The following is a 72,089-nucleotide window of genomic DNA, read 5'->3' on the forward strand; positions in this document are numbered from 1 at the left end:
TGACTTCGACTCATCACTTAGATCTTATGATCCCAAACAAAATGTTCTTCTTATGAGCTGCTGCCACTGGGCTAAATATAATGAAATCATTGCTGTCTGCTGAGAAGGGAATAGATAAAACATGAAATTTCCAATTTAGTGGTCTAAATTCACACCGATAATTGCTATAATTTTAGTAAGAGGAAACAGTGTGATAAACCTTGTACCAGAAGCATATTTCAACACATCAGGAAATGCTACTGCCACCTTATGCTACTTCCTATTAAATATTGATAATACAAGGAATAAATTAGTCCAAATAAGTGTTTCCCTATGCTCCCACTCTCCAAGCTTAATTGATACCAGTGAAATCTGACTTAGCTCTGGCATTTAGTGTTAATGATCTGCTTCTTATGACAAGGATGAAGAGTTTGAATATTTTTGCAGGGATGGGATGGCAGGAGAGTTATGGTCTTTATCTTACAGATATAAAGTACAGGGTTTAATTCCAGCTCCTGGTTACTGGCTAGGATTGTAACAGTCAGCAGACTGATATTCTAGTATTTGCCTGTGAGCAATGACAGCCACTGTATGAATTACTTATTTCAAGAATGCAATTACAGCCCTCATAAAAGAACATGAGTCAGAATTTAAATCTATATAAATCTCATCTCAATAAGGGAAAAAAAGGCCTAAGCAAACTCTACTTTGAACTCAGATCCAGATTGTCAACAAATCAATGTTCTCCTGGCTAGTAATGATCCACTCACCCCAGAAGTGACCTACTTAACATTTTAATTCTGATGTAATACATTCAACAGCGTACAAGTACAAATTCAGATTAGGAAAGGGAGTATGAGCATTTTGTTTATTTTGAAACATTTTTTAAAAAAACTGATTTGTGTCCTCTGGATTTTGGTCTTTATAGCCTGGGTTTTGAGGGGCTGGGTGTGCAGAAAATGAAAGTTTTCTTTTTCTTTTATATTTTTGTATGTCTGGAGCAATTTGAGTACTTTGAATTCAGCCACATGATGCAGAAAGGAAGCAGGAAGAGTAATTCTCACTATGTCTATCCTCTCTCCTTGTTAATGTGACTGCAAACTTTGCATATTTAATAGAAGGTGATTTGTGTAGATATTAGCATAACAGTTATTATTGCCAGACAGTGCTTCGTGTTCTAGTTTGCTTCTTGGCTGAGGTACCTTCTGTGTAGAGTTTGCACGTTCTCCCTGCATCTGACTGGGTCTTTACTGGATGCTTTATTTTCCCCTCATATCACAAATATTTGTTCAGAGGTGCATGCTATATGTGTGAATTAATATGTCCTGCAATGGGCTATAACCACATTATTGATTATTTAGTCTGCCTTGTGCCAGCAGTTGCAAGAAGGGGCAGCAGGTATTCCACAACCATGAACAGGATTAAGCAGGTATTCAGAAAAATGAAGGAGTGATATATTGATGTTTTTCATACATCAGCATCAGTATCTTGATGTTTTGTGACCTGATATTTTTGTGATTTGTTAAGATTCCCAAGATTCTTTATCATTAAGGGGAAGAAGGTGGCATGCTTTTGTCAAAAACAAAGTTCATGAAACACAACCCAAGTTGATATACTTTGGTGAGTCATTCAATGTGAAAAGTGAAATTAATTAACATGAGCTGCTTTGCCTTTTCAATGAGCTTGAATTACAGTACCCTACCAAATATTTCTACTTCTGTTTCACTTTTCTGGCTCTTTGAAATTATTGACAAGACTAAAAGTAAATTATTGAAGACAGAAAGGCTATTTTTATGTCACTTTATTAACCAGGTACACGCCAACATATTTCCTTTTAAAGCAGTAGTGACTAACTTACTGACTTGCTCAAAGTTGCATAACATGCAAGTACAGAAAAAGAGAAGAAAACACCATAGGAAAGGACTATAGGAAAGGACTATAGGAAAGCACTACAGGAAAGGACTATAGGAAAGGACTATAGGATAAATCATCTCAAAGCCTTATCTCACTCTGCTAAACTACCAATGTATTTATTGATTTATATGTATTTTTCTGCATAACCAGTCTTTTTGCCTAGTGTCTTTATAAAATGTGACTAGAACTGGGGAGATTCATAGAAAGGTGGATTAGAAACAGATTGACTGGATTTGGTCTGTAGTTCTCAATAAGCAGCTATTATTGCTTGGTTATTGTAACTCTAGTTTTGGGGACACTGTAGTAAAATGAAATAGTCACCACTAGTAAACTTTTCATTCAGAAATGTATGTCCATAGAAATCTCTTTCATTCATTCATTCATCACTTATATCCTCTCTGGAAATCCATAGTCTTAGGCCAACACAAGAATTAAACATGAGAGCAGAAGCTGGAACAATAAATGGTTCAAAAAAAGGAGGACGCCTTCTTATTCTTCTGCTTCTAGATAGAGACAGCATCTCAGTCAATGGGATTATTTTATTTTTTATTCTTAGAATGCTTTTATTTATGTATTATTATTATTAGATTTTTTTTATTTATTATTATTAGAATGCTTTTTATTGATACTGGTTTTGTGGCTATATCTCTCTGTGTTTCTGCCATGCTTCTGGATACACTGAGCTGTTCAGGGTGCTGAAGTACTGTCTATTGTGTAATGACTGCTTCCCTCTAGATGCATGTAGGCTTTGCCTGCATTGCTGACTTCCCACCTTTTTTATTTTTTAAGTAAAAATATAAGTAAAAAAATTATTTTTAAAATAAAGATTTTTTTTTTATTCAGTTGCTCTATAAAGTAAAAATAGGAAGACGAGTGAAAACTTTGTAAAGGAAATGCAGACAAGCTGATTTTAGAAAAGCATTCAGGGTTGGTTTTGTTGATTCCTGGTACTACTTCTGCTACCGCATGAGCAGAATCAGCAAAACCAACCCGAATTGCTTTTCTGAAATCAGCTTCTCTGTGTTTTTTTGCAAAGTTTTCACTCTTCTTCCTTATTCTTTTGCTTTTTAAAGTGACTGAATAAAAAGGATTCTTTATTAAAAAAATATATTTTTTTTACTTATATTTTTTCCAGTTCTGTATATTTTTAAATAGCAGACACTTGGTTAGACAGGTTTATGTCAAAGTATCAAACAGCCACATTATTAAATGTATCATCTCATTGACATTGCAGGCTGTCACACCATTTTATTTGATAATGTGACCATTCAATTATTTGGCATAGGCCAGGTTAAACAGAGAGGCATGGTAAATTTCATATTTAATATAGTCAAAATAACTTAATTTATACAAAGACAAAAATTCTGATTAAAAAAAACAGAAAGCTATAGAAATACAGAGCTATTACTCAGTGGGGAAACAGTGGGAATGAGCTTCTGAAACCTTCTTCCCAGTGTAACAGCAGAATATAGAGACTACGACCACATGAAGTTACAACTAGACAAAAGCAATGGGTTATAATCTAGTGAATGAAAATCATGAACATGCTTATACTGAGAAAGTAAATTTTGTGGCTGTTAAATATGTGATTTCTAAAGCAATATGGTAAAAGTGAAAAGTTCGCCATGGCATGTAGAAATTCAAGCCCTGATGGATTAAGTATGATAGATTGTAGTATAGACTCATAAGACTTCCTTCACTATAAGGCATTGTGAAAATTATATGGAGATAAAACACAGATACTCTTTTATATATATATATATATATATATATATATATATATATATATATATATATATACAAACACACACATATGGTTCCCCTTCAGAAGGTCGAATGGCTAAAATCTTGAAATGCATATGGCCAAAGCCATATGCTCGAATTTCAGAAGTTCGACCTTCTGAAAGGGAAATAAAAAACAAAACAACAAAACACAAAACAATGTTTCTGCAGGGGGGCCTCCTGCACCCCCCACACCCCCAGCAACTTATTTATTCCAACTCCAAGATTGCACTACAGCACAGAAATGGAAATCTCCCATTCTGTGCTGTATGCCGATCCCCATTCAAATGGTTGAGCTTCTGTAATTTTGAGCATATGGTCTCGGCCATATGCATTTCGAGATTTCAGCCGTTCAACCTTCTGAAGGGGAGCCATATATATATATATATATATATATATATATATATACACGTGTGTGTGTGTGTGTGTGTGTTTGTGTGTGTGCGTATACATACATATATACATATATATATATATATATATATATATATATATATATATATAGATAGATATAGATACAGTTAGATATATAAAATGATGTGGGGGGGGGGGTAACAGTAGCCTGAAATAATCATGATCATCAGAAAGAGCTAGATGCAGAAACATGAAGGGAAACTAGAATATGACTTTGGCTGGGATGAAAAGAATAGTGCATGTGTTACCTGAAACCTCTAACTGAAATTTACCTGAAAACCCCAGTTGTTAAATTAGTGAAAGTACTCAGTTGAGAAATAGAAAGTGAAGAAACCATAATGCGTGTAACAAAACCTTGTCAGAAAATTTCAGCAATTATAGTCACAAAGAATCCTTGTGTGGAGAGAGGGATTAAGAGACCTACCATGATAAATCTGCTCAGAGAAGAAATGGAACCTGAACATTGGTCTAAGATTCCCTCTGTAATGTTAAACAGAGGAATAAACTGAAACAGGACACCCAGCAGAAAACACTTGAGACAGACATTATTGACATAAAGGTAAAGAAATACTAGACCCAAAAGCAGGAGAAGGCCCCTGACATAATCTAACTTTTTTGTAAATAGGTGAAGAGGTTATGCTACTTCAGTCCAGTGAACTGATGAAAATGTTCATGACTTAACAGATTTGCAGTTAGCAATGAAAATTAAAAAAAAAGCAAAGTCTGAGGCTGATACATTAGACGGGGTCAAAGAAAGGAAAAACCAGTGAGCAGATTGGCCCTATTTCATTCCCATATTTTGAAGTATGATTTGCTGTACAGAGTAAAAAAAGAAAAAAGAAATACTGCACAAAGTCTTAGTTCTAAAAAACTTTTAAAACACTTTTGATTAAATTCACACACAGCCATATGTTGGGAGGACACTTAGGGATGAAGAATGAAGAAAACAAATGTTTTATTTTAGTTAGAATTTATTAGCCTAATATAATAAAATACACTGACAACATGTATGCATAAATATACTGAATACACTGAAAACCTCTGCGCAGCCTGCACAGAATGGCAAAAGATCATACCACGTTCTTATTATTGAAGTCCCATTCAAGAGAATAGCCATGGTCTTGTAGGTCCATTGGTAAAATCTAGTAATTGCAAGAAATATTTTTTAATGATTATTGAGTAGGCCATTAAGTTTATTGAAGCTAGATCCCTGCGAATATGTGCTGCATAGTCAAAGTCAAAAAGCTAGTGTTGCATTTCTTTTTGGCAGGATTTCTCAAAAATACTTATGGACCAGACCAGCCAGTTTATTTCAGGGTAAAACTACCTTGTTGCCAGTACTTTAAAGTAAAACAGTTAAGAACGTTTGTACCACCTTCAAAGACATTAAACATTTTAATCAAATTCTGATATCTGTAATAAAAAAGGCCATAAAAATATGGTATGAATGGTAATCAGTAATTCTGTCCTTCCTTTTTACTGTTAGAGAGAAGTTTGCCAAGCTTCAGGTGAATTAATCCCATTTGAGATTATATATGGCAGCTATTTCTGATGCCTGCTGGACATAACAAAGGAGACTTGGGAGGAGAAAAATAATTTTAAAATTTGATGACACACATTACAAACTTTGAAAATAGGTTAAAACTGGTATAAAGTTAGTTAAAAAATGCATGCAAAAATCAGAAGCAATTCAAGAAAAAAGTATAACAAAAATATCTGCGTTAGATAGTTTTAAACATGGGAAACAAGTTCACAGGTGTGTACTAGGGTAATGGCCCTGGTGCCGCCCATAGAAGTGCCCTGGCATCATGATGCCCAATGTTAGTTTCCATTGCCTCTATCAAGTAGAGCCACTGGAGTGATCCCCGGAGTGAACTTTCTATTACCCATCTACTCATCAAGATTTCTCTTGAAGAGGGACAAAAAAAGTCATCACTACCAAGCTTTGAACCCAGGACTCTGTTCACTACAATGACAGCAATATACAGCTTCATCATCTGAGCTGGTTATATTATTTCCTTCTGCTGAAAATAATGTACTAGTAAGATGGTGAGGACCCTTTGAGGTGGAAAAGAAAAAGTGAGCTACAGAATGACACAAGAAAAGAGAAAAACAGAGCATATGTATCACTTAAATGTGTCAAAACAATGGAGGTAACCTAATGCCTCTATAGACAGCCTTGGAACTTACATAACCACCAACATTATGGCATGTGCAAATTCTATTTTTGTTTTTATATGGACAGAAATATTGTCTAAGGCCCAGAGCCAAGAAGCAAAAGATGATGTTCTATGAAATAAATATATGTTTTAAGAGATAAATGGTGGAACAGATTTGACAGCACATCATAATGAATCTGTGCTAGGGAAGAAGGTTAACCAAAAACAGCATCAGACATCAGAGTCTCAAAAAAATCCCAGTAAGTGAAGAAGTGGGAAACATGCTTAAACTAAGATTCACTGAGATTTTCCAAAGTGAAAAGAACAGTCTCATTATGTTGGTCCCTAAGCAGAATGAATCTCTAAGATTCAGTTATCTTTAATCATAACTGAATCACATATCCAAATTTAATTATGTAATACCCACAGTTGATGAGCACATAGATAGGCTAGGCAAAACATTGTTTTTGATCATTCTAGATTTAGCCAAGGGGTACTGGTAGATGTCTACCATTTCCAAAGACAAAGTGGAAACTGCATTCTCCACCACCAAAGGTCTTTTTAATTGCACTGTTTTATCCTTTGGAAGTTATGGAGCTCCTGACACGTTTCAAAATTCTTTAGAAAAGTTATGAAAGCTCATATAAGGGATTCAGATGTGTATATTTATGAAGTAGTTATACATTTTGAATATTAGGAGTTACATGTATTCAAAGTACACAGGCTGTGTCAAACACATTAAAACAAACAGGATTTGTATTTGATGCTGCCAAAATAAACTTTGTGTTTTGCAGTCACATATTTAAGGTATGTAAATGGGAGTGGTATCTTATTACATCCCAAACAGGCACAATATAAACTAAACAACAGGCCAGTAGCCATGATTGAATAGCGAGTGAAAGCATTATTTGGTCCATCAGACTGTTATAGAAATTTCCTAGCCAACTTTACGACCATATCCTGTCCTCTGATAGACCTTACAAAAAGATAAGGTGAACTATTAAGGTGAAAAGGTGTTTCATTATCTGAAAGCTGTCACTAGTTTAAAACTAGTATTTTATATCTCTAACTTTACTTATCTCTTTATCATGTACACAGTTACAATCAAGGCGGGAGTGAGAGTCATGATATCTTAGTAAGCAGAGGGTGTGAAACATCCAATCTGCTACCTAATTAGCAAGTCAAGTAAGGCTTAAACAAGATTCTCTGCCATAAACTAAAAATGTGTCACTATTAAGAGGTCACAAACTTCTTTATAGTATTATTTGTTGGGATTTAAAATTGTTGGTGCCTGAGCATAGACCACAGCAGTGGTTACACAATAAAGGGAATGTAAACATCAAGATGTGACTATGGACATGTCTATGTGGACATTGTCATTTCACTCTTTTCATGTCACTGTTAGACATAAACCTGAAATGCAGATAACATCCCAATCTCACAACCTATCTCATTAGGAATTAAACAAAGAATTCCATGCTGGAGTGGGGAACAATATGACATAGTGGCTGTATATATGCAACATGTGCTGTATACATATGTGATGCCCATGCACTGGCCCAGTAATCAAGGATCCTCAATCCTCACCACTAGCACCAGTGAGGGGTGTGTACATTAGGAAGGATAACAAGTACACACACACAATAAAGTACAATTTCCCTTAACAGCCTGGGGCTGTTTTCTCTATTTCTCTCCAGATCCCCAATTGGACTCCCCAGTGGCACAGCTATAGGGTCCAGATCTCATCAGCCCAGTGGTCAAGCTAAAACCTCCAGCACCCTCTCTGTCCAACCAGTGCTTTGTCTCCCTGCCCAAGTAGCTGACACACACACACGCACACACACACACACACACACACACACACACACTTTGACTTGATTTATAAAGAAACACACAGACACTCCTGGGGAAGGCTGCACAGGTTCTCCAGCTGTGCTCCCTTTTTGCACAGACTATAAGGTAGTACCGACTGCTACCAACCACTAATATCAGCTACTATAAGGCCCTTCCCAATGGGTGACCAATTTCACTGTGTAATGTTACTGTTATCCGAATAGTAAGTGTGACTGAGCAGCAAGACTATTGGAGTGACTTGGACAGTATCACCAAATACATGCAAGTACTCTAGAGCTTAAATTATTTCTACACAAAACAGCCACAGTTGAAAGGTTTAAAAATATTTAATAATAAATAATAAAAACACAAGACAAATCTCATTTATTCAGCACAGTCATAATCAATATTTCAGAAATCACAAGAACTTTAAAACAATATTGTAGGATAGTCTGAAATAAATATAGAAAACAGCTAGACTAATCTGGCTAGATTCCTATGTAACTCTAAGTGAAATCACGGTTCTAACTACTACTTGCATACAGATCAAGCAAGTGCCTGGTGAGTTGTTGTCAGTTTCAGACAAAATCCAAAATGCTCAATCTTTCTCTCTGGGAAAGTCTTAAATTGATAACACCCAGTACTGCTGAGTCATTTCACATTACATCATTTTTATCACTTCTCTTTTAGTTACCAGGCCAACAGAAACTCAAAATTTACATTTCTTAGTAAACTGCACCTGGCCAGGAATCCACAGCAATAAAAGACACATTTACATGTAAAATCTAGCAATTATCTCTGTCTTAATAACAACAGAAAGAATTTGCTAGCCCAGACATCCTGTCTCTGAGCTTGAGATCAAACACAGTTGTAATTCTTTACTTAACAGCTTTCTTCCAGCAATGTGCACTGTGGTTACATTTTTGATGTTCAGCATATAACGCAGTTTTCTTACATTTAGTTTTCTTTACATTTGTAAAACTAGCCTGTGGATTATATTAATATTTACAATGACATAGAAATGCCTTCAAAGTTCTATCTAGCTAGGCTAGCAACCTTCACATATCCACCCCCCCCAGAGAACTTGAGCTAGTTTTTAAAGTGACCATTGAGAAATGTTGCTTGAGAGGATTAGGTCTATTTCAGTATACCTTCCCTCATCCCTGTTTTGAGAGCCCATCTGCGTTGGCATTGCTAAAACCACTGGGGTGCTACACCGACATATCATATGCTTGCAACCCTAGGCTCCATCTTAGCAACTTGGCATTTTGCTGGCTGGCTCCATGTAACCATATTAGTGGATTGTGATCTGTAATTACAGTGAATTTCCTACCATCTAAGTAAGGCTAAGTTTTTGCAGTGCCAACACTATGGCCAGACATTTCTTTTCTACAGATGCATAGTATTCTTCCCTGGGTTGGAGTCTACGACAGAGATAAACGGCTGGGTGTTCTTCTCCCTCTGAAGAAATCTGGCTAAGTACAGCCCCCACCCCATGGCTCAAAGCATCCACTTGCACAACAAATTTTTTGCTGTAATTTGGACTGGCTGCCACAGGGGCTCATCCCAAAGCTTCTTTAAGCTTCTGGAATGCCTGCACCCATGCTGGGGTCCACACTACCTTATATGGCCTGGTTTTCCTTGTCAGGTCTGCGAGGGGAGCAGCTATGGTACTATAACTGGGGACGAACTTTTTGTAGTACCCTGCTGTCCCTAACAATGCCCTCAGCTGCTTTTTGGTAACAAGTGCAGGCCATGCCTGAATGGCTTCCACTTTGGCAGCTTCAGCCTGATCTTACCACTCCCCACTCTATGTCCCAGGTAGGAGACCTCTGCCATACCCATCTGACATTTCCTCAGCTTAATGGTCCACCTTGCCCTCTGTAGTCTGCCCAGCACCTCCCTGACATTTTGAAGGTGCTCTAGTCAGGAATGGTTGTAGATGGCAATATCATCTATATAAGCAAGGGTGGACACTCCTGCTCCTGCTAGGATATGATCTACCAGACTTTGGAAAGTTGCTGGGGCATTTTCCATCTCAAAGGGCATCTTTGAGAACTCATACAAGCCAAAAGGAGTCACAAAGGCTGACCCCTCTCTAGCACTGGCAGTCAAGGGCACCTGCCATTAAACCTTGGTAAGAGCAATGGTGGTAAGATACTGAGTCCCAGCCACCTGCTCTAGGGGTTCATCTGACCTAGACATGGGATAAGTATTTGACTCTGTGTGGCTATTTCATTTCCTGTGGTCCACACAGAATCTGGTGCTGCCATCCTTCTTTTGCACCAGCACCACTGCAGAGGCCCAGGGACTGTCAAACTCCTGAATTACCACTAGTTTCAACATTTCCTGTATCTCCTCACTCAGAGTCTGTTTGACTCTCTCAGGCACCCAGTAAGGGGCCTGCTTAATAGGCCTTTTGCGTCCTGTATCCACCTGGTGCTGCTCCTGGTGGTGCACCTTGGTTTCCCAGTGAACATGTCCCCAAACTCCTGTAAAACTGCTCAGATTTCTCAAACCTGGGTAGGAAATAGCTGCTGGGACATTGCTACCCCTTCCACCGAGGTGTTGGCCTGAGCCTCACTGAGGAGATCAGTCACCAGATCTCCCTCAGACTCCTCCTGCAATCCATTGCAAGTACTCAGCACAAGGGCCTTCCTATAATGGTATGGTTTCAACATGTTAACATAGTACAATTTGTGCCCCTGCCTCCTGCCTAGCAGTTCTACCATGTAGTTAATGTCACTGACTTTCATTACTACCTTGTAGGGTCCCACCCAAGTTGCTTGCAACTTGTTGTGTCTGACAGAAATGAGACCCATTACTTGCTGCCCTACAGCATACTCTCTAGCTTGAACATTCCTGTCATAACATACCTTTCTCTGTTGTTGGGTTTCTGCCAGGTTCTCCTGGACCAAGCCCATGAGTTCCCTGAGCCTTGTCCTGAGGTTTAGGACATATGCCACAACAGACTCCTTGTGAGATTCACACTCACCCTCCCACTCATCTTGAATTGAATCCAGAGGTCCTCTCACCCTATGCCAATACAGCAACTCAAAGGGTGAAAAACTTGTGGATTCCTGGGGAACCTCTCTGTAAGCAAACAACAGAATGGGAAAATATTTGTCCCACTCCCTCTTAAACTGGTCTGCAAATGCCTGTAGCATGGACATGATTGTAGAATATAACTTCTCAACAAGACCATTTGTCTGGGAATGGTAGGGGGTGGTCTTCAGGTGCTTCAACCCACAGTACTTCCACAGACAAGCCAGCAGGTTTGACATGAAATTGCACCTCTGTCAGTAAGCATTTATTTTGGGAAACCTACCTGGCTGAAAATCTCTAACAAAGCATTTGCCACCTTTTCTGCCTCAATGGATTACAAAGCCACTGCCTCAGGGTATCTTGTAGCATAATTTACTACCACTAGGATATACTTTTTTCCTGTGGAACTTGGGGTACTCAGAGGCCCCATAATATCCATAGCTACCCTCTGAAATGGCTCCTCAATCACAGGCAAAGGCATCAAAGGAGCTCACACCTTATATCCTGTCTTGCCTCCCTTTTGGGTCTGCTCACAGATCCTGCAGTACCCTGTTACATCTCTGGACAGTCCAGACAAATAGAAGTTCTGCATAATATGTCTCTTTGCACGTTTTATGCCCATATGACCTACAAAGGGAATATCATGGGCTATGGCTAGATGCACCAGATGGTAGGTGCTAGGCACTACCAACTGCTGTATCCTCTCACCTTCTAGCCCTCCCTCAGGGGTCCACTCTCTATACAGTAACCCTTTGTCCCAGTATACAGATTCACCCTTCCCTTGAGAATCAGGTGCCTTTCTATCTACCTGCCTCAAGCATTGTAATGTAGTGTCTGAGATCTGAGCCTGTCTCAACTCTCTTTTTGTAACCCTTCTCAGCTCCCCTTCCACAGGAAGTCTGGCATCCTCCGACAATGGTACCTCACTGTCAGCCTGGGTACTACTACTCACCTCTACCTTTGCAGTCACTCTGTCCAAGGGAACATCAGTACCCAGAAGCAGCTGTGGCTCTCCTTCAGTCTCATTGCTACAGGGTAGCTCCCTCCCTGAAGTAACCACCTCACCAGTCCTGGCTGCAATTATGTGGTCTGCCTGGGTCTCCCCAGGCTACCAGACCCACATGCTTGTCTCCAATCTTAACTGCATGTAACTGCATGAGCACATGGTACTGCATTATCAAAATCCTTCCCTATCAGGGCATCTGCAGGATGGTAGTTTTGTACCCCTGTTGTCTCAAGACAATCTACTATTGGCATTTTGTCTTTCCTATTTACTGGTTCTCCCACCTTTTGTTCCCCACCTTGCCTCTGTGGACATCTATATGCCACATGGCCCCACTGGTTGCATTCAAAAGACTTAACCCTAGGTCCTGAACATGAACCTGTACTAGTGGCTTCCCCTGCTACTTTGAGATTCTGTTGGGGCAGTCTGGGCTGCCCACCATTGGTTCTCTTAGACCCATGAGCAGAACTGGGGTGTCCTTTTCCTGTGCAGTAATGCCCTGCTTGCTAAGTATAGGTCTCCCTTCTTCCCCAACTCCTCTGAAGTAGCACATTGTCTATCAGCTAGCCAGATCCTCATGTCCTCAGGCAAAGTGCTAACGGCTTGTTCCCTCACCAAAAGGTCTGCCAGCCTTTCAAAAGTAGTGACCTGACATCCACTCACCCACCTATGAAAATAAGTGCTCAGTTCAGCAACATATTCACACACACTTTCATCTGCCTTGTGTCTATGCTCATGAAACTTTTTCCTATAAGTTTCAGGAGTTAGCTTAAAAAATTCTAGCAAACAATTTTTAACAGCAGTATAATCAAAAAAATCATGATCAGATAATTTAGACAGCACAGTTACAGCTTTACCATGGAGTGAGGGGGTCAGGAACCATACCCAGCATCTTTGGTCAACAATATACTGTTTATATAGTCTCGCAAACATAGGAATGAAACTATCAAAATTAACCCCCCTCTGTAAACTGTGGAAGAAATTTACTGACCTTTTGTGCTTCTGTTGTCCAGTTACTCCCTTCTCCATTACCTCCATGACTCTGACAGAGTCAGCATCTCCTTTTCTTGCTGCTTCTGCCTCTCCTTCTCCTCAGCTTCCAGGAGTAGCAGTTTCTCATTCTCCTCAGCCTGTAGATGTCTTAGTCTCTCTGCTGCTTCTGTTTCCAAACACCTGGCCTCAAACTCAAGTCTCTTTAGCTCCAGATGGATTTTTAAGTCCTCTGTAGAAAGGGTGAGCTGTCCACTCTCTGAGCATTGTACATCTCCACGGCCAGTCTCCTGGTTGCTATTCTCTGATGCAGCTGTGACCAAAGCTGCAATCATGTCTGCTTTAGTCAGGTTTCCATGCACCAGTCCTTTAGCCTGGCACATCTCAGCCAACTGGCTCCTTGTCAGCTTATCGTACTCTGCTGACATGCTTGCCTGCTCTCCCTGGCTAGCTAAGCTAACAAAAAAAATAAAACAATTGTGATCGGAACTCTGAATATTCACTGTGTGGTTGATTTAGAGTATAAAAACACATTCAGTGATCACTCTACACAAGCTACAGGAATTCACTATCCATACCACTACAATCCAATTAATATGTGATGTGGCTAACTCATCACTATCAAACAAATATCTGATGTGGATATCCCACCACTGCCAAACAATTAATATGTGATGTCCACGTACTGGCCCAGTAATCAAGGAGCCTCAATCCTCTCCACTAGCATCAGCGAGGGGTGTGCACATTGGGAAGGATAACAAGTACACACACACTGTAAAGTACAATTTTCCTTAAGAGCACACAAAGATCACAGTCAGCCTGGGGTTGGTTTCTCCCTTTCTCTCCAGATTCCCAATAAGACTCCCCACTGGCACAGATATAGGGTTCAAATCTCAGCCTAGTGGTCAAGCTAAAACCTCCAGCACCCTCTCTGTCCAACCAGTGATTCATGTCTCTGCCCAAGTAGATGACACACATACACACGTTAAGATACGATTTATATACAAAGACACAGACACTTCTGGGGAAGGCTGGCACAGGTTCTCCAGCTGTGCCCCCCTTCTGCCCAGACTATAAGGTAGTACTGACTTCCACCAACCACTAATATCAGCTGCTATAAGGCCCATCCCAAAGGGTGACCAATTTCACTGTGTAATGTTACTGTTATCCAAATAGTAAGTGTGACTGAGCAGCAAGACTATTGGAGTGACTTGGACAGTATCATCAAATACATGCAAGTACTCTAAAGCTTAAGTTATCTCTACACAAAACCGCCACAGTTGAAAGGTTTAAAATATTTAATAATAAATAATAAAAACACAAGAGCCATCAATTCAACACAGTGCTAATAAAGAGTTCAAAAATCACAGGAACTTTAAAACAATACTGTAGGCTAGTCTGACATAAATATAGAAAACAGCTATACTAATCTACCTAGATTCCTATCTAACTCTTAGTGAAATCATGGTTCTAACTACTACTTACATACAGAGCAAGCAAGTGCCTGGTGAGATGTTGTCAGTTTCAGACAAAATCCAAAATGCTCAATCTTTCTCTCTGAGAAAGTTTTAAATTGATAACACCAAGTACTGCTGAGTCATTTCACATTACATCATTTTTGTCACATATCCTTTAGTTACCAGGCTAACAGAAACTCAAAATTTACATTTCTTAGTAAACTGCACCTGGCCAAGAAGCCACAGCAATAAAAGCCACTTTTACATGTAAAATCTAGCAATTATCTCTGTCTTAATAACAATATAAAGAATTTGCTTGAGATCAAACACAGTTATGATTCTTTACTTAACAGCTTTCTTCCACCACGGTATACTGTGGTTACATTTTTGAAGTTCAGCATATAACACAGTTTTCTTACATTTAGTTTTCTTTACATTTGTAAAACAAGCCTGTGGATTATATTAATATTTATAATGACATAGAATTATCTACAAAAATATATCTAGCTAGGCGAGCAGCCTTCACAACATAGCATATATTATGATAAGAATAGCATGTATGCTCAGTACATTATGTTAGAGAATACCCAAGATAGCCCAATCAAATGGAAATCACCCAAAAAATTGCTATAAAAAGTAGGGCTTGTAGCCACAGTTATCCCAGACATTTGCTTTTACAGAAATGGATTTCTAGTATGAAACTAGTGCAATTTTGTGGATTCAGACCAAAAGAAGCAACAGAAGTATGAGAAAATCATTTGAAGTTCTGAATATTTACTTTATGTATATCAGGAACATATCTGTGGGTGTACGTGCCCTGAAGTGCAAGGCCAAGTCTGTGGACTGCAAGGATTGCTGTGTTCCACTGAAAAACTTTAAAATTGCAATGGAATGCAAATCAGTTGAACTCTAAGTTAACCAGACTTAAGCAAGAGGGTTCTTATATTCCATTTAGGCAGCCTCTACCTGCTTAACAGAATTCTACTTTTTTCTCACCTCCTTTAATTTCTTTGTCTTTTTTTCCATTCACTAGACATTCAGGATTGGAAAAAATGTTTATAACATGTTTCCATAGTTAGAACAGCATAATAAAAATAAAACCTTTATTATTCTTGTAATAGGTGCCATCCATAATACCAAAAAATAAGAAGAATTTCCAGTATAGAGAAGAAGCTGCTTTAAGTTGTGATACAACCCCACAGTGAAGGGAAACATTATAGAACAGCGTCCAGAGGCACCCATAATTTACCCGTCTCTTCCTCTTTACTGCTCTAAATATTCTACGTAATTATAGTTGCTGTTGTTTTTGAATCCTATTTATAGACCTTGATTATTAATAATATTGCCACAGCCAATGTTGCATCTAGAGAGGACACATTACTTACCTTTGTTTTTATTGCTATAATCTCCCAATGTGTGGTCTGCTTTTTTAAGCATCTTTAAGCACCCAGTGATACACCATTGCAGTTGTATTACTCCTAGTCTGCATAGTTTGCCTTATCTCTAGTTTATAATTGGGTACCTTCAGTTTTAGTTTTGGTCTTTTAACAGCCACAGCAAAACTCTGGCTCAAGCCATTTGTTTACCTTTGTTGGGCTAGGTGTGCAGAATCACTGGGTTTGAGAAGGCCAAGATGGATTATTTCCCAATAACTTGGGGGGGGGGAGGGCTGCTTCACTGCTTCACTCCTCTCTCATGGCTAATTTCCCATCAACACCTCCCACCCAGATCCACACATTTAATCCTACTTCTCTTCTACTTTTTTAATGACTTTACAAACCTGCTTGAAGACACATCAGGCCTATTTCCACACATTCACCAGCCTAATACCATTCATCACAATAGTGTTACTATTGTCTTCCCTACTCACTCATTCACTCACTCAGTGCCTACTCTGCTAGTAATAACATCCACTGCAGTATGTCTGACATTCTCTTTCTCATTCAGTCACTCTATGACTATCCAGTAAATATCCACCTTTCCTTCCTTTTGCTGTACTTCACCCCTCCAATCTTCAACTCAACTCTTCATTTCCCAACCCACCTATCCACTTCTTTAAATAGCCATACTTTATCTAATTTATTTTTACTCCTGACTTCACACTAACTCCTCCTTCTTTTCTATTTTGTCACCATATTTTTGTTCATACTCAGTACTGCAGATTCCTGTCTTTGGTTCTCAACTTCGTCTATCTCACTCCTTGTCCAACCCACTCCCTTATTACTCTTAATCATGCCGAATGTCACTCTAACTCTTACAGGTCTTTGTGTCTAACTTTATAACTTCACTGGCTGTCCATCTCATGACAAGATTATAAATTATTCGTCTCCCCAGCTCATCGCAACTAAATATACTATTAACTAGCTTAACTACCCTTCTTCTACACTTTGCTTCCCTCACAGACTACCAAATTGATCTTACAACCAAAATTTCCTCATCTACCATAAGCTTCCATTTAAACCATTCTAGCCAAACTGCTTCACCAGAAATTGCTCCAAATCTACATAACAGCTCACCCGCACTTTACTTTAAATATAAAATTATTACCTCTCCTCACTAACATCCCAGAATAAATCAAAAATTAAAAATAAAGTTTAGCATTATAGGGCCACATTAACATTCTTGAAAAATTAAACTATATGGTGACATGCACCCTAACCCAGACCCTCCTTCCATTTCTACCTGCTCTCATTCATATCCCTTTTGGTCACTTCTAATAGCTCCAAACAACTACATCTTCCCTGCACAAATATACGCAGCATGTATACTGCAATAACTAAAATGCATGTCTGGGTTTCTCATTATCCACAAGATATCATTGCCCTTACAGGGACATGGCTAAAGTCTGATATAAAAGACTCAGAAATTCTTCTCCTAGGATATATCATCATTAGAGCTGACAGGCTAAACAAAAAAAATCTGGAGGTGTACCCAAGCACATATGAAGTTTCTCCTCTTATAAAACCTCTTCCCTGATTCAATAATGCAACAATACCTATCTCCTGCATAAAATTAAATGACCACAAACTCTTTTGTATAATTATTCTATATACCACCCCTCAACCCGGAAATATTTTATCTACCTTGGATGACATCATTTCCTAGATCTCACACAATATCACAATTTTATCAATAAAACAGTCATTATAGGTGATGTCAATATCATTTGGAGTACTTTTGTTTCTAACTATCCTTCTTCTAGCATCAGCATGCACGGCTTCATCAGCTTATTACTTCTTCTACTCACTATAACAAATCCTAAGACACTAGCCTATTCTTCACTGGATTCTGGTCTCCAATCCTTACAGCTATGCTGTGTCAGGAACCCTTCCTGAATCCCTTAATGATTGCTCTCCTACATATACTATTGGAAGTATTACTCATCATGTCAAACAACAGGTTACAAAATATGCCCTGAATCATTTTAGTTGCTCTTAACTCATTTAAGTGGATTATTCTAAAAGCCTTGCCACTAGACGCAGCAGTAGGAAGGCTCAATATAACTTTTTTAAGCATCTTAAAACAAGTGTATACTGCTACGTAGAAAAAGACTAAAACTGAACATTGTCCCTTGGCTTACCAGTCAGAGTAGAAGTCTTATGCAAAACAGATACAGGGCATGGAAAGAGTGACAGAAATCTAAAACTCCACAAAACCTACAGCACTTTAAAGAACTTTGTATCCTTACCAAAAATTAAAAAAAAAATTCTGGTTATCCATTAAACACACAGGAACTTTCATTATCCTTAAGCTGATGAAAAACATATAACTTTAAAATCATATCCCAAACAATAGTTAAACTGAGGTAATGACCATTACAAAACTGCTGGGGCTTACAATAGATAACAACCTTAAATATAATTTCTACATACAGAACAATAAAAAAAAAACTCAGAGGCTGGACTCTGCCCTTCTGAGCTGGGTATTTCTGGTTAAAGGTTTATAGTGCCTGAATATTTGAACTGTATCTTACTGAAATTGGTACACCTTGTTTGCTGTAGCATAGACTAGATCCAGGCCTGCTGAATCTAGCTTTGTTTATATGCTTGTTGTTTGTTTGCTTGTTATTTCCCTGGAACGCTAATTCCACCTAATACGCGGCTTCTCGGCGGTTCTGTGGATCACTAGTGATATCTGCATTGCTTACTGTACTTATTTCCTTGTTTCACTTGAAAGAAAGTTACTGTTTGTCATTTTTGCATTTAAGTTACCTGTAACACATTGCACTTAAGTTACCTGGCACTTGCTCACTAAAGCAATTATATAAGTCAGCACTAAAAATTAAAAGCACTACACCCTCACTCCCCACTGGCCCTGGTTTTCAATTATTAAGGAATTCCCAATATTATTCTAGCATGTCCAAAGGTCAGTTGTCAATCTCCTCTCCGGTCCAGCTGGTGAATCTGGGAATCTTGAGGCAATGTTACAACTGCCTCATGTACACAGACAACCCTCTCCTCCTCCCAACAAATTCCAACACATATGAGAGATGCAACCATATAGCCAAACTGGAGGCTAAGCTCTCTTAACTCAGTACTGGCATAACCAGTCAGGAGGAGAAGGAAACCACACTCACTACAATTCCAGTCTCACATAGACCTACCACGACAGCAAACCAAACACATAATCACACAAAAACATACTCGGAGGCTCTAAATAAAGATCTGCCGAAGCAGCAGAGACCTCCAAAGCAGACACCCAAGCAGCCACTACCCCAAAACAAAACACGTGCAACACATATCTCACAAAGCCAGTGTGCCAAACAGTCACAGCCCTTAAGACTAAACAACACACCTGATACACTTGTAATAGGTGACTATATCGTCAGGAACACTGACGTGCCGCTCACCAGGCTGAACAAGGAGAGGGTCATGGTGAGCAGCATGTCGGGCGCTAGGATCCGCCACATAACACAAGCACTCAGGTCACTCCAAGGCAAGTAGAAATATGACTCAGTCATTGTCCATGCTGGTGTGAATGACTTGAGACGTACCTCCCTGGACTACATGAAAAGAGACATAAAGGAGCTCTCTGAGCATGTAGCCCAGGCCGGTATGACCCTGACCTTGAGTAGCATCTTACCCTCACCAAGAATGATGCCACAATATGAAGACAAGATCATCAATTTCAACAATTGGCTTAAGTACTGGTGTCATTCAAAGGGGATCCAATGCCTGTCAGCTTGGGATGATATGCTCGACAAGCCACAATGCTTCGCTAGGGACGGCTTGCACCTGTCACCCCTGGGCTTTCGGATATTGGCAAAGGCTCTTGCTACCCCATAGTGCCTTTTAGGCAAGGCTCAAAAGACAAACCCACCTCCATAGGTATCACAAGGGATAAGAAACTAATAGTAATGCTACTCAACGCCAGAAGTCTAAACCTCAAGATGCACACACTCGAAACTCTCCTTAGCATGGAGAACATCGATATCTGTGCAGTAACAGAAACCTGGTTCAGGGCTCCCGAGAGCACCCCAGCACTACCAGGTTATACCTCATACCATGCTTTTCGGCCCCAAAACTTGGACCATACCACAAAAGGAGGGGGAGTATCGATATTCATCAAAGATACCCACACCTCCAGGTTGGTGGCAAAGCACGAAGCATCAGAGACTATCCATGTGCAACTAACAGTGGGTAAAACTTCCTTCCAGTTTATAGCCTGCTACAGACCACCCTCCCAAACCCAGGAACCCCACTCGGCCTTCCTGAGAACACTGGAAAATATGAAGGTCTCTCCAAACACCATTATATTGGGCGACTTCAACTACCCAAACATAGACTGGGAGCATTACTCTAGCTCCAACACCCTAGCCCAAAGGTTCCTAGAATTTATAAACTCAAATGCTATGGAACAACTTGTTACCACTCCCACAAGAGGGGAAAACATACTGGACCTGATCATCACAAACATGGGGACTCTATGCTCCAGACCAGAAGTGTATCCCTCACTGGTAAGTTCAGACCATAAACTAATCTCACTGGATATTCACATCCCGACCCCACCCCTGCCCAGAAAACCACAGTGAAAAACTTCTCTAAAGCAAATTTCACACTCCTGAAAACTGAGGTGGAATCCTTCAAAGCCCCCGGGCCTGTGGAAAATACAGCCCAGACCGCAGAATCCTTTATAAATGCATTCTATGAACACCTTCAGGAATGCATGGATCATGCGATCCCAAATAAAACCAAGACCCAATCCTCCAAAGGCAGACGTCCTGTCTGGTGGACCCCAGCCATAAACAAACTATACAATAGAAGGAGGAAGCTACTAAATGATAGAGCAAAATCCCAAAAAGGGAAGGCATCACTGATCAGTATTAGCAAAAAACTATGGGCACACATAAAATTGTCTAAGGCCAGCTTCGAGAGAAAAATTGCACAGGACACTAAGGATAATCACAAGGCTTTCTTTAGTTATGTAAGGAACCTGGGTGGTAATTCCCAGATATGCTCAGAATTAGTCCAAAATGGCAAAAATACACGAACCCACAGACATTGCCAACATCTTAGCTGACAGGTCCAGCGCAAACTTCTCCCCCACCAACCAAAAGGGCAAATATCTATCCCAGCAGCGTGCTGCCCCCTGACATCTCAGATGCTCATGTAACAGCAGCCCTCTCCAAAGCAAAAAACACAGCATCAATGGGACCAGATGGTGTCCCGGGCTGCATCCTACATGAACTCCAAGAAGAGCTAAACCCAAACATAAAACTACTGTTCAATCTCAGCCTTACTACAGGATATCTGCCCAAAGAGTGGCGACAGCAACAGTGGTCCCTCTCCATAAAGGTGGTGCCTCAACGGATCCTGGAAACTATTGCCCCATAAGCCTGACTAGCTTGGTCTGCAAAGCTATGGAAAGGATCATCATGGACCTCATAAATAAAGATATTGGGGACCTACAAACACTGGATCCTACCCAGTTCAGCTTTGTTAAGGGCAGATCCTGCCTCTTAAACCTGGTTGATTTCTTTGAAACAGTCACCAAGGCCATTGACGAGGGAAGGTGGTCCACACAGCCTACCTGGACCTCGCAAAAGCCTTCGATACAATACCCCACTCGGGCATTATAGATAAGCTCACCAGCTTAAATATAAACCCCTATGTCACTAGATGGATTGCAAACTGGCTCAAGGACAGAACCCACATGGTTAGAATTGCTGGAGCCATGTCAGACTCCAAACCAGTTACAAGTGGTGTCCCACAAGGCTCAGTCCTGGGACCTCTCTTGTTCGGTATATATTTCTCGGAGGTACAGGCCAACACGGAAGGACTGTGGCTGACCAAGTTCGCAGATGACTGCAAACTGGGCGCCATAATCGACTCTCCAGTCGACACAAGCATCCTCCAAAAGGGCCTCATAGAAACAGACAACTGGTGCCAGAGCCATGGCCTCAAGCTAAATGCCAAAAGTGTATAGTCATCCCTTTGGCAACAACAAAGTGCCCACAAATTACCACATAGGTGGTAATCCATTAAGTACAGAAGAAGTAATTAGGGACCTGGGGACCCAAGTTGATAGCAATCTCTCATTTGACAACCACGTGGCCAAAGTGGTTAGAAAAACATTTTATATAGCCCACCTACTCATGAAGGGATTCACATCTAGATCAGGGGACGTCATCGTGCCTCTTTACTCATCCCTCATCAGGCCCATAATTGAGTACAATGCCCCTTTTGGGATGTACCTTACCAGACACCTGCAGCAACTGGAAAGACCCCAAAAGTACCTCACCAAGAGGATCAAAGGGCTCAAACAGATGCCATATGCTGCCCGGTTAAAGAAACTCCAGCTCTACTCAGTGGCATACCGCCTGTTCAGAGGCGATCTGTGCCTGACGTATAAAGCCATGTCCAACCCGGAATTAATGGATATGCTGCACCTCAGAAAATCCAAATCCCATCGAGCTACGCTCGAGAGACTTGAACCTCAGCACTGAAATAAATAGGACATGCTGGAGGGACAGATTCATAACCCAGAGGCTCCCTTCACTCTGGAATAAAATCCCAGTCCAGGTTAGGCAGAGTCCCTCATTGACTCTCTTCAAGAGGAATCTTGATGAGTGGATGGGAGATCGTAGGTTTACCCCGGGTATCACTTCTGTGTCACTGTTAGACAGAGGCACAGTATACTAACCTCGAAAAAGGGCATAGCAAAATAAATTTAAAATGGGTGGCGAAAGCCAAACACATTCTGGCTAGGCTTATAAATGCCCTAGGGCAGATAGCGTAGTATGAACCTATGAACCTATGAACCTATGTAGGAATGCTATACAGAGCCAACAAATTCCTTACTTCATCCACCAGTCATTATAGCCACAACATACCTAATCCCCATGTCTATTATATGGGTCTACCATCTTGCCTAACTTTTAGGCCACCCTAAAATCTAAACCAGGACAGTGTTACAACAATGTGGATAGATTTGCACCTAATAAAAATCATAGAACACATCACTATTCCACACTAAAAACTATAAGTTGGTTAGAATTATCCCATCAACTAAACTATACCCAAGATCATTATGTAAAATAAGTTTGGAAGCATTGTGCAGCATATATGACTGTGATAAAATTTGATTTTTTTAAACTTTGTCTCCAATAAAAATATAGTAGAACTAACATACAAAATGTAGGGGAAATTCCATTTTTCAAGACAGTGGAAGCACAATTATATAAGATTTTACCATAATAGTAGGTGTTCAGGTAGATAATTGTTGCAATAACACTGACTATTGGGATATCTGCCACAAAAGTCCTGATGTCTGATCCAGCTTTTAGGGCTTTGTGCTCTATTCACTCCAGGCAGGATGGATGCCCATTCTTTATGGATGTTGTTATATTCCTTGGATATTATTGGCATCCACCTGTCTTCTGATTGTTGTCCTGGAAGAAAAGAGTCCAGGACCCCGTCTAACCTGAAAACCCCAATCTATGTCCTACGGGTCAAGAACCTGTAGAATTTGATGTAAAGTGCTTTTTCAGCAATATTGAATACTGTGATGAACAAGGACTGGGAAGAGGTCAGTCTGGAAGACGTGGGTTGAGGTAGGCTCTTTAGAAAGGCAGTAGCAATCCCAGCCTTCAAACAAGAAATAACATCTACCACTTGATGCTTAGAATACCAGAAAATCAGGTAGCCGCCTCTCTGCCAAAATTTACTGTGTATACACATCAAGGAAAGTCGCTATAGTTGGCATTTCATGTGCTGTAAGACTTCACATTCCCATCTAAGTTTTTTCCTATGAAAATAGTAGCAAAAACTGACAATGTGTAGCCATTAAAAATTGTTTTAATACCACATTTTCCTTATTTTGGGTGACTGCCTAAATCACAAAAATTATCTGGACCTTTAATATTTTTGAGCTTATCTAAATAGTATCTAAGTTGCCTTTGACTACCTGAGTCTTGCTTTTGTTTTGAGGCTTAAGAAAGAAAATGGGTAACTTTATAGTCTGATTGAAAGAAAGCGCAGTCACTGCTTTTGCGATAAAGGAAAGGATAGTCCTCAAGCTGACTATTTCTGTGGAACAGTAGAAAGAGCTCTTGGCACATGAGACCCTTCAATTCTGATAGCCATCTAATTGAAGTGATAGCAAGCAAAAGAGCTGTTCTTCCATATCTGGAACCCTTGCGTTATAGAAATCCATTCTTGAAGAAGTACCGGGGGCTGTGTGAGCAAATGAAGACTCATGATTTACCTGAAACTCAGACAGATTCAGAGAGAGCAGCTGGCCAGATGTCATGAGCTTTAACCTTTGGGTGCAGTTGACAGGAGCAGCTACCTTGGGAGTACAGACCTGTGCACAAGAGATTCAGATTTCCACCTTCCCACCAGGAGTCTTCACTTTAGTAAAAATCTTGAGGTAACCATCCCCCACTTCTGAAATGATAAATAAGGAGTTGAAGTCAGGGTCCTGTGGGTTGGCATCTGATACAACTTCCTCATGAACGTGTCTGACTCATTGAGATGTGCCTTCATCTACAGTTACCCTTGAGATGAGCAGGAAAGCCTGCTGTCATAGTTGCATTTCCATCGTCCCCAACCATCTTCGACTTTAGCTGCTTCTACTTGCATTCTTTTGGGGCATATTCAAGTCAACTGATGAGACTCTTGACATGATGGTGGCAGTATACGTCATGGCCTTTTGTCTTGTATTGGTTAGGTAGTTTTAAAGTAGCTAAAGTTCTGACAAATGTTACAATTCTAGATGCTGTGTTTCAGGCCTAGATAAAATACAAATTGGCTACAGTAATCCTTACCATGGACTTGTTATTTACAGGAACACTTGTTTATTTCATCCAACCCTCCTTAAAGCAATGCAATACAGCACCCAACAGGGAATAAGAAAGGTATGCAAGAAAGGTCTGGGGCAGGCCAACACCACCTGACTACAGATAATAACAAGTAGTTCAGATAATGAAAACTGTAGTGGGAGGGAACTAAAGATGGCACTGGTGAACACTGACTTTATCCATGGTGGGTTCTGACATCACTAAGAGGCATGCAGCCAGCCAAGGATGAGAAGGTTGCTATGCAGAAATACCAGTAGTCAACACTACTGCAATAGTAATTTAGCTCTGCATACTCAGCAAGAATGCATTTATGTGACAAGAATTGAAAAGGTTATAAAAGTTCAACAAGGCATCAGTCTTCCTACAACAACTAAGGCAGCTTCCATGGAGATTCAAGCCACTCATATAGTAAAACCATTTCATTTTTCCCTAACAGAATAAAAAGAGAATGGTAGCAATTTGATATACAGCCATTGTGGCATGGTCTTCCTTCAAGATTACTGTCTACCTGTTTGTAACACATAGCTTTGTAAACATTATAGCAAGTGTGTGTGTGTGTGTGTGTGTGTGTGTGTGTGTGTGTGTGTGTGTGTGTGTGTGTGTGTGTGTGTGTGTGTGTGTGTGTGTGTGTGTGTGTGCGTGTGTGTGCATGTGTGTGCGTGTGTGTGCGTGTGTGTGTGTGTGTGTGTGTGTGTCTGTGCACATGCATCTATATGACAGAAAGTATTACAAGTCTCATTTGACCAGTTTAATCAGTCATACTATTAGCACAATCACAATATATTTGGTCTGGTTAGGGTTATGGACTGTGACAAAATACCTTAATCTGGGTGTTGTTTGTTTTAGATGTACATATATTGTTCATGGGTTCATAGGTTCATAGGATGATACTAAGCTATTGACCTGGAGGCCCTTATAAGCCTAGCAAAGAATTTCACCCATGTTCCCTCAAAGTCAGCATCTGTTTCCCCTGTCCAGCAGGGATACAGGTGGGATCCCAGGGGTATATTTTCTGTTTCCCATCCAGTCATCCAGGTTCCTCTTAAAGAGTGCTAGAGATATACTCTGCTTGACATGGAGAGGGTGTCTATTCCACAGATGGGGGAGTCTTTGGGACAGAAATCTATCCGTTCAACAAGTCCTATTAATGTCACAGACCAGGTTAAGGCCTTGCATGTGGGCTGCGTGAGTGGAGTTTGTCTTATGGATATGCAGCAACTCCATCAAGGCTGGGTCTGAAATGGCCTTGTATGCCAGACACAGGTCACCTTTGAGCAGTTTGTATTAGACTGAGTAGAGGAACAGGGCTTTTAGCCTATCTGTATAGGATAGGTGTTTGAGACCCTTGATTTTCCTGGTCAGGAACCTCTGTAGTCTCTCCAACTGATGCATGTGCTTGGCAAGGTACATGCAGAAGGGGGCATTGTACTCGATAATGGGTCTGATAAGGGAGGAGTACAGGGATGTTATGACCTCCTTGTTTATGGATGAAATACCTTTATTTATGAGGCGGGCGATATAGAAACCCTTACATACAATGGAGGCAACATGGTGGTAAAAAGTCAGGTTGCTATCAACCTGGGTGCCCAAGTCCCTCACGAATGACTGCATGATTAGTACATTGTTGTTAATGTGATAATTAGTGGGGATGACATTTTCCCCAAAGGGGATAATGATGCATTTCTTAGTATTCAGTTTCAGGCCATGCTTCTGGCACCAGTTATTAGTTTGGGTAAGGCCATCTAGGAGGATGTTCACATCATTAGGGGAATTTAAGACAGCACCCAGCTTGCAGTCATCTGCAAACTTGGTCAGCCACAGACCACTGGTTTTGGCTTGCACCTCAGAAAAGTATATCTCAAACAGTAGAGGCCCCATGACCAACCCTTGGGGTACACCTCTCAGTACAGGTCTATTACTAGAGGTGGATTCCCCTACTTTGACTTAGTGGGTTCATTTAGTGAGCCAGTTAGCTACCCATCTGGTAACATATGGGTTGATGCCTAGTTGGGAGAGTTTATCTATTATGCCAGAGTGTGTCACACTGAGGATGCCAGAGGGCAAAACCGGATACTGGTCTGTTGTTATATTGTATTCTGCTGCTGTCTTCCACTGCCTTGAGGGTGATGAACCAGTAAAGTCAGCTATTTAGCTCTTGGATTAAGTGTCTCCAGACTCATTTCTTTGCCCGTTATGTTTGGCCCGAAGGAACTTTTCACTGAAGCACAAACAGCCGGGCATACTTCCGCGAGAGTGTTTTTTACCGAAAAAGCACTTTTGTGTAAGTATGCCTGCAGCTAGAGGGAGTCGTGGGGGAATGACTGTTGTGGAGATCATACTAAACAGCGGATAAGGGAATATTCCCTTTTCCTCATTGTAGTGCGATCTCGGAGTGAGAATATTAAAGTAGGGGGGTGTGGGAGGGTGCAGGATTTATTGTTTTGTTTTTTTTAACACATTTTAATGAAAGTGCTTTTTTGGTAAAAGCGCTTTCGTTAAAGTGTGTTCGGTGATTGTGGATTCAAACTATTGAACTTTCATTCTACAGTACTATATGTGTATATATATATATATATATATATATATGTGTGTATATATATATATATATATATATATATATATATATATATATATATATATATATATATATATATATATATATATATATATATATATATATATATATATATATATATATATATATATATATATATGCATATATACTGTATATATGGGTCTACTTGAAAAGACAGAAATTCCACACTACCGAATATAAGATCGAGATGACATTGCTGAAACATCACACAAAGATATGGATGAACACTCAGAACACCGATAATGAACTCTGAGAAAGTCACCACTTGCTCATCATCAGGAAAAACACAAATCAAAGCTAATCAAAGCCACCGATATGGGGCACTTCACCCCACACCCCCATGTTGGAGGGCTGCTTCCCCCACACCCCTAACTAAACACACCAACTCTGAGATATCATTACAGTGGGGAAAGGGCAGAGTTCACCATGGTGGCCAAGTGGTTCTTTTTCCACAGTAAAATTCTGGTGTTCCGAGTATTCATTCATCTGAGGTTTCGACAATGTCATCTGAGTCTTGTCTGAATTGGCAACGTGGGATTTCAGTCTTTTCAATCAGACCCCCCCCCCACACACACACACACACACACACACACATAACACACATACATACATATATATATATATATATATATATATATATATATATATATATATATATATATATATATATATATATATATATATATATATATATGGGTGTACTTTTGAAGAATGAAAGTTCACTACTTCGAACTTCAAAAGTACACCCACACTAACGCGAAACTGCACTTTCACAAAAGTGCACTTTCGCAAACCCGCTAGAACGAACAGGCTAGCAGTCACAGACCTTAGGGTTAGGGCACGGGGTCATGGTAAGGGGTTAGCCCTACTAGCAATCCCCTTACTCTAACCCTTGCCCTAACCCTAAGGTTCGTGACTACTGCACGATAGTGGAAGACATTCCAAATCGTGCTATGTCCTCCACTGTGGTGTGATAGTCACAGACCTTAGGGTTAGGGCACGGGTTAGGGTAAGGGGATAGTTAGTAGGGCTATCCCCTTACCTTGACCCGTGCCCTAACCCTAAGGTCCGTGACTTTCACAGCACAGAGGAGGACATAGCATGTTTTTCAATGTCCTCCATTGTGGTGCCGTAGGTTCGGTCTAGTGAGCTTAAGCAAAGTGCACTTTCGTTAAAGTGCACTTTCGCTTAAGTGGAGATGTACTTTCCCATTTCAAAAAAGTGCATTTCTGTTGTAGGAAAGTAAACCCATATATATATATATATACATAAATGTCTGTACTTTAATTTGTTGTAATAACCAGGTGCTCTTGTTTTTCAGTCATCTCATGGGTTTTCATATTCTTATCTAATTTCGAAAATATTATGCCATACACCAAACCTGCACCTCTCCAAGTTCTGCATACTCCCAATATGCTGAAGGAAACTCAGAATGCTTCCACATACATCTGTTATACGTCCATGATTGCCATTTCAGCAGTACACTATTAAGTTTTAATTGGGTATCCTATCAAATATGGGTCTACATGTGTGAAATGTTATTTGCCCAATGCACATGGTATGCTATATAAGGGAATTTAAAATTATACTTGAATGATGTCTACAACCTACTTATTCATAATGTGCTTGATTATGTTATACCAGTATGTAGTATTCTCAATAAATTCAACCTAATGCTGAAAAAAATCTTGCCAACAGACACAGACTAACAGTTAGCTCGCTGCTGTGAATAGAAAGAATAGACTTGGAAGAGGTTTACCAACACATGAGCAGTGCAATGAAAACACGATCAGTGAATGGCAACTGTACAGCACTTGAGATCAATACTTTTTTTTTTTACCAGACTGGTCTGGACTGTGGCAGGATGGCATTGCCTAGACACAACACCCTTTACTGGGAAAACCCTAGAGGCAAGCACACTTTACTTTACATACATCTGATGCCTGGGATAGTAGAGGAAGGTGGCTACATCTTAAGGAGATGTGATATCTGTTGGATACAGTTCTTAGTACTCACAACTGCATCTCATTATAGCCTACTCCATTCATTGGTGCAGCTCCACTTTGAATGTGGTGACAGTCATATCAGAAGAGGCAAAATATTTCTGCATGGCATTGAGCAAGGCCCACTAGCAGGGGTCCACAGCAGTTGATAGCTATGTGAAAGCATGTCCTGTCTAGCTAAGCATCCATGTCAAGAAAATAACAACTGTGACAGTGCTACATACAACACCAGTATCAGAGTAAACTCTAACACATACAGATGACTGATAGGTGCATGTGGGTGGTGTAACTGCAGAATCAGCCATGAGAATAAAGAAACATTTCTGGCTAACTACATCTGGCAATGCTCCCTACCTCCACTACAATGAGATGATAGTGACTGCTAGTATGCATGCATGAATAATAAAACCTTGGGGGTCAGCCCACTGCATGCATTACATATTAACGTTATAATTATGTACAATGTTCATGGACATTAGAACAGCATTTTGATATGCTGACACTCACATGCAACCTACTACTCCTTCTCTCTCTCTGTCTCTCCTGGATCTATATGGATAGCTAATCTTCAACATTTTACCTTTTACTCAAGGGCAAAAGTGTTCATACATGTAACCAGCAACTGCCACCATACATGGCAACACAACACTATAATCCTGAGATACAGAAACCCTATTCTGTCAGTCCTTGGCTAGTACCTTTGAAGTGAGTACCAAACATCATAATGCTCTAATGTAATTTGTAAGGCAGTACAATGTGAACATTTTTTTTCCATTGCAGATACTGTTCTGAAGACTCTACAGTCAGTGCCAGGGCCACTAAGTCTTCTGATACTGAAAATCAAAATTATCTTTGGTATTATGACTTGAGCATGCTGGGGCCACCATCAAACAACATCTAGGTTTTTAGTGTTATGCAATCTATGGACACAATAATAGTTTGATGCCAGTTCAGTTCTTGGCTAAATTGCTAAACATTTTCATCCAGGATGAGGAATAAGCATTTATCTTCTGAGATGTATGCCATAAATATGGAAGTAGTAACCTTGCATTTGTGAAGTTAACTATAGTAAGGTAATCTGTGCCATTCATAACTGTTGAAGTGACAAGTCATCCATGGTTTCCATACTAACCACCATTATAATGCGAATGGAAACCATACTGATTTGGTTTGTATCACCACTGCAGTTACAAATTATGCTGAAACTTTGCAGGTCTGTAGTTCAGATGCCTTTCCCAGTAAGAAGTATTGATGCAGAATGGTTTCTGACAGCAACAGCATTTCACACCAAAGTTCTCATGCTGTGGGTCATACCTTTCATTATACACACATTGCAATGCACAGCTGTTGCATCTGTGGTACTATGTGTACTGTTGTCCTTCTGTCTCTCCTGTACACATCTGTGGGATGGAAAAAAAATCTGACAGGTAATGTTTCACCTGCCAGTGATGGGCATTGAGTAGCTACATGCTGGTTTGATATCTATGTCAGAGTATGTTTACGAAAACAGCTGCCCATTATTTTCTTATTTATTTGTTTGTTTGTTTACCAGTATTATATACAAATAATTTTTTGACATTTGCTTTAGTGTAATTTTCATATTAAACTATTTCCTGTTAAAAACATAAAATGCACTGGTTATTATTTATTGACATTTGATTACTGGGAAAATTTGATTGGGTAGAAGCCCATTTTCAGCAAGGGCCTGGGGAAGAAAGCTCTAAATTATTACAAAGCATTTTAAAAACAATAATTCAAAATAAAACAAAAACATTTGTAATTTAAATAAGTATAACAAATTAGACAAAATATAAAAACATTGGTTAAGAATCAATACAATAGCATATGACAATCATTTAATATTTAGAGAAATTTTAGACAGTCTGTAGAGAAATTAAATGTAAGTTAATCTAATACAAAGAAGAATTGCAATAAGAAATGAGGGAAAAACAGGCTTAAGGTATATTTAGAGAGAAATTCAGGGAAGAGAATTAGATGGTAAGGAAGTAACTGAAGAATGGATTGTAAGGAGGTATAAGAAATGCGAAGGTAGTTGTTCACAATTAGAGATATAGTTGATCCTGGATTTGAGCAAAAACAAATCAAGAATTTAGCTAGGAAGTCTTTCAGAGTGGTTTTGAAAAATGGAAGGGAGGGTATAGACCTGATGGATGCAGGTAAGGAGTTACAGGCCTTGGTAACCTTCTACAAGTATAGGCAATTCCCAGCAGATTTGCTAGGTTTGTAGACAGACGAGGAGTTTTTGGTCACTGAATCCCAATGACTGACTGGGAACATAATTGTGTACAATATTTTTTTAGTGCTGGATATGCAGATGGATGCTGGGTAATTTTATAGGTAGTAAGAAGGGCTATATATGTACAATATATGTTAGTTGATGTGGCAGTTCTAAGCAATTTAGGGTTTTCAGTGCTATACATTGCTGGGTTCTGAAAGGGGTATGTGCTGCAAATTTAGCAACTTTGTTATAGTATTGTTCGAGTTTTAATTTTTATGAAGCATGGAGGTTAGTAAGGATGGAAATGCCATAAAGAAGAGTGGGGAGGAGATAAGTTGTAGCAAGTATAGTTTTAGTTGTGTCAGTGAAAACATTTTTGGCTCTATAAAGCATCCCTAGTTTTGATGAGTTTTTCCTTATGCAATTTTGCATATGCAGGTCAAATATAAGATTATCATCCACTATAACCCCCTAATAGGATGGTGCAGTGCTGTAGCAGTTAGCATTGTTGCCTCATAGCAAGAGGTTCTCTGGTTCGATTCTCAGCTGAGGTGACTTGAATGTGGAGACAGCATGTCCTCCCAGCATTTGTGTGGGTTTTTTCCTTGTGCTTTGGTTTCTGCCCACATTCCAAAGACATGCAGTAGATGGATTGTACACTGTAAACTGGCCCTAGTTGTGAGTGTGTGCATGCAACTCTGTGATGCACTCTCTGAGGAGGGTTGGGCCTCAGGCTAGCAACCTGATCCCGTAAAACCCATACCTGCTACGGAAAGAGTACTGAAGTGTGCTTGTTGCCCAATGTGCTGAATGCACAGGAGCAAATCCAGGAAGGATCACTCCCTAATAGTTTGCTATGACAAATGACTTCAATGGTTGTATTATCAATAGAAAGGACTTTAAATTTTGTTTTTTCATAAGAGAGGAATTTGGGGAAAAAGTATTAGTTTGGTCTTTTTTGGGTTGAGCATGAGTTGTGAGTAAAGCTACGTTTCAGTGGCTGTTAAAGCTTCCTGAGTAATTTTTTGGAGGTGTATCATGTTGTCAGATGTGCCAATGAGAGTGGAATCATCTACATATTGTATTGGGTTGGCCTGTTGTGTGGCTATATAGAGGGTGTTGGTGAAAATGCTGAAGAGGTGGAGACCAAGGACAGAACCATTCAGTGCACCAGTGGTGACTGGGAGGTGAGGACAGAGCATGGTGTGTGATTTTAATGATTGATACCTATTGGACAGGTAGCTTTTGAACCACAGATGGGTGGGCTGGGATAGACCTAGTGAAGACATATGAAGTAAAAGTTTGCTGTGACAAATTGTGTCGAAGGCTTGAGACAAGTCTAGAAATAAGGAAGAGACTAGTTTGCCATTATCTCTAGTTTTATTGACAGTATCTGTATAGGTTAGAAAGGCAGTGCTAGTACTACGGGAAGGATTGAAGCCATGTTGTGTAGTGGATAGGAGTGTTTCCTGCAGGAGATAGTCTAGCAATTATTTTTGAATACATTTTTCAAGTATTTTGGCAAGAGGAGGTAGGATTGGTATAGGTCTAAAGTTAATTAATGCCTATTGAATTTCCTCCTTTGTGCAGAGGGATAATTTACCACTTTTTCCAGAGAGAGGGTGCATGGGATTTCTGGACTGACTATTTATAAGGCTTGAGACAGGACAGGCAATGTTTCTGGCAGCTATGTTTAGGTAATCCCTTATAAGATCATCAGCAGAAGAAGAGCACAGTTTAAGTTTATTTAACAGTAGTTTTATATAGGATCTGGGCACAGGTTTGAAGGTGAAAGTGGATGTGGTGATATGTGGATGTTGGGCAGAGTTGGGATTAGATGTTGAGGAATCCTTGGTTAGAGATGCTATACTATCTACAAAGTAAGAGTTGAACTATACTGCAGTTTCACGTGGTGAGTTATCGGGAGAGGAGTTTGGGTTGAAATTTTGGCCATGATGTAAGATTTCTTTAATGGATGCCCAAAATTTTTTAGGGCTGTGTTTAATATTATTCTGAAAGTTATTATAGTATAGCTTTTTGTCCTCATTTATTTGCTTTTTAGTATGATTATGAAACTTTCTGAAATTTTCAAGATATGAAGGTGTTTTATATTTCTGCCATTCTTTCCATGCTTTTTCTCTATCCTACACTAGCAGTTTTTCTTTTTGGAAAATCAAATAGCATATTTGTCTTCAGTCTCTTCCTTCTAGGAGGTACAAGGTTATGATCAAGAGATTGAGTATAATACTCTTTATACTGCATGCTGTAGTCCTAGCTTTATTCTATGGAACAACCTGAAGAAGTTTCTCCAGATATTTATGCTTGTGTTGTAGTTTGCCACATATCTCATCATTTCAGACTCAGATGTATGACTTCAACATTCTTCTGTCAGTTGTTCTGATTGTTTTCTAACTGGAAGCTATACAGGAAGCTGTAGCACAACTCAAAGCAACCTTTCCTCTTCATACATTCAACAAAGACAAAATTAATATTTTTAATGGAATGTAATGAATATTAGATATCTCTGACCTGCAGTAATGGATTAGACTAAAAAAAGCTGTAAAAGCATTATATTTACTGGAAACAAAAGTCTGTTACTGCCCAGTGGCATTCTGTAACATATTTTTGAACGCCTGTAGTAATACATTTTAATTTGGCTACATGTGCTGTAAAATTAGCTTTAACAAAAAAATGTATGCGGTTTTGAAAAAAGTGCACCATTCCTTGGGGATGTGGGATAGATCTGAAGTGTTAATATATCATGTGAGTTATCATCCCAAAGACCAGATCTGAACTGTTACCTTTGGGCAGTGGATGCACCTGTCATAGCAGTCATCATTCCTTTAATTCATTGTGATTGGGAGAAATGAACAGAAACACCTAAGGAATTATTTAATGAAATCAGAAAATAAGAAGATAGAAATGCAACATTCTGTCATTTAAATGAAAAGGGAAGAGCATCATATCGTTATGTCCGTATATACCAGCTTAGGTGGATTAACTCTGTCCTTGCAAATGTCTACCATCTACTTTGCTTTCAATCACTTATGAATTTGCTTCTGAATTTCTGAAGAGAAACAGCTCTACCATTTAATTTTCTTTTCTGCTTTTATGGCTTTCCTGTTTAGAGAGTATTAAAACAAAAAGTTATCCATGTTGTGTAAATGCCATAGTCTAAGATATCAGTGTATTAAAAGTTTATAGATGAAGAAACAGAACACCCCGAAATAATGTTATAGTGATGCTTAAAAAGACAACAGCAAGAACAAAATAGTTGATAATACTCTGTTTGAAAGAGTAAGTCAATATTATTCTTCCTCTGTTTCATATACAAACAAATGTGTTTAAGGACAGACAACAGTTTGGATGAATACCCAACGTTCTACAAATATAGCAATCTAGAAAAACTGAGAACTGCACAAAGATGCAATTAGCTCAGTATGACTTACACTCCATGAATTAGCAAACTTTGTATTTCATGTTAAGCTAAAATTATAATAGCATATTCACATAATTATTCTACAAGATTATTAGACATCAGTTTGGGAATGTAAGCTTTAGACTCTGTTTTGTAGTGGGTTCCGCAAAACGTCCCTTTTCTGTGAAGATTTTGGAATAGTATACAATGCCAATATTATCAATTTTAAAAGAAGTATATCAATGTGCAATGTAAAATAAAGCCTAGACCCAGATAAGTAAATGTGTAAACTTCATGTATACAAATAATATAGGTAGAAATATGCACCAAGGTCTGAACTCCTGTGCATAGAATTAGTAGGATTTTCAAAACCACTTAGATATAATGGCAATGAAATACACAATGCAAACATATGAACATTCACACACACACACACACACACACACACACACACACACACACACACACACACACACACACACACACACACGCACATACACACACATGCATACATGCATGTATACACAGACGTATCAAAAATATAGATAAATTACATTATGGAAAAAAAAGCTTTATACTGGAAATTTAAAGCTGATGAACAGAAAGTTAGAGGGCCACATTCCAAAAGAAAGCTGCTGCCAGTGCAGCACACCAAAGGCAGATCAGTAGTGGATGTGATTTCATAAAGTATGCAAAAACATATTTATCACATTCTATCAGTATAGGATAATTATGGACATCATACATGCCCATCAGATGCCAAACCACAGTGTGCACACCCAGCCCAACTTAAATGTGACAAAGTGCTTCACTGAGAACTTTATAAAATCACTTGGTGGAGGCCATATATGCTGTATTTATATTTATTTATTTATTTATTTATTTATTTCACATTTGTTAACTGGGTTAGTCCAACTGAGTTTGCAAACAAACCCATTTTCAGTGGAGACCTGGGGGAAAACCCGAAGCAAACATAAGTAAAGATAAAGTGACAATAAACAAATATTAAATAACAATCACAATACATAATAATTGCAAAAAAAAAAGGTTATTAACTATTTGCATTGCATTGATAGCAAGCAGCCCATTTATAGTGGAGACCCAAGGGGTAAGAATCCCAGCAAACATAAGCAAAGATAATCATATAGGACAAAAACTATTAAAAATAGGAATGCATATATGAAATTAATTATAAAGAGAAAAACATTAAGGGTTGCACTGATAGCAGTGGTCTAAATTTACTACATATAAGAATAAAAACAGAAAGATAATCATTGTTCAAAAGAAGGAAAATATACAGACATTGTTATGAAGTGGGGGAAAAATAAATAGTGTGGAGAATGGGAGGGGAGAGAGAAAGAAGGGGGCTATAGTAGTAGAGCTGAGGGTTTAGGAGGTTAGTTTAAGAAGAAGTTACTAACAGAAAGAAAGTTAGGAGATGCAACAGGATATACAGTAGGACAGACTAAGAATACACGTGGTCAAGGGAACGGCATAATTTGAAGTTTTGTAGGTGGGATTTAAGCTCCTTTTTAAGACAGGGAAAGGAAAGGTTGGATCTAATATGGAGAGGGAGTTTGTTCTAATTTAGTGAGACAGAGTGTTTGTAAAGTAGTTTGCCGATATTCTCTTTGGGTTTATAAACTGAGAGAAGATGCTGATCAGCACTCTGGAGAGGCTGGGGGGAGAGTAGACAGTAACATAGGAGGCAAGAGCAGGGCAGGCAGAGGGGTTGTTGAGTATGGAAAAGGTAGTGTGGAGTTGTAGGATTGTAGGAGAAGGCACAGAAATTCCAGCCACTGAAGTTTGTTTAGTGAGAAGCATTGATGCGACGAGAGTGGTTGGTTTAGAATAAATGACAATTTTGTTGTATGTTTGTTCCACTTTCTGCATTGAGGTAGTGTGAATATTGGTAAGGATGGGGGAAGCATATAGAATACTAGGTAAGAGAAATGCCTGTACAAGAGTGCATTTACAGGTAGTAGTGAGGCATTTTTAGTTCCTATAAAGTAGCCCAAGTTTTTGGTGTTTTTTTTATGGCTATTGTATGTGCAAGTCAGATTTTAGTCAGTCATCAATTATTACCCCAAGGAGTTTGGTGTGTGAGACAGGGGAGATAGTAGTGCCATCTAGGGAGGAAATAGAAAAGTTGGATTTAAGGTGAGAGAGAGTCTGAGGTAGGAAGAGAAGGAGTTGAGTTTTCTTTGGGTTAAGGATTAGTTGATTATTTCTCAGCCATTTTTTAACAGAGATTAAGAATTCTGTGTTAGTGTGTGTAGTTCAGAGATAGTATTGGAGATAGATGAGAGAGTAGATTTGTCTGCAAATTGTTTTACAGATGACTGTATATGCCACAGTATTAATCAGATTATTGTAGATCTGCAGCATTTTTAAAAAAGAATACATCAGGCATTTAATGAATTAGAGCAGACTACAATACTACAAGCCATAGAGGAAGATATGCAAATGCATCATAGAAGGCTACCAGCTAGGCACAAAGCCAGGCTACAGGTAAGACAGCTGTCTGATCAGGAAATAATTGACAGGTACCAATTAGACAAAAAACTGGTGCAGGGTGTGTGTAGGATGTGCACCACACACATGAATGCATATATTCTGCAAAGTAACTCAGTACCACTAGAAGCAAAATTTGTGTAAGTCTAGGTATACTGGCCTCTGGGACATTATAGTGGCAAATGGGAAAAGCTGTAGGAATGTCCCAAACAGCTGTCAGTCACCTCCTGTCACATGTCCTGGCAGCAGTGTGCAACAAGGTGGATGAGTGCATCAACTTCCCAGCTACAGTCATGGAGCAAAGAACTGCCATGCATCTGTTCTATGCCACAGTCAACTTCCTCATGTCCTTGGTGCAATAGACTGCACCAGTGATCCTATTAAAACCCTCTGTACCTGATGCAGAGCTATAAATAAATAGAAAGGGGTGGCCATCACTCAATTATCAGGTGGTGTGCTCAGCATATGACCTCATTACAAATATCATAATTGCCCACTATGGAAATGTCCATGATGCTGCTATATGGAGGAAGAATAGTTTGAGGGCTGCTTTCCAGTATGATGAAATACCTGAGGGACTGCTACAGGTAAGTGCAGGAACACAACTATGATGTCATCAGAATCACCAACTGACAACAGTAAGCATGAAAACAATATATATGTTATCTTCTTCCCACAAACAAGTGACTACAGTTATCCAGTGAAGCCTTGGCTAATGATGCTTTACAGAATCCCATCAAACCCTACTGAAGATGCATACAACAGATCACACACTGTGACATGAAACACTATCAAGTGTGTGTTTGGTTTGCTGAAATCCAGGTTTAGATGTCTGGTCACATCTGGGGGGAGTGCTCTGCAATACACATCAGAAAAAGCAGCACAGATGATTGCTGTGTGTGTGTGTGTGTGTGTGTGTGTGTGTGTGTGTGTGTGTGTGTGTGTGTGTGTGTGTGTGTGTGTGTGTGTGCATGTGTGTGTGTGTGTGTGTGTGGGTGTGTGTGTGTGGGTGTGTGTGTCTGTGTGTGTGTGTGTGTGTGTGTGTGTATGCGTGATGCCAGGCAGCATGTTCACAGCAAAACATGGCTGCTTGCCAGCTCCATGTGTGGGTTACGTACCCTGAGAAAACCATAAGTCTGAAGATGACACATCACAGAAGAAATAGGCATTAGCAATGAAAGATGCAGCCATATGTCCTTGTTCAGGCAACACAGCAGCATCTGATAGACACACACCTTTGAGTCATGGCTGGCCACACTTACATAAGTACACAAAGTAAACAGTGATGTTCACATCTTGCTTCAAAACAGCAACACAGATCACTACTAATAGAAATAACCCATTTGTTGTTAACATTGAACATCATATATAACATAAGCTAAAGGTATACCAGTAAGAATGTATAAAACACACTGAGACAAAACATCAATACAGGAAGACCTTCCTCAAGGTGCATCACTAAAGAGGAACACAGAGGCAAATGTGGGATATACAGGATGTGAGCACAAGAAAAGTTGTTATTTTACAAGTAGGATATCATCATATAGATAAATAGCATGGAACATTACCCATCAAACAGCCACTATTGCAAGAAATCTAGGTCAAGGATGTGTATGGGAATGTATCAGCAAATACATGCACAAAAGTAGGGGCCATACACTAATAGTGCTGTATCACTTGCACATGCTATCAATGCGACATGACTCAGTTCCAGGTAATAGACTTGCAAACATATACAGCATCAGTGACAGTGACCATGCAACATGCATGCAGCATATATCAGTGTGGAGGATACAACTACATAGGTATATATGTGAGCACAGTCAGTCAAATATGAGAAGTCACTCATGGGAAATATAAGTCAGAGTGGTGAGTAAAAATGGAAACAATGGAGACAGGTACACAGAAATGCAGTGAGTGCTGAGGGTGCAGAATGTGCAGTATCATATTAAAATGTTGTAAATGACACAGTATGCATACAGAGACACAGCTGTATGTGTGGTAATGGCAGACATCAGGGAAAATGTTATGTAGACATCAGTTTTCTCCATCCGCTAGAAACTGACGCAAACATGAAAACATGATGTCCTATATTACATGTCCATCATCGATATCAGTATTAACATATACCAATGTCAATGAGGGGATGCATAACACAAATTGAAGCTAGTCACCTAGGTCAGATAAATGATTAGAGAATCCTACGGCATCAGACTTTTGAACAACCACCTATACATTAATTTTTCTGTGGTCAGCACAGCATTCATCATTGCCACAGCATCAGAATGGCACAACATGACACACATTGGAATAACTGTCAGTGTTACTCTAATATAGTATAAGGCACCTAGGCTGGCAGCTCACACTGTGGTCCTGGCTGTCTCTCCCACATCAGAAAGCACTCAGTCTGTGGTGCTTTACCAAGGAACTGAATATGGTGACACTAACATTTGAGAATACAGTGTGGAAAGGTGCATGACTGTGATGTTACCATCTGGACATCACTGCATTGCACACAGTGGAGTGTTCAACAGCAAATGTGTGTGCACATTGCAGTACATACACTGATAAGTGATGGCCAAGTGTGGGTCTGGTGAGAGGGGGAGCTATCTCTCCCCACTGGAAGTAATTGACTTAGTATGGATAGTGCTTCGACACTACTCTTGCACTGCTGTAACAAGGCTTTCAACTGACTGTACAGCAGGTAACACACTGTCATGTTGTGCAGCCAATGTGACCATGATATCAGCATGTTTGTGTGCCTAGCCTTTATGTAACACACGCAGCTGGTGTATTACATGGTCAGTGGGATGGGCAAGTGTATGAAGGTCAGATCCATGACATAGCTGTGAGCATTCATTCACCTGTAAGAATAGGTGGACACCCTCTCAAATTAGTCCATGCACAGCAGCCACACTCCCATGTGTAGATTAATTTGTCAGTGATCAGCACAGTGGTTAGCAGTGGCACAGTATCAGAATGACACAACAGGACACACATTGGATTAACTGTCACCATCATTACCAGACTACATGGGATAGTGGGTTATCATCATCATCATGCCCATCATCTGATGTCCTCACATGGACATACCTGGAGATACAACATTATCCACATGGCTGTTCCCTTCTCTGATGGACAGTAAAACCAGTTCAGTGCCCTGTGAGCCATGTGCCATTATATCACAATGAGGCACATCACATCCCACTAAGGATCAGTAAACAGGCTACTGGAGGAGGCAGGAAGTGGATGTGCTACAAGATGAAACACAGGAAATAAGTAACATACATTTAAATGGTAATGAGGACAAGGACTTAAGAGGACATCATGGCTGTGCATACAGTAGTTCAATTACCCTGTCTAACAGAGAGCTGGCATGCACATTACATATTTAAGATGTATGACAAACTAAAACCTGCCTTACATGTCCTCTTGTGACTCCACTGCCAGAGGTGACGGTTGAAATGCAGTTACCATGGAAAAACATAGACATAAAAGCATCATCATTAAACACATAACAGCCATCATGCAGCATTCCAACAGATGTATAACATGCAGGAGATAATATAAACACATAACAAATGTCTGAGAGAGATGTGCAGATTGCAGGTGTCCTAGGCAGGTGAAGTAGAAACAGTGGTCATGAACGACACAGATGGGATTATCAATCGTGACATGTAGTAAAAAGATGCAATGTCTTATCATTTACATCCTCCCTGACTGGGGACCATATCATCTGTTGTAATGTGGATCCCATAGTATAACAAGGCACACAAATGTCAACATGTGGGTATGCTCCACAGTTATGAATGAGCCAGATGAACAGAACAAATATGGAACACACTAACAGGATATGGACGCACATACATGGCAAACATTATACTGTCATCCAGATGTTCATGTGTATGGAGCAAGGCAACATATATATTATACATCACAGGTGTGCTACAAAGTGCTGCATCATGTAAACAAGATGGACAACCATACCTGATCTGTCTGTATGTGCAACTGAAAGGCCCATGTATTGTGATGATGTATCTGTAGGTTACAGTGGCAGGAAAAATCAACATGTGAGTATACTCCACTGGCATGACAGGAGGCAGAGACACAGAAAACTATGGATCACACTAACAGTGTATAGAGAACTTGCATGACATGTGCTGGTGTTGTCCACATGTTGCTGTGCCTATCCAAATGAAAAAATGAAGATATCACACATGTTGCTGGGTGTGTTATATATGTACTGGGCTGGAAATTTTATATGTTGTATCACTTATATGGTGCATCCAAATTATGTGTTTCCATGTTCACAGTGTAATTCTGCTTCTGGAACACAAATATAGCAATATGTTAATATTTGTGAAATAAAAATTCTTAATGGCATAGTGTGTATGCTGCACTGATTTGGAATGTAGAACATATGTCTACATCCTGGAACACCAGCTTCAATACCTTCCCTGGGTATCCAATGATCACAACATCTGGTATGATGTGATGCCAGGAGCGCCATTATTTCAGTCAGGGGATGCAATGTTGGCCTACCTCCAGCTGCAATCCTCGCCTTCTTATAGTGGCCATCTGTTAGCTTCATAGAGAATCATATCCAAGCAATGTCTCTGACAGGCATCCCTGGATCTATTGTGACCACCCACAGCACTGACCATGTTTTTCATATCTGTCCACACTTCATTCCTTTACACAGTATTTACCATCAGTCGAAGTTGGATGCAGCCAATCTGACATGGAGCCATGTTTATAACTTCACTCTGTCTGTGTGAGAAACTGTCTCCCCTATTTCTGATTGACATCTGGAAAAAGGTGTGATATGCACATGCTATATTTTATATTGGGACCATATTACTAAGCATCAGAGATTATCTGTAAACTAATTAGTGAACATACAACTTATGGAAATCTTCAGAAGTCATTGATTTCAATAAACATATAAACAACATTACTGGTTAATCAGAAATGACTATGGATATATTTTTATTCTGTTCTTATCTATACTAAATATATTGCTAAGCATCAGAGAGTATCCGTAAACTAGTCAGTGAACATACAACTCATGGAAATCCTCAGAAGTTCTCAGTTTCCATTAACTTACCACAGACATTACAGCTTAATCAGAAATAAATATGGATATATTTTCATTCTGTCCATATCTGTAGTTCACCAAGGCTGCTTCCTTATTATTTATACAACTGCATATTGGGAAATTTTCCTTGTGACTGATGGTCATTTACCCATCTGTATGCATATTTTTTAATTCTGCCTCCATCATTTAAGCCACAGACAGATTATAATGCAGTAAATAAAAAAAGAAAACAGACAACATGTACAAGTTGATTTATTCAGATTAATGATAAGGTAAGTATGTGATAATAGCAATCTATTCTGCCACAGCAATGCTAGCAGGTGACAGCTTACATTTGAAGCTAGTTGTAGATCATGTATACCTTAAAATACATTTAATGGTCCAACTAGATGGAGGATAACATCAGCAAGCAAAGGAGAGTAGTATTGCTGGAATTTAATTCATCTTCAAGTCTTGATGAGTACCTTCACAAGGTAGACCCTGTTTGTACAAGATCTCACCAAGACAACACTGAAATATAGACTGTATTTTATATAGAATATATCATGGACAGAAGTAGGATAAAAAATAAAAAAGACAACTGGGTGCATAAGTCCCAGGATAAAAAAGTGCCAAATCATGGCAGGCACACTGGTGCCAGGAATTGAAAAACGTGTAGACTCCTTAAGAAATGAAAACATTCCTACAATGGGGTTAGGCCAGGCTCAGGGGTAGGATATTCCCCCAGTTGTAGAAGGAAGTAGTAGTTAAAAAAAAATCACAAAATCTGATAGGCCAAAAAGGAGCCATAAGGATGATAGACTGGACTACTGAGGATAAGAAAGAATGTGTGCACTGTTACTATTATGCAAGAAACCTAGACTTTCTGGACAGAAGATACGCAAAAAGATTAAGAGAGAAATTAGAAGAAAGAAAAACTGTCAAAAGCTTTAAATGCAAAGTTGTGATCAATGCAATAGATTCATGAAAAACATTTTATAGATCAAGAAACCATGGGTTGTTTGGAAAAAGAAGTGACTGAAGAAGTTTGAAAATATAAAGAACAACATCTTGAGATTTCTGAAAGGTATAAAACAGAAATACGGATATAGGAAAGAAAGAGATGTCTGATATGATGCAATATTTATGCAAAAAAAAAAGCCAAATTAATTAATACAAACAGCAGATTCAGAGATACTCAAAGAGAAATAGAGGTAAAGGCACCCAGATATGGAAAACTTTACAATGCATAAAATTAAGATCACAAAGGGGAGACATAGAACAGAAGAAGTTATGGAACAGCGAAGTGAAGGATTTAGTGTAGAAAGTCTAACATAGACTATGTCACAGCATGATCGAACAATGAGTCCTCCAAGTAAGGAGAAACCGAAGGAGCAGGAGATATCCGAAGAAGAAATATAGATATGGGAAAGAAAGAGAATATATCCACGGTGGTAGAGCAGTAGCATTGTTACCTCACAGCAAGAGGTTCTCCTGTTCGATTCTCAGCTGGAGTGCCTTCTGTGTGGAGTCTGCATGTCCTCCCCATGGTCGAGTGGTCTCTGAAAGACATGCGTGAAAGGGCGTGCCTTCTCTGAAGGTTGGGCATTGAGCTGGCAACTCAGCACCATAAAAATCAACTGCCAATCATTAGCGGACCAGAGTTCTTCCATGGCGACCCCTAACCGGAAAAAGCCGAAAAGACAAACATTTATGGAAAGGAGAAAGCAAATCTAATAAATACAAAAAAACAGCAGCAAAGATATTTAAAGAGAAATACAGGCAAAGGCATCCAGATATGGAAAATTTTACAACACAAAAAATAAGAAAACAAAAGGGAAAGGAGAAAAGAGGATTAATAATGGAGAAGTTAAAGAAATATAAACTAAAGTTATGGATTACCAGTGAAGTGAAAAATTTAGTATAGAAAATCTAACTCTGACAACATCACAACATGATAGAATAACGAATCCCCAAATTAAGGAGAGACCAATAGAGTGGGAAGCATCTGATCAGCTGCCATATGAAAATAATTTGGCGCATTCAGTAGGAAACCAGTGCAAAAGTTCAGTTGGAGATGCAAAGCAGGGTAGGAAAAAGGAACTGTGGCAACTCTGGGGCAGTCAGTCTTGTAGAGTGACAGACCAGTGAGTTTCCCTGTGAAAGAGCAATGGATGACACAGGGTGAAGCTGAAAAGAATATGGCATAGGAGGATTTTCCAGAACGTTCTGTAGAATGTCCACAAGTAATTGCCATGGTTGAGTTTTCTGACTATAACAGACATTGGGGATTGTGCAAATGTTAAAGTATAGAAGTAGCTGAGAACCATTGGAAACATGGGCCACAAAACATAGAACAGACAATGTTACCTTACTTTAAAAGAAAATGATCTAAGGGAAGAATTGTTTGATTTAATACAGATGGAGAGATCGAGTAAGATAAATGAAAAAAAAAAATAAATTACAGAAAGTCAGTAAGACCCAAAATGTTAGAAGTTTGATAAAATAAATGAACACAGTAATCAAAACTGTTCATAGGATATCATGCAATATAACAGAAGTAAATGGGATATATTACTGTGCAGCAAAATTAATAACATATAAAGTCTTACCTCAAAAACTGGGTAGTAAGGGAAAGGAAGGGGTGAAATGAAATGCCATCATCAAAGTATGAAATAGAGAAAAGTATAAAACAATTAAGATGAGAACTGTCACTGTTAGAAGAGTACAGAAGAGGGAACCAGTAAAATATACTCAGAAAGATAGGCATGATAAAAGCAATGTGCAGTATCAGAACATACCAGGATCTATCATATGCTATTGCAAATAATAAACTAAATGTATCAGCGCAGTTGAAAAAATTTAGAAGATATACAGATAAATAAAAAGGAAAAGTACAAAATGAGCAATTTACTGTTGACTGAAAAAAGTTTTGTATAGATTGAGATACAGGGCAAAAGGAGTAGAAACATCACCAACAAAGAAGAAATAGATGCATTTGGGAGAAATATCTGCAAAGAGCCTGTGCAATTTAACAAAGATGCTGAATGGATAGAAGAAGTAAAAGAAAGAATAAGAAGATCAAATGTAAAGGATATGAAACAGGATGAAGTAATGGCCAGAGAAATTGAAACAAAATAAGGAAGAGCTCCTAAATGGAAAACCCCAGGCCCAGATGCAGTAACTAACTTCTGGCTAACAACATCTTTACGTATAAACTTAGCCATGAAAAAGAATTACTTATATGTGCACCCTGAACAGACGCCAACTTGGTTAACGACAGGAAAAATTATACTCCTCTTAAAGAGTGACTCTGCAAGATATTCTAAAAAACTACAGAACAATAACTTGATTTCCAACCAATGCATAAACTATACACTGGAATTGATATTGGCAGAGGTTATAGTCAGAAAACTCAATCATGGCATAGAATTGTAAAAAGGTGAATAGTCTAAGTATGGCATGGATATATTACAAAAAAGCATTTGACAGCATCCCACATTCATGGATAAAAGAGTGCTTAAAAATGCATAAGACACACCCTACATTGACTGATTACATTACAGTGACCATGAAATAGTGGTAAACCAGTTGGTTGGCAGCTAAGTCATAATAAAGGACAAATTATTATCCCAGGAATAAAAATTCAAAGCAGCATACCACCAGGATGACTCTTTGTCAACGCTGCTCTTTCATCTTCCACTTAACCCATTAAGTTGCCTACTTAATAGAGTAGGTCATGGCTACAATTTGGATCCCAGAAAATAAAAAAATGTAAAGAATTGTCATCTTCTTTTTGTGGATGATTTACAAATCCATATTTAATCGAATGAAGAACTGAAATCACAACTGCAAGTGATCAAAACATTCTCAGATGATATAAGAATGTCATTTGGTTTTGATAAATGTGCAAAAGCAACTTATAAAACAGGAAAATTACAGCACTAAGAAAATATTAGTCTGGGCCAGGAATGTAATATAAAAGAACTCGAGGAAGAGGGAGTGCATAAATATTGGGGAACTGATGAAGGATCAATAATAAAATATGAACAAAGCGAATAAAATTTACAAAGGATATTTTAGAAGACTAAAATGAATACTGAAAATAGCTCTGACATCTAGGGAAAAAAGCCCAAGCTATAAACCAATTTGCTGTTCCTGTTCTAACTTACAGTTTTGGGGTGATTGACTGGCTGCAAAAGGTATTGGATCATTTGGACAGAAAAATAAGAAAAATGCTTCATGCTTATCAAATAATTTATAAAAATACAAGGTTATATATTCCCCATTCTGAAGGAGGTGTGGGCCTCCTCAAAATTGATTACATGCATAGTTCTGCAATTGTAAGTCTGCATACGTATCTGCTGACCTCACAAGATCCAAACATAGACAAAGGTTTAAAACATGAGGAGAACAAGACTAAGATGACTTCACTGCTTAGTCTAGCAGAAGCATATTGGTGTCAAACCAGAAGTAGATAAAAATCAGGCAGCAACTGAATGTGCCAAAAAAACAAAAGAAAGAATATAAGGTAAAGAATCTGATGAAAAGGTAACAAATGTGGAATATGCATAAACATGGTTGCAAGTACAGAAAACTGCTGGAAAAACCTCAAGTCAATCAGGATCTAACACAGGAATGGTAAAGGAGAAGTGAATTTAAATCAAAGGATGAAAGGTTACTGTTGGTGGCCCAGGATAGTCCACTACATGGTCACTGGTTTACAGTCTATTGAACATGCAGGTTTTGTAAAACAGAATTGGAAACAGTTGCACATGTTATTTATGATACACGAATGGCAAAAGTCTTGTATACTGAAAGGTATAATATTGTGGCAAGACTGCTACATTGGGGATTGTGCAAATGTTAAAGTATAGAAGTAGCTGAGAACCATTGGAAACATGGGCCACAAAACATAGAAATTATGAAGTTTATATCATATGGGATCACCCATTACCAACAGTTAAAAAAATAGATGCGAGAAAACCAGATATAGCAGTCCAGGAAAAGCAGACAAAAGTATTGATCACTGAAATATGTTGGAGTTGGAGCATGGCTGAAATATGTTGGAGTTGGAGCATGGCTGAAATATGTTGAAGTTGGAGCATGGCTGAAATATGTTGGAGTTTGTAAAACATAATGCAACTTTAAGACAGTTAAACATTGACACTTACTAATGTTATAAGGCAGATTCCATCATTATTCTCTACAGTATTATAACAGTGAAGGAAGTGTCACGTCCAGTAGCTCAAAATGCTAAGCAACGTGAATTTTTTATGGATATATGTGGGTTTTAATCACAATGTACAGCATTTTGGATATTTTGCTAGTTCTGTGTTTCCTGTTTAAAACAGGTATGAGAGATTCTTGTTTGGTAAGTTATGAAGTATTGCTTTTTACATATCTAGTATGTACATGGTATAATAATACCTATAGAGCTTAGTTCTAGGCTGACTGCTTACCTCTCCATTATCTGAAACGTTTCTGGAAACTTCTTGCATATGCTAGTATGGCTGTTTGTGCAACTGCAGGATAATAAAAGAAAAGGTTGCCTGTACATTTTTAACATCACAGCATTGTTACAATCCATTCTTGTTTAACATTGACTGCCCTCATAACTAACTTACATTTTGATGTATTAAATAACAGTGATGAACAGTAATTCCTGTAATGTACTGTTATGCCTGTAAAGTGCAGCCCCATGTTTTGTTGTAAAGTAGTACACCTTGAACTCTGAAGTATTACAAATCTTTGTTATTGTTGTGAGCAATGTGCTGACATGCTCTCGAGATTGCATGCTTTTGTGCTTCAAATGCACAACATGTGGCAGAAGTTGTACTTTTCTTTTACTCATCGTGTAGTTTAGAAGCTCAACTTCATATGTTTGTTTCTTCACTGCATAGTCATACAATTCATTTATTTTTTTATCTTCCATCAGTGACAACCAAGATGGATTAGCTAGTCAAGTAGGTACCAGGGTTATGGTACAAATATAGATATGAATTGTCGGTTCGAATATCAGGTTCTCCAGTTTGTGATTAAGATTGAGAATGACACAGCAATAACTGAATGTCAAATTGTAGTTCATGTCAAAGCTAGCTGACATGCATTGCTCAGTATTTTTCACTGTTTTGTTGTATATAGCCAACACCTGTGATGCAGTCCTTCCATGGCAGAAATGAATCCTTTTTTTTCCTAAGATAATAAAGATGATAGGGGGGATTTAATAAACCCTACACAGACTTTTTTTTCCTTGTAGGCATCATGGCACACTGCTTACATGAAAGTAAGTAGGTTTGTGATCCAGTAAACAGAGCTGGCTGGCGCGCATGCACATGCCAACATGGAAGTATCCATGCCATGCAAATCACCTCATAAGCAGTTGAACTGTATGTGAATGAGGGAGATAGAGTGATCCAGCAACTGGATAGGCAGTCCAGCAGACCCCATGTTGGTGCCCATAATGAACAGGAATTTCAACAGAGAACAGGGGCTGCAAAAGTGTAGTTTGGTGGACAGAAATAGGATAGCAGACACTGAGAGGTGCAAAATTGTCCAAAACTATATGGAAAATACTTTAAAATAATAATTTTTTAATGATCTGTGTATGTTTGCATGGCACACCACAATGTGAAAAAAATGCTGTTATGAAAAAAAAAAGATTGTAAAAATCCAAATTTAGTAGTATGTGACAGCAATGTTTTATAGGACCCTCCGTGGAGTATCTACAGTGTTGGAATGGTTCTGTTTCCAATGAGGCAGGGCCTGGAATTGTGTAGTTTCCAGGTTGTGTGCACAGATCCCTATGCAAATAAGCTGGGGTTACTGAATAGTACAAATGGGTATCCATGTCCACTGATCCCATTCGTGTAGGCACAGAACCATGTTGGTGTCCAGAGAAGCAGTAGCTGACATCAAGGGTGGGGGTGTGTCTAAGGACTTGTAAGCTCATTGGAGCTCAGCTGGGCCTGTTTACGCAACTCACCAGTGTGCACAGCAGAGGGATGTGTACACTGGCTGCTAAGCTTTGTTTACCTTCAGGGTATGTGATTCAGCATGTTTGCATGACACGACACCATGTTGACTTCACCATTTGGGGGGGTGCCGTGACTATTGAGCATTGTTTACCTTAACTGCACCTATCTGTGCAGCACATTGCTGTGCTCATCAGAGGGGTGTACACTGGCTGCTAAGCTTTGTTTAGCTGCAGGGTGCATGATTCAGCATGTTTGCATTACATGCTGCTGTGCTGAGCGTGACCTTTCAGGGGTGTGTGTGTGTGTGTGTGTGTGTGTGTGTGTGTGTGCCGTGACTTCTGAGCATTGTTTATCTTCATGCACCTGTTTGCACAGTGCACTGCTGTGCTCAGCAGGGGGTATACACTAGCTGCTCAGCTTTGTTTACATTCAGGGCATAGGTTTGCATGGTGCGCTGCAGTGTGAGTGAGGAAGGCTGTCTAAAAAATCAAATCGGCTGAGAAAGCCAATGGTATATTAATTACTGATGACCCCTGTTTCAATTAAATTAGGGCCATTAACAGTCTTAAATGATGTACTTGGCAGGTGGCATGCATCACAGGTAGCCAATCCAACAGGCCACACATACAGTAGAGCACTATAAATGTTGCGTACACCCTACAATCTGATTTCACACCCATACTCTGCACCAGTGGAGAACAGACTTGGGATTTTTAACTGAAGGAATGCTAGGGGCTGCTGCAGGTCTGCTATATTTGTATGTACTAGATGTTGAGGTCAATGTTGTTGCTGCTGCTGTGGCTAACAATCGGCCTAGACTGAGAAGGAGAAGTTTGTTCAGGCCCAGGGTAACCTTCCAGGGGCTACATGAGCTGGAGATTGTAGACCGCTACAGGGTGGACAAGGACATGCTACAAGAACTCACTGCCACCCTCAACACAGACCCAGAGCCAACAGAGGGGAACCCATCCCAGTAGAAACACAGGTATAGTGTAACTCTAGGGTACTAGCTACAGGTATTTTCCAAAGACCAACTAGGGGACATGATGGAGGTCACCCAGGCATCAGCATCCAGGGTACTCCACCAGTTCCTGGACACTGTGCTACCACATGCCAGTGAGCACATTTATTTTCCTCACACCCCTGAGGGAAGAGCCAGCAGTATGCAACACTTCTACCATGTAGCACACTACCCTGAGGTACTGTGTGCCATTGATTGTAATCTTGTACACATCAAGGCACCACCCGATGAGGAAGGTCGAATCTACATCAACCACAAGGGGTATCACTCTATCAACTGCCAGGTCATGTGCAATGCCCAGAACATTATCATGAAGGTGTGTGCTGGCAGCCCTGGTAGTTATCATGACTCCCATATCTGGCACACATCACAACTGTACCACATGTTTGCTAAGGGGACATCATCCTCTGCAATTTACTGGGGGATACTGGCTACACGCTAGAACTGTGGATGATGATACCTATCAGAAATGCACACACATGCACAGAAGAATGCCATAATGAGGTGCACGCACAAACTAGGAACATCATAGAGTGTGTGTTTGGGCGGCTGAAGTCCCGGTTCCGGTGCCTCAATAAATCTGGAGGAGCCCTGCAGTACTCTCCAGCCATATGTGCACAGATGTTCACAGCATGTGCCATGTTACACAATATGATCCTGTCGAAGCAGCTGCAGCAGGATCAGCAAAGCAGAGGGATACACAACCACACCCACTGGGGGACCCGGAGGAGGAAGCCACTGAGGATGTCCCTGTAGGCAGACATAGGCATGCCCAGTATGCCCTGGCCTTGGCCAAGAAACAATGCATAGCACATGCACTGACAACCTATGGCCCTAAGGACTGACACCTTACTCCAACTCAAATACATATAGTAAAAATGATACTAGACAACCCACGCAACCTGTACCTAATCATGTATTGACTGTGTACTACATGCATCAGAGTCAGCCTTGAACTACAGTTCTGTCAACTGCTGCAGTCACAAGGTAAGTCACTCACCTACACACCACTTGTAAGGAATACTATAATATGCAATCATATATATGGACCTGTTGCATTTAGGCAAATGAATATAGTGGGCTATTTGGAGAGATGTAGCATCTACATGGGAGTACAGATACCCAGTCCAATAGTATGTGTTCCATAATATTCACTAGCTCATGGTTGGAATATTCAGTATAGCAGTCAAGAGAGGTGTTAAACAGTGGGGGTCACATGATATTTGCACCACTGTCTATACCAACAGATCATGTGCTATATCTTTCCCACTCCAACACATCAATGTCCCCATACAATAGCTGTAACAGCACGTCTGCAATGATATATCAGCAGACCAGCCAATTCCAGTGCTGTGCCATAGAACCTAGCCACACATTGTATGTCTCACATAAGGCAGGGGGTAACAATGTATGTATGTATGCTGTTGATCATGTGAGGAATGAGACCTTTTTGACTGGTTACTGGTGTGGCTCACAGGCCTAGGAAGGTTAGCATGGATGATGGCGTTGATGGTTTGAATATGGCAGCATCCATGTCTTTTGCATGTGAGGTACTCATATGGTGGTATTCCCACAGACTGTCATAACCCTCAATCTGTTACTGCAAGAAAGCTGGACAAAATCAGAGAGAATGGGGGGACAAAGGGCCAAAAGTACAGACAGACATTACACATGCTCTGATGAACCTAGAAGGTGAATAGTATAACAGCATGTTGCAACAGAACAGAATAGCTGCAAGATATAAAGGCCCTCACCTAAATGTGTCAGTAGTTAGTACAATTCAGTGACTGCATTATACAATATTTTACCAGCACACCACAAATGTATGAGGAACAGACCACCCATATGGGGCAAAATGCTGGACATTCTGAAAAAATATGTACAGTGAGAGGTATACAGACTGTTACCCTGTGTGTGATGTTACATTATGTACCCCAATCACATATTAAGTACAGCACACAGACAGGGAATGTCTTGGACAATTTCAGGGAAGTGCTGTACTGCAGAAACAGGTGCAGCAGGCAATGTCTAAAGCACACAAAGTCCCAGACCAGAGTACAAGTATCTCTGATCTGGAATCACCTTGTAAGTACTGACAGTCCCACTGGGCATGCTCTTGCACTTGGCTAACTTGAGCACAAGTCTGTCACCTCTTTCTCACAAAGACCTGCTATGTGGAAAATGTCTGTACATACAGAAAGTTACATATACATATCTGTCTGTCCCTAACCCCCTCACACATGATTAATGTATCTATCAGTACGTATCACATATACATATGATACAGATATATAAATAGGTATATAAATTACAATGCTACATAGACTCTCCACATATATCTACCTAACACATGTACATAATGTACACACACAGCAACATTTGCAGAAATATCCCTGTTATACATATTATATATATATATATATATATATATATATATATATATATATATATATACACACACACACACACACACACATACATACATATATATATATATATATATATATATATATATATATATATATATGTGTGTGTGTGTGTGGGGGGGATGCAAAAATGTCCCCACATACCCTCAGAATGCTGAGGTTGTCTACAATTACACATCTACACATCAAAATAGTTGTCCAAAGGAACCAGACCAAGGCCGCAACAGTACATAATCCACTCACCCACAACCCCCTGTGCCTGCAAAATGACACCTTTTAGACAGACAAAGGTGAGCAGGCGTTGTAATGTACAGTGGTATCAATGCATATCTCAGACAGGCCATATTGTCCCTGTCCACATGTTTGCCTATCTGTCTGTAATTGGCCACATATGGCTATACTGGTAACTGTAACACATAGCAGGGATATTAACAGGTATCCCACTCCTAGGATACTAGATACAATAACAGTACCAAACAATATCAGTCTGCAGTCCACACATGTTATCTAAGACAAGGCTACTTTACGTACTTCACAAGTACTGTGCCTGCAATTCCTTATGCAACAAACGTAACCTGTGTCACATGATAATCACTGTGAGCTGTAGTGTGTAATAGTAGATAGGTTTGGGTTGTAATCTCCCATCAGCCAAGTCTGTGTGTGTAGATATATCCCCTTGCAGCACTATGGTTATGCCCATATGGGCCATCTCCATGCAATGGTTATGCATTTTACGGCACTGTGACTAGCTGCTGACCTCGAAAAGGCCTGCTGATGTCATCCACCTTAAGAGCACTGGCAGATAATCTAATACCAGATAAACTCCATGGTGCATGCAATAAGTACTGCAAGCTGTAGTGTGTACTAGTACGTAGTTAGGAGTTCTATTCTCACATCAGTCAACTGTGTGTGTGTAAGAATATCCCCTTGCAGCACTATGGACATGCCCATATGGGCCTACTCCATGAATGGTTATGCATTTTGTGGCCCTGGGACTAGCTGCTGGCCTTTACATTGCCCTCCTCTTCATAATCATACCTGACGTCTGCCTCCTGTCTGACCTGGACACTGGATATTTGTATATGTGACAACTCCATCACCACACCTTCTAGATTTCTAAGTTCAGAAAATCCAGGTGACATGTAACAAGGGTAGCAGACCTTATCACAAAGTATGACTGCATGATTACACTGACTGCCCCCAGTATCCATGCTAGACTGTTCTACACATATGCATCTTGGGAGCTGTGCATGTATACTGCCGTACCTTGCTGATGTCATACGTCTGTTGTGCTGTCATGCCATCCTATGTAAATGTACTGCAGCCATGTGTCCACAGTTTATCCCCTCAGACTCTTGGAACAGAAACATACACAGTTCTGTTATGCACATGTCATTCTGTAACACTACCATCAGTCCAACATCATGCAACAAAGATACACAAAGTGCGATGTGTAGTCATAACACATGCCAGCATACATTACCTGTTGTGTCACACAACGGGTGGCATGGCAAAACAATACTGCACTATATAAGAACATGTCAAGTCATATAGACACCGTGTGTATCAGGCACATAGTAGCATTTCCCTCCATCAATGGCACAGACATCAGGGATGTGGCACAGGTATCATCACATGCACAGGGTGTGGTGTGGGGGTGCCAGAGGCCTAGGCTGTGCCAAACAGTTGACCGGATGTGTGTGAGTCAGGAAGGAGTGTGAGTTAGATGGGCTATGGAGAGGTGCCGTGTGTGTCTGTTGGTGACCTGCATGTGACAGTAGTGTTTGAGTTAGTGTATGTACACAGTCAGGCCACTGCTATCCCTACACATGTGTATGTTGGACAGCTGTAGACCATACATGTTTGAGTGGACAGTTCACTGTCTCCAGCCATGAACTTGGCAACTTGGTTTGCCAGGAGTAGCACTGGCACCACCATGCCCAAGTTCAGATGCAGTGCTAGTACTTGATGGTGACTGCTGTCTCCCGAGGCTGTGTTCCCCACAGGACCACCCAGGACCACATGCTCATGCCCTGACATTGTGGTGTGAACAGCACACTTCCTTTTGTAGCACTGGAGGTACTGCCACTACATCAGTGTGACTGTGCATGGCCATGTGGACACTCAGCAGATGGTGTTACTGACCTATGTCCATATGTCCGATGCCCAACTGCAACCAGACATTCCAGAACAGACAATGAGCAGTCCAAGACAGACACTGTCTCAGCCCACCATCTGTCCACTGCATCCGTGAACTGATCCAGGGTGTCCCCAGTGTGGTGGAGGCAGTCACGGATGTCAGACCGTGCTGCATTCATAACCCTAAGCATCCTTCTGGTCTTGCATTCAGAAAGTGCCTGTGCCTCCTTGATGGCCCGAAACATGTGCCATGTGACCTGTGATGTGACACCTGCAACAGGGGGTAGATGGAAAGCAGTCCTCCTATGAGCACCCCTGTCAATCCGCCAGTGTGGGACCTCACCAGTTGTCTGGCTATGGACAGTGTCTACACTCAATGATGACATAGTTGCCACACTGCCCTGTTCAGTGTCACCACACACAGACTCTCCAATATCTGTGGCCTCTAGGGACTGGGTATGTGTGGGCATACTAACTGTGTGTGGTGACAATGGGGGCAGAAGAGGGATGTCAACCTCTGGGACAGATTCAGCCCCCAACAACCCCACCTGTGCCTTACTATGACCACCATTCTTATCAGAGTCTAATGAGACACTGACATCAGGTTGTGACAGACTCCAACTCCCCCCGGTCACCTGTGAAAGCCAAGACAAAAGCAGTACATTATTACCTGCACTTTTATGTATGGTAAACCACACAGATTCATACAAATGAGGATCCACAACTACATTACCAGTCTCACATCTTCTCATCTCCGCTCCCATGCACAACAGACTTCCTCACACCAACATACACAGACAAGTCAAGCCCTTTATAACATGCACTTCAGCCACATCCAGCTACAGTTGCCAGTACAGTCTGCCTGTAAGGTATGCAATATGATACTATATGTGATAGAATTACGCACAAAACCCAGTACACCTATCTTGAAAATGATATTCTAGTACTACTGTCACTGCCTCAGGCAAGTACCATCTCCCTTTGGTATTTGAATAGAAATCTGTGAGTAACTGCCTCATATATACCAGGCTGAGTAGCCGCACATAACTATAAGTGCAAACGTGTGAATGGTCATTCAAATACACAGCTGTGATTACTCAATTTATGAACTGTAGTTAACTGTTCCAGAATATATTCTACTCTGGATAAACACCACATTTGTACATAGGGCAGTATGGCAGCCTTTATCTTTCATAGGGTATATATGATTGGTAAAAAACAGTATTGCACTTACCAGGTACAGGACCACAGACTTGGGCCACACCTGACAGACCTATGAAAAGGTGAGGGACAGTTATTGCCAACACCACCAAATGCTGTAGCACTGCAAGGTAATTTGTGCATATATCCACATGTACAGTAGCTACTGTGATACTGGCTGTGTTGCTGACATTCTGAGTGTGTGTGTGCAAAGTGTAAACCCCAACTCCTCCCCCCAATGCAGATAGACCTGACACCCTTATACAGGTATATACAGCTTGCCACAATGCCAGATGCACAGTGTGCTTACCTGGACACTCCCCTGCTGTGGACACTGTGGCACCCACCTCCACAATGTATGGTATGATGGATGCCTGGGAGCTGTTGTGTGTTCCTAGATTCATCAGGAATTCCTCTGTGGCCAAGAGTGGTTGTTGCATTGCATGCCCTTCACTGGTGGTTGCACAATCCCTGGTAACATCAGCTGTCCTTCATCATGCAGCATTCAGCATGTCTGTGGCCTGGTGTCGGACCTGATCATAGGTCCTGTCCTGTTGGCCAATGTGATTGATATCCTGCACAAGGTCTGCCCACAATACTGCCCACTGTTCCCTATTATGTCTCCTCCTGGACAGCAAGATCTGATGGTGCTGTCTCAGTCTGTCCACTATTATGTCATTCTTCACATCTGAGAAGGGGGCATGTCTTCTGTGGTACATGGTTCCTGAAAGACAACAAAAGGGGAACTCATTACAGGACCAGATACATGGACATCCACTATGTACAGATCCAGTACACCCATAATGGCCGGCACTATTCACTGCTCCCTCATGTCATACCCCACAGTCTGGCAACAGACTACTGTGTGGATATCATTAAGATAGTAGCAATGTTGGGTTATGTCCTTGTGTGGTGTGACAGATTCTGCAGTATGTTCCTACACCCAGCACTGCAGTCTACTGTGGTGTGTGCCCTAAGGGCAAATTCCCACTAATATGTCATATGGCCACTGCCAGACAAATAGCAGTGTGCTATTACAACCACTATATTGGGACAGTCTAGCAGCACCGTGTGCCACAATGACAGAAACCAATGCAAACCTGCTGTAGTATATGTTCTCAGTAGGCATCATACCTCTCAGCTATACAGATGCTTGCAGAACGTCAAGATGTTTGCCTCACAGCTTTGGTCATTTTCACACAACATTGTGGATTTTTGACAAAAGGTTGAACAATCATTGATGGCTGCTGTCAGAAAATAAAGACAGACATCTGTGTTGAAGACATCATACCATTCAGAACACAGTAATGCTAGTGTGATATCTGTTCTTCTATTCACTTTCTTACTTTGTATGAGCAATAGTTACAGTGTCCCTAATTCTGGGTCTTTCTCGTTCCATTCATTATGGCTTTGTTCAGATATTTTTCCGTAACAGGTTGACAGCTATGCTAGGCATAGCGCTCAGCCAGGCAGGGAACAATTTAAACAGGATCATGGACTTAGCCAGAGTACATTAGGGGCAATCAGGGACAATTTTAAAATGATAGACATTATTTATGTGAGACATTGACAGACTGAGAGGAGGTGGATTAGTGTACATCATCTGACTTTACAGGAGTATGCACCCTTACCTCTTGTCACTGTGTTTTACTTGTCATTCACTAGCTCCTAAACAACATCCCACCATTGTAGGTGGGAATAAGAAAGACAGAGCTAAGATGTGAGTGGAAATCAGGGACATTTGAGAGGCATGCCTGTAGGTTTAGGAGAGCTAAGTATCAATGACATGTAATTACTATACATCTAAGACAGGTTTACTGCTGTGATCCCTATTCCCCATACCTCCATCCTCCCATCCACATCCTGTTATATGGAGAAAACCATTACATACCTGGTTGAGTGCAGTACTCTTTTGTTGATCTTTGCTGCCAGTAATCTTTTGAGAATGCGCTCTCTATGTGAGGTAAGTCTCATATAGACTTATTCCCCATAACCAACTGCTTGCGTTTTTAAGGTACTGCTTATTAGCAAGTAATTGCCTCTGCACCAATCTGTGGTATGCTATGGTAATTGCAGCCAAAACAGCTGAATTGTACTATCATTAGCCAAAAACATGCCACCACAGTACAATATATAAAGCCTTCATGTAGACCTGGGCCCCTTTCTTAGCTGTTAAGATGGACATTGCTGAGGTGCGGAGACTACAGCATCATAGAGGGGTAGGTACCATAACTGTCAACTGTAAAGATTTATGGAGTATGTCCACAGTTCTGCCTCATATGTGTGGTCAGTATCCCATGACACTGTGGTTATTTGGCAGATCACTGGCAAACATTGTGGGTTGAGGTCAGAAATGGAAAACACACATTTGAGTGTCAGACTTCTTACCCCACTGACTATGCATGCTAATGCAAAGGATGTTATTGTGGCAACTTACTATCAATGTAGGGGCAAACTGTAAAACATGTCCCAATCTCTGGAACTTTGTCCCCCACATTAAGTATGCCTGCATCTGGATTCCTTGTGCTAGGGGGTTGGGAAGTATGATAGGTCTGTAGTAGCTGCCTTTGCATACAGGTTTGTGTGCTACAGGTTGCAGATGGTGCTGTAACCTAGAACATATAGGGGGAATGTGAACACTTCAGAGGACAACAAGCTGTATGTGCAACTATGGCAGTGGTGTCAGCCTTATCATTATGGCAGATCCAGGGTAAGGATGCCCTTTACAGTCCAATTGAGGCATGTGATTAAGGTACCTCTGTTATGCAACTGTACCAATAACAGAGTATCAGGTGACATATAGTTATGCTATATGGATATGTGCAGTGTGTGCCCACTTGCAGGCCTTTGACTTGCAAAACTGGATAGTAGTTCATTAATTGGCAGTAACCTGTGTGGATAAAGATTGCATGACTCAGTTCTTAATTCTGTCTTCACAATAATGTAATTGAACTGCAATACAAGACTGGATTTGAACCCAGGACTGCATGTGGAAAAACATACTCCATGCAAGGCTTTTAATAGACTGAACTACTGAGTCAGTGCAATAGCATATGTATTTACAAGATATATGTGCACACGTATAGGCTGTGGCATACATTTTTGACATCCATCAGTATGTGTATGGGTTTATATGGATATATTTCTGCACCAGAGTCTCAGTTGAATATGTATTTTGCCATGAATGCCTTAGCAGGTGTCTTTCTACATGTTGCAGATACATGGGCACATTTTTCCTGCTATCACAGGCCTTACTTACATCCATTCTTATGTATTTGGCTGTCTAGTGGTGTATTATTGCACCAGAGTCTAAGGTACATTCACATTTTCCCATTAATTTTAATTCCAGTTTGTGTGGTGTCACATGGCATGCAACTCCACTAAGACACACCTAATGACTATAAGTGGCAATCACTATGTTTTGATGAAAACACCTACGTTAATTAAGATCAGTGTATGGCAGGTTAATGCAGTCTACTGCAGTGTGATGGGCTTCAGTTCGAAACATGTCAGGGGGTGTTTATTTTGTGCATGTGACTTACAATGTTAAAAAGACATATACTCATTAGAGGTCTATTCACCTGAGCTAATTGAAGCTGTGCCATGCCATACAGCTCTGAACTAAAAAATATAAAAAAAAGAAAAAAGGGAGATAGGCGAGTGATGAGATGTGGGCAAGCAAGGGGAAAAGCATAGTGAAAGGCATGTCGGGATGTGCAAGAAGGGTGTAGGAAAGAACCATAGCTATCCATTTCTTGTACAGCAACAGCTGTGCACTTTGACAGATTTTGTAGACAAATTTGATCTCTCAAATCCCACAGAGAGGGGTGAGGACAACATAACAGGGTTGTCAAGCCAATTGAACCAAATTACTTGTGCCCAGTGGACACATGTGCGAAATGGAGAATTATGTATGGGGCGATTTTTTTTTTTTTTTTTTTTTTTTTTGGGACAGGTGTCCATTTTTTTTTTTATTAAGCTGAGAGTAGAATGTTGGGGAATGGACTTAGGTACATAAAGGAAAGTAAGTTGGGTAGGAGAGGATACATTTGCAGGCAGACACGACATCAGACAGGGGGAGTGTGTGTGACACATGAGGTGGGTGAACACCTTGAATAAGTAGGTTGTTGTGGAATCCAAGCTGCATGTGCCTCCATACAGCAGCATGACTCACATTCCCACCCACGGGACAGTCAACACTGCTTTTTCACTGTCCCGAGGGTGATTGTGCTGGAGGATGAGTGCTAGGGCAAGGCTGCCCCACCAGGTTGGCCAGCATGACCTCAATCCAGTGCAGGTGGCATTTATAGCTCCAATGAACAATCCTGATCACCATGACCAGTAGTTCAGCCTGGATGACAATGCCCCCACCACAACTGCTTTCAGGGGGAGGCCAGACCCCATCCCCTGAGGCAGTCCCACCTGACTTCACATGTAGTGCAGGGACAGCTGAGGGGGCACCACCAGTCTGAGTCCCAGACATGCTAAGACCTGATGCCATGGCTGGTTGAGGAAAGGTAGATGGATCACCCAGAACAGGCCTACCCTGGCATGCTGTATAATGAAGGTATAGCAATAAGTATAGGTTAGTTGTGAGCAATGTAGTGCCTTTTGTACAGAGTTTGCAAGTCCTCCCTGCACTCGTGTGGGTTTTCACCTGGTACTCTGGTTTCCTCCAATGTTACAAAGACATGCATCTGTACCATTTCTCCCCTGGCCTCTGCTGAAAATTGGCTTTGTTCCAAGTCAGACTTTCCTGGTAAACAAATGTTAAATCAATAAAATAAATCATTGTTAGCAATAACAGCATGGCAGGACATTGGAAATAACCCAATTACATATTAGTGCATATTATGTGAAGCACAATAAATAACAGAACAGGCAGTATGTTAACAGCATGCCAGTAACAGTTACAGTATAGCACCAACAAAACTGGTAATGTAATAAGGTATGTTAATCTGCAACCATTATAAAATAAAACAATAAAAACACTGTGCCAAAATACAGTTATTCTAACAACATATGTTAATAGTATACCATAACCAATGAATAACAATAAGAAATAAATGAAGATTAGGGGGTGGGGAGAGTGAGAAAAACAGTCCATTAGTAACATTTCCAGTTATTTCATTGACAACAGTACTACTATTTATTCTATGGGTCTATATTTTGTTTATGTGAACAGTGACTACAAGTCTCCTATAGCTGATGTAGCATGTACATACCTCTCAAGCTATTTGCATGGGACACTGTGGGCCAAGCGGTAACGATTGTGGGTACACAACTACACAGAGCACTTGCACATCAGGTGGACCTATATAACTACTAATGTGTACTACGGGCTGATTTGTTGATACTTTACAATCTAGGTAATCATTTCCATGGTAATCCTGTAACAGACGGACTATATACTATTAATTACATAACGTGAAATCATGACCCTTGAGAGACATGTATGTGTACAGTGCAGACACTAAACAGCTGTCATGCCTTGGATGGCACGCATGGGAATAGAACCCAATAGCAATGACTGCAGGGGACATCTGCATAGGATGTATTCAATTACTTTAGCAACTTTTAACAGACACCCCAGGCATACAACCATACTGGGATTACACATTTTATTTCGGATCAATGCTGATCATTGACTGACTGATATTTGCCTAGAGCTCACCTGGAACCAAAATATGACCAGGTTGTACTAATACAGTGTTATACTAGACTGCAGTGACAGTTGAACACACATGCATGAAATACAAGCATAAAGCAGATAGTAGGTAAGCTATATATCAGTATAAAAATGCTGGTGTACACAATTTGTTGTTAGCAGTTTGAAATATCTGTGAAGTCAACAAACAATATCAGACCATGGAGTAGGCTACCTCACTCATATACCTTTATTAACTGATGTCTGTGGATGACAGAGCATTATGTGAATAATACTGGCCTAGAGACTACCTTGGGCAGCACTATATGAGTTAACCAATACAATTTGCATCCACTGGATTTGCATTCTACAGCTATGACAGTGTTATACTTGACTGCAGCACCTTACCTTACAGCCTGAATGCAAACAGCTCTGACAAACCAAGAACCAAACCAAACAAATGAAAAACTTGAGTGGAGATCCAGGTGCCCAAAAAGTCCAGTACCAACAGCTGAAAAATATCACCAAACAATTTATTAAAATCAACAAGCAGCAAAAATACCAAGTGATAGCAGTTTAGCACTTTTGTTTAGGTAAAGACTTCTTCTGAACTGCTAGTACATCCACTATTTCACTTAAATACTCACAAAATCAATACGTGATCAAACGGACCAATGGAACACCAGTGTTGACTTTCAAAAAATTGTGTGAGAAACTATGGCAAAATCCCAGATACAAGCACGATAATACATGCATTCAATACCAATAGAATTCACTAATGAATAACAGCATTATACAAATACAAATCAATTAACTACCAATGATACAGATTTCTACAGTGAAAGCGAAAATTTGTGTTGTAAATTTGTAGCCAGAGGTTATTCCAAGCAATTTGTTAAAAAACAATTGGAGGAGATTAGTGAGATGAGGAAGAATGCTAACTCTCTTTTCAAGGAAAATGTTAAAAAAGATTATAAGACTGCTATGCAAATTTCCAATAGTGTTGACTCAGCAGTCATAAAATTAATTATCAACAATTGCAAAATATTAAAAAGCAATGCAGAGGTTCATTCACATTTTTCCCATTAATTTTAATTCCAGTTTGTGTGGTGCCAGCAGTGAGAGATGGTCCCTGGTTTGTGTACAAGACAGGTAAAAGTTTCAAGAATTTTTTTCAGAATCAGTTGAGTGTCAGACAAACCAAGGCAATCAGTGGCAATATGCAAAAATGTTATGCATGCAATTTTTTTGATTGAATTTATAAAGGAATCAATAAAATTATTAGCAATTTTAAAATCAATATTAACAACATTTATACTTGCAAATCCAAATAAGTGGTTTATTTAATTATTTGTAGACCATGTGGGACATTTTATGTAGGACATACCAGTAGAGAATTATACAGAAGAATGTATGAGCACAAAAGGGCAGTAGAGATTGGCAATGAAAATAATGCTATGGGAAAACATTATAAGATGGGAAATTGCCCTACTGATTTGAAATGTATTGTGCTAGGAGCTATTACTGGTTAGGAAATACTATTTAATGCAGAGGAAGTACTTGGTTGGCGTGAGTATTCATGGTAGGTTAGACTCAATGCTTGTAACCCTCCAGGGTTAAACAGCCGAGAGGATTTTGTGGTGTATTTGAGAAGGAAGGGGTTAAGACACTGACCTCTGAAAGTCATGTGACAAGTTGGTTTAAGTATTTAAATTGAATGTATTAAATATTTAATTCAGTCTGATGAAGTCTCAGTGTTGGGAGACGCAAGCATTTACTGGATTATTGTTCAATAAAGAAATTTGTTTTTACTAAGTTTTTTCTTATTTTCATGTTTATTCGGTTTACATTTTGTTTTAGTTTAGTTATTTTTGACATTTTTCCATGAGCTGAGCTCCATCCAGCTTTTTAGCCATTCCAACAGGGTTTACTCTACATGATAGCCCCAGTGGATCTATAGTACTCAATCAAGAAGGTTTGGCAAGCAGCTTTACATCAAGAAATGGAAATTTGCCAAAAAGAACTAGCGAGGTATTATCTAATTGTTTAGCCCCACCAGCAGACCCTTTCTTTGCTTCTAATAATGCAGTGAATTCTAAGAGCTATTCTTTTGATGTCCTTGAGTCCTTTAAGGAACTTGAAAGAGACCTTATCAAATTAAAGCATTTACAGTGGGATGTATTATACTTTGACTGCTGTTTGCAAGTTAAAAGAGTGCCGAAAGGGCTCAGTACAACAAAAATGCCGAATGGCAATGATTTATCCAAAGAGTTCATAGATAAGTGGGTCGAACTCAATCAAAAAGTGGGGCTACAAAACGTTGAAATGTTGTCCAATTGGAACAAGCAAAAAATAGAGCAACTCAACAACAAGATTAATGCTAGTTTCTTTTCACTTAAGGACAAATTAACTGCAGAAAATTTTGATACCAAATTTCATTTAATTCGGGAGAAAATTATTTTTTGTCCAAACGAAAAATCAGAAAGTCCAAAAGGACCTTAAGGAGTATGAGGAAGGAGTGGCTTACGTAAGAGTGACAGCTGAACCTACAAAAGCAAGGGATGGTGAAGCCAGCCCAGGTATAGGAAATGACATCACAACGAATGCTGCCATTGACGAAGAAGGAGGGCCAAGATGCTCAGAGCATTTAGCACAACAAGGGCAGTGTATGGAGACAAATGCTGAATGCAAGTCTTATCCTGGCAATATTAATGCAAATTTTCAGTTGAGTCAACCTATACAGAATGTACAAGTTTATCATGACTTGGGCAGAAGTGATGGCAATGAATTCAGGAGGTCAGATCAAGTTTTTTCGGAAGAAGCCATGGAAGAAGTGGAGGAAATGACTCCTCCTTCAGGTACTTTTAATTCTAAACAGAATGTTTAAAGTTTTAAAATTATTAATTTGTCATCTCGACTTTTAGATGCTGCTACTTGTGGCATTTTAAGTAGGAGATGGAATTTTGTTCCAGCTGGAAGAGCAAATAAGTGAGATATTATCAGTGAATTGAGAGACTTCACCAGGAAGTTAAATTTCAAATTGCTATTTAAGAATAATGACAATAATGCTTGCAATTTGTTTGAGACGTAGCACTTATAATCCCCTGCTGAGAAAAGAATTGGAAATCTTTTTAACGATGACTGAGCTACAAATAATTGAACTGTTAGACAACCATAGTTCTTTTAAATATTATAATATGACAGCAAATGAACGTAAATTGTTTTACGATTTAATTAATGGTGAAAAAGTATTAATCTGTAAAGCTGATAAAGGCAATTCTTTGGTTGTACTTGATAGAACATTGTATGAACAAAACAATGTGTCAAATGCTGGCTGATGGCTTTTTATGAAAAGGTATCTTTTAACAAAGTGAAAAAGTCTTATGCTTTTATTGATGCTCTGATTGAAGAATGGTTCTACACAGGTAGAATAACAGAAGAAATCAAGAAATATATTAACAACAAGTCCCCCAAATTTAGTAGGATTTTTGGTCTTCCAAAAATCCACAAAGATTTGGACAACCCACCTTTCAGACAATTGTAGCTAGTGAGGGCGCAAAAACAGAGGCCATTTCCATTTTTGTTGACAGACATTTACAAAAGGTGGCAGTAAAAAGTAAATCTTACATCAGAGATACAATTGATTTCATTCAAAACATGAAGGAAGTGAATGTTTTGGACTCAGATTTACTGGTCACCTTAGATATAAAATCTTTATACACAGAAATTTCCAATGAAGAGGGGATGGAAGTGAGTAGTTTGGAGTTGTTAGCCTCAGATCTTTTTTCTAAGAACACGATTAACTTATTAATGGAAATGTTAGATGTTATTCTATGTTATAACTTTTTAAAGTTTAACGAAGATATTTACCATCAAAAACATGGAGTGGCAATGGGTACAGCGATGGCACCCAGTTATGCCAATATTTTCATGAATGGCTGGGAAAGAATGCACGTTCTAATTGACAAATTTATTGACAACATTATTTGTTACAGGCATTTTATTGATGACCTTTTTATTGTGTGGAGAGGGGGAATAGATTCCCTGAGAGTTTTTACAACACACATCAATAGTGTTAGCACTTATTTACAGTTTACATTAGCTTGGGATGAGATGAGTATATCATACCTAGATGTAACAATATTTAAAGACAATGGCAAGCTATCAACTAAAATTAACAAAAAGAATGTGCAGAATAATGCATACTTGCATTTTTCTAGAATGCATTCTATAAATATCAAAGAAAATATAGTAAAGAGACAGTTAATGAGGGTTAATCAATTAACTACCAATGATACAGATTTCTACAGTGAAAGTGAACATTTGTGTTGTAAATTTGTAGCCAGAGGTTATTCCAAGCAATTAGTTAAAAACCAATTTGAGGAGATTAGTGAGATTAGGAAGAATGCTAACTCTCTTTCTAAGGAAAATGTTAAAAAAGATTATAAGGTTGATATGCAAATTTCCAATAGTGTTGACTCAGCAGCCATAAAACGAACTATCAACAACAATTGCAAAATATTAAAAAGCAATGAAGAGGTTCAGAAAGCAGTGGGAGATGGTCCCAGGTTTGTGCACAAGACAGGTAAAAGTTTCAAGAATTTTTTTCAGAATCAGTTGAGTGTCAGACGAACCAAGGCAAGCAGTGGCAATATGCAAAAATGTTATGCATGCAATTTTTGTGATTTAATTTATGAAGGAATTAATGAAATTATTCTCAGCAATTTTAAAATCAATATTAACATTTATACGAGCAAATCCAAATATGTGGTTTATTTAATTATTTGTAGACCATGTGGGGCATTTTATGTAGGATGTACCAGTAGAGAATTATACAGAAGAATGTATGAGCACAAAAGGGCAGAAGAGACTGGCAATGAAAATAATGCTATGGGAAAACATTATAAGATGGGAAATTGTCCTATTGATATGAAATTTATTGTGCTAGGAGCTATTACTGGTTATGAAACACTATGTAATGCAGAGGAAGAACTTGGGTGGTTTGAGTATTCATGGCAGGTCAGACTCAATGCTTGTCACCCTTCAGGGTTAAATAGCCAAGAGGATTTTGTGGCTTATTTGAGAAGGAAGGGGTTAAGGCAATGACCTCTGAAAGTCATGTGACAAGTTGGTTTAAGTATTTAAATTGAATGTATTCACTATTTAATTCAGTCTGATGAAGTCTCAGTGTTGGGAGACAAAAGCGCTTACTGGATTATTTTTCAATAAAGGAGTTTGGTTGTATGTTAAACTCAGGAATGTGAATTAAAACAAATTATGCGCAAATTCCAGAACATTTAAACCACATTGTATCTGTGATAATCACCCCTCAAGACTCTGTAACTTGAGAATGGGGGTGATGGAACTACTTTCATTAAGGCCTGGGGGAGATAAAGCATCACATGTAAGAATCCATTTGAGTTCCTTTTTATTTAAATTATCCTAAGTGTAGAAGCCCCTTGGATCTCTGTCCATGTGGTTAATCACCACAAACTTGAAAAAATGCCCTTCACAAGAAGAGATTTGTCTGTAAAGAGCATTAGTAGACCTTTCTCTCCTGATGTCATTTAAATGCTCATAAATTCTCTCCTTTAACATCCAACAGGTCTTCCCAATGTAAAAGCCTTACATTTTTGGCAAAGGGTCCCGTACACAACTCGCCTAGAAGGCAACTGAAATCCCTTTTCACTTCTATTTTCTTATGCCTAATAAAGAATGACTCACATCACTGGATATTACTGGAGATGAAAAGGAACAATATGGGTTCAAATAGACCAAAAGATGTGTTTAATTGTAACCATTGCAACAATTGACAACATATCCAGTCTACTAATGCTCTTTATAGACACATCTCTTCTTGTGACGGGCATTTTTTCAAGTTTGTGGTGATTAACCACATGGACAGTGATCCAAGGGGTTTCTACACTGAGGATCATTTAAATAAAAAGGAACTCAAATGGATTCTTATATGTGATGTTTTATCTCCCCCAGGCCTTAATGAAAGTAGTTCCATCACCCCTATTCTGAAGTTAAAGAGTCTTGAGGGGTGTTAATCACAGATACAATGTGGTTTAAATGTTCTGGAGTTTACACATAATTTGTTTTAATTTACATTCCTGAGTTTAACATATATTTGTATTTGTATAATGCTGTTATTTATTAGTGAATTCTATTGCTATTGTATGCATGTGTTATCATGCTTGTGTCTTGGATTTTAATATAATTTCTCACACAATTTTTTGAAAGTCAACACTGGTGTTCCATTGGTCAATTTCATCACGTGTTGATTTTGTGAGTATTTAAGTGAAATAGTGGATGTGCTAGCAGTTCTGAAGAAGTTTTTTATCTAGACAAAAGTGCTAAACTGCTATCACTCGCTATTTTTGCTGGTTGTTGATTTTAATAAATCATTTGGTGATATTTCTCGGCTGTTGGTACTGGTCTTTTTGGGCACTTGGATCTCCACTTAAGTTTTGCACACAGCTCTACTGCAAGGGTTACAACAAGATAATCCTGATGTACACCATTTTCCTTGGTGTTATTGGTATTGTTTCATGTTTTATTGCACAACAGTTGACATTATTCACGTGTTGTAATACAGCTCTAATTCCACATTTATTGCACTACAGACTTTGTTGTATATACTTTAATGCAGTTACTGGTACTGTTTCATGTTTTTATTGCACTACGGTTGGCATTATGCATTGCTTGCAATACAGCTGTAATTCCACATGTATGGTACTACAAACTTTATTGTATATACTTTAATGCAGTTAGTACTTCACTCTTTGTTGCTTATTTCACTACAGTTAGCATAGTACATGTGTACTTTCCACACTCACTGTGCAACCTGGTCAAGTGCCCGGTATGCGTCTTGACATTGGAAGCCATCTCAGCTGCAGCTGTTGGGAGAAAAGCACACCATTATGCATACCAGATTTGCAGACTTTCAGATTACATATTGTTAATATGGAGATAAAATTACTTACATACTTGTGGGTAATTCCCTGCATGAGCTTCTTAGACCCATGTGTCCAAGAGTCACCTCTTCCAATGTTTCAGGTCATCATGGTATTAATGACACTGGCCACCTGTCCAGAGAATACCAGTAACATTGGTGAGTTCTCTGGACACCCATTGCTAGGCTTCTGCCTTACACTCTGAGCCCTGCAAAACTCCCAGGCAGCAGCCAGTCATCATGGTTTTTAATTAAAAGTGAAGCCATGACCCTGGAGTCCAGGATGCTCCAATGCTGCACCTGAAAGCACACATCTTTACCAACACCAGCCATAGTAACCGTCAGAGAAAGAACTCCAATAGTGTCTGCTGTATTCCCAACCTATTGGGCCTAATATAGGTTGTTTTCCCACCCTTACACATCACTGGGCAACATTCAAAAGGTGCTGCATCTCCTAGCTCCATGCAACTAGCACATGTGGGCTGAGAAACACAAAAACTCACAGAACCGTATTCTTAGCTGAGCTTAGCAGCAGACAAATCAGCCAAACACAGCTGAGCAGAGCACAAACATTGGCAGCCATTACCATGTTTATGCAGTGCTTAGTATGTCTCAGCATAGCTGAGCAGAGCTGGGCATAACACAGCAAGGCCATCTGTTATCTACCAAATGCATAGTATGTATATCAAAATTAAATGCATATTTTCACTTCCATGTATTTAAACCATGGACCTACTGCACATGAAGCTGTAACTCTATCCATTTAGCTACAAAGATACTAAGATATCCAGTATACATTCACAGATACCACAGAACTACCTATAAACAGCGCTGACCACCATGGTGCGCAAACACGCTTAGACATGCTTAGACACACCTTTAATCAATTAATTAATTAATTAATTAATTAATTAATTAATTAATTACATCTGGTTTCTATTTTTGGATGTCTGGCAGGTGTCTGCTATCTTATATGTAGGTGCAGCTTGGCATTGCTGTGCTCTACTTCATGCCACGCAACATTCTTTTTCAAAAAAAATAAATAAATAAAACAAGGAAAAATAATTAAAATAAAAATAAAGCAATGGGCATTTCAGGGAGTCTCATACTCATTTGCAGCCATGGTTAGCACAAACCTGCCCCAACACTGATTCAAAAACTGCATTCTTCGGCTCTCCCTCAGCAACACACCATCATTAATATGCATGGTATGCTATCAAAGGGGAACCGTGTACACAGACAGGTTAACAGTCCATGTAGGCTCTACAAAGTGCCTACATAGATTTTTTTTAAATCCTGGAGCATGCCAAAATTGAGCTCTATGCATTCATTTTATGCACAGGTTGGAGGAACAGTGGAGAGAGAGAGAGAGAGATATAGAGGGGTATGTGCTATAACTGTTAACATTTATTTCCCCAGAAAGACTCATAACATAGTTAAAAAAACTGTTTTGATTGCAGTTTTAGGCATGCTAATATTAATGCCAGACTAATCAGTTTTGATTGCAGTTTTAGGCATGATAATATTAATGCCAGACTACCCATAATTCATCTGCAAGGTATGTATAATAGTCACTGACCTATTGTGAATAACAGTATAGAGTTAACCTTAACTTTGAGTTATAAGCAGGGTATGTTTGCTAACCGTAGCTTATGCTATTTTTGTAGTCAAAATGTAAATGACATATCTGTTTGTAACTGTCATAGCACCTTTCTTAGGAAGGTTTTATATGTAGTGTGTATGTTATGTGCTGTTACTGTTGTTTTAATAGGTTGTGGTGTTCGCTGTTATGTTGTAATTGCCTGCCTAATTTATTAATGAAACAGTGTCTGCTGTCTCAATATTATGAATGCTGTTGACATATAGTCAAAATAGGGGAATCCACCTCCAACAGCAAACCTGTAACCAGTGGTGTTCCACGGGGATCAGTCCTGGGACTTTTATTTTTTGGAATCTATTTCTCCAAAGTACAAGCAAAAACTAAAGGTCTTTGTCTGATAAAGTTTGCTGATCACTGCAAACTGGGATCAGTCATAGAATCTCCAAATTATGTCAACATCCTAATAAGGGATCTTACACAAACAAATGATTGGAGCCAAAGTCATAACCTTAAACCCAATGCAAAAAAGTGTCTTTTCATCCCTTTCAGTAAGATCAATGTTCCTCCTACCTACCACATCAATAGCAACACCATAAGTACAAACTCAGTGGTGAGAGACCTGGGCACACAGGTTGACAGCAATCTTATCTTTGATCACCATGTCTCCACAGAGGTAAGAAGAGCATTCTATATTGCTCATCTCACAAGTAAGGGCATTGCCTCCAGAAAATAGAAGTTATAACCTCCCTGCACTCTTCTCTCATCAGGCCAATAATTGAGTACAATGCCCCTTTTGCTGTGGTCCTGTCCAAGCACCTGCAGCAATTGGAGAAACCACAAAGGTTCCTCACAAGGAAAATTCAAGGTCTTCAGCATCTGTTCTATGTGGATTATCTGAAATCACTGTCACTTTATTCTGTTTCATACAGACTACTCAGAGGTGACCTCTGTCTTGCATATAAGACTCTGCTTTATTGGAAATGCTGTGTCCAAAATGAAAAAAAGAAATCACTGGAAACCAGGGCAGAGTGAGCTAAAATCCTTTAATAATTCCAAACAATTTTCCAGGTGCACAGAGTGAACTGAAGTCCTTTAATGATTCCAAGCAATTTCCAAATACAGCTAGTGTGTCACTGGATTTCCCTTCATGCTGCTTCACTCATCTTTTGTTATACGAAATGCTGCATATCCGCAAGTCAAATGGTACACAAGTTACTTGCTCTAAAGACCTTAACCTAGTATGTGACATTAATAGAACCTTCTGGAGGGACAGATTTGTCTCCCAGAGGTTACCACACCTTTGGAACAGACTCCCACTTCATATCAATTAGAGCAGCTCATTGGACCTCTTCAAACATAATCAACACAATCGGATGGTTTACTGTACATAAACCCCAG

This window comes from Protopterus annectens, chromosome 1.part0 (genome assembly GCF_019279795.1).
Source record: "Protopterus annectens isolate FY-2018-M chromosome 1.part0, PAN1.0, whole genome shotgun sequence".
NCBI lineage: Eukaryota > Metazoa > Chordata > Ceratodontiformes > Protopteridae > Protopterus > Protopterus annectens.